Consider the following 72,089-nt stretch of genomic DNA (forward strand, 5'->3'; position numbering starts at 1 on the left):
TATTTACTCTGATGTACAACTGAGTATCGTCTGCGTATTGGTGGATGGCTATATTCGGATCTTTGAGGAGAGTGACCAGAAGCTCCATCTAAAGGTTACAAATGACTGGCAAGAGGATGCAGCCTTGGGGGACTCTGCAGGAGACCTGGAGTCAATTAGAACACAAGTTCATCTGGACAGCATGGTGTCTGCCTGAAAGGTAGGTGGTAAACCAATTCAGGATAGTGCCAGAGAATCCCATCCTGTCAGCAATGGGGGAGAGAAGGATGCAGTCATCGACGGTGCAGCCAAAAAGGTCAAGGAGGACAAGAAGGAATGAGTCAGCTTTATCCGTTATTTGGATAGCATCCTTCAACACCTGGATGGTGGCTGCCTCCATGCTAACCTTTGGGCTGGACCCTGACTGATAGTCATTTAGAAGGTGGAGTGGTTCGATTGTGGTGAGTAGATGTGTAGCAACTCATTTTTCAAAGATGTTGTCAAGAAATGTTAGGCTTGTAATGGGCCTGTAGTTGGCCGGCTCAGCTCTTCTGGATCTAGGGTCGTTTTTTTCAAATGAAGTCGTATGAGACCAGCCTTGAGGGTGACCGAGAATTATCCTTCTATGACAGAAGCATTGATGATGCGGAGGAGCGCATTGAGTGCCACGTCTGTCAATTGTTTAATGATGGAGGCTGTATTTATATCGTCAGTGTAAGAAGTAGGTTTGAGGGAGGCAATCATTTTTAGTTCCTGGGAAAGAGAGGATAGAATTTTGTCCAGAAGGGTAGTGTGTGTGCTGGGGTGCAGTGGATACCAATGCTGTGAGAGGTTGATTCGATGATCTCTCGGATTTTGTCTATTTTTTTAATAAGAAATGTGTTTATTCTGTTGCATTTTTCCTGAGTTGCTTGTACCTCAGGTTCGGGTGAGGGTTTGATACAATGCTTTACTACTTCAAAGAGGGCTTTGCTCCTGTTAATGGCTGCTACAATGGTGGTGGAGTAGTAAACACCTTTGGGCTTGGATTACCCTTGGTTACTTAGGGTGAAACCCACATTTTTACAAATTAAACATGAGTGTGGAAGTCTTTCTACTGAGAATGATTATGCATCAAATACCCTATTCTATTGAATTTCCTCCACTCAGGAGGGTTCACAACCACATTTGAGCTCACTGCACCCTTCACAAAGGAGAAATATTCTTTTGCACATCAGTCTAGTCCCACCCACAATGGTAGTCCAGCACCGACATGCTAGGTAATTCTCTTCTGAACAAGAGTACCATCAACTTCCCCAGATGTTTGTTCTTAGTAGAAGGGCTTCCACATGTTTTTTCATATGTAAAACTTAGTGTTTCAACCAAAGTAAGCAAGGTTAATCCAGACATCGACCCTTTTCTCACTGTGCCTTAGAAAGGCTCAGCTTCTCCTCCCTGAGGAGGCCGTAAAAGGCTGAAACACATGTCGGGGGTTGCTGATGGCACTCCCGTCCAGAGGAGAAATACCAAGCATTTCGGTGCTGAACTGCCCTGTATATTTCAAACCTGTGAATGTATCCTATTTCACTTATTCATTAATAATCAACTTGACAACAAACTGCAACACTACAGCTAGGCAGGGGTGGACTGTCCGTTAGGGAACTCTGGAGATTTCCTGGAAGGCCTCTAAACCCTGGGCCTCTTTTGTGTGGTATTTTTAAATGTTTCCATAGGAAAAGGATTGGGCTTGCTGCCAATGTGTAATATGGGACCACTTTGAACATTATTTCAGTAATCTCATTCAGTCTAGTGAAAGGTCAGGCTAATTTAGAGGAGAGGATGGAGGGCCCCCTGGTTTTGCTATGCTGTACAATGCTTTACTGTACATACAATGCATGACAAAGTCAGGGTGAAAACGATTGTCAGATAGCACTGGCCAATTGGGGCAAGGAGGTGTAAGCTCAAGGCTGGCTATAAGGCTATCAATGTTTTCCTTTCTATTCTGACTCAAGCAATGTACCTATGACAATAAAGATATCTGTTGTGGAACAAAATGTATATTTGCCTGGCCTAAAAAAGAACCCATGTGGGGAATGGGAATTACTTTGTTTTAATATTTTAAAAAATCATGTTTCACCCAACTACAAAGCATAGGTTTTTAAAAACATATCTGGAGCCCAGAGAATAACCGCTGGTATTAACGTTTGTAGTCAATGGCTACACATTTCTAGAGAAAGGCAGGGGATTGCTAAAGAATTGAAAAAAGACTTAACTCTACCATGCATCAATTCGGGACTGAGTGCATGGCATTGTGCCTGCCAACCGAGCAGTGGCATCTGTCAGTGGACTGAGATAAATCCAACCTTGCTCCTTAAAACAATGCACAGCCTGTCATTGCTTTGTATAATGTGCTCAGTTCTAGCAGCAAGTGTGTGCTATGGTGGAACCAGACTAGGCCTAGTGACTGTTTAAGTAACCTTGTACCTGCTGCGCCCGGCTACCCCTGGGTTTGTGTGCGCATTATCAAATAAACAAACAACAACAACAAACAACTGTGTTATTGTGCATAGAGAAGAGTTTGTGCATGAATTGTATTTATTTATTTATGTATTTTTTTCATTTAAAAAGCGTGCTTACAGCCCATAGGCAATGAGGCGCTCTTGCAGGTAAAGAGTAATAGTCAGGCTTATTATTAAACAGGCACAGTTACATACAAGCACAAGTTCAGAGGCAAGGCCAAGTGCCAGTGATCATAGAAATACAGAATCATACATCATGTAGGTATCCAGCAGGTGGCAGTTATACTCAGAACAGGCAGTTGGGTGGTGGGACACAGAAGTTCCTAGCGAGAGGCTAGATGGCAGAGCTTAGGTTTAGGTGAATAGTTGAGTTCTTAGAGCTTGGCGGAAAGTCCAGTAAGATTGTTCAGCCCTCAGGGAGGGTGGGAGGTTGTTCCAGAGCTTGGCAGCAAGGTATGGGAAGCTTGAACCTCGGGATTTGCATCTTTTGACTTTGGGTACCATGAGTCTATCTATGTTGGGGGTTCTAGTGGGTCTGGAAGAGTGGGATTTGGCAATTGGTTTGGCTAGGTATGGTGGGGCGGTGTTGGACAGGCACTTGTGGGTTATGGACAGGGTTTTCAAAATAATCCGCTCCTGGATGGGGAGCCAATGTGCATCTCTTCTGGCTCTGGAGATGTGCTCTCTTTTCGGATGTTCAGGGCAGCTCTATGGGTGTTGTTCTGTATTTCTTTGAGTTTGAGTAGGTTTCTGGAAGAGGTGCCATTGAATAGGACATTGCAGTAATCAATTTTTGAGCAATTAGTGCACGGGCAATGGTCAGGAAGTTGTTTTTTAGTGACGAAGTGTCTGGCTGCATTAAGGACCTTGGTTGCGTAGGATGCCAAAGTGGCAATGGCACTTACTTGTCTAGCCATGGTAAGTGATGCATCTAGGTAGACCCCTAAGGTCTTAACTGTGTTAAAGACTGGTATCGAGCAATTGTCAAATGTGAAGGCAGAGTATTGATTGACAAGGGTCTTTAAGGCGCTTGGTGGGCCAACAATCAGGATTTCTGCCTTGTCGCTGTTGAGACAGAGGTGATTGGCAGCCATCCAAGTCTGAATGGTGGAATAGATTGAGTTAAGGGTGTTAGAGTCTTCTATGTAGTTGCCTGGGAGGGGGAACAAGATTTGAACATCATCCGCGTAATTTGTGTAAGCTATGCCGAAAGTATCTAAAATGTTGGATAGGGGCCTAGTAAAGATATTATAAAGAGTGGAATCGATGCAGGATCCTTGTGGCACACCATAGGTGATACGAGTGGGAGAAGCATTGGTATCTCTGAGAAGACTCTCATCACTCTTTTATTAAGGAAGTATGCTAACCAGGCAGTGGCTGAAGGTGAGAAATGAGCATACGTTGTGAGGTGGTGGCAGAGAATCTGGTGGTTGACCAGGTTGAAAGCTACAGATAAATCTAGCAGAAAGAGCAGTGAGGCCTTGCGTTCGTCTGTGATCTCTTCTAGTTGATTTTTGAGATCAAGCAGGGTGGATTCTGTGCCGTGCCCTGGGCGGAATCCGGATTCAACATGCCATTTTGTGTTTTCATTGTGACATTCCAGCCGCTTTGAATCATGTCAACACTATGTACGGTTTATCACATTATGTCAGCGGTGTGCAACATTCAGATATTCCAACTTTTTGGACTATAGCTCCCATCAGACCTAGCCAGCACAGATAATAGTGAGGAATCATGGGAGAAGTTGCCCAGAGGATGCAGACCCCTTCATTATTTCACCACGTTAGCTCTTAATCAATGCTCTGCTGCAGCTAAATCTTGACAACCTTCTCTGTTGTACGTGCTTCTTAAAAACTAGCTATGCGCAGCATGGGGATGAAGGGCCTATTCTTCTGTCCTGCATGTCATTTGTCATGGTCTATGGTAATGAAGTGTGCTTCTATATATGCACATTTATTCTAACTGCATTTGTCAACGAGACACCTCTCACATTTTTCTTTTTGTACTGTGGATGCAACTGTATAACTCATTGTTTTGTACCTGTGATTACATTGTGTACTGTAGTGCTTAGTGCAAAAGTGCAAGGTGCTTTGCGCAATGAATCCCTGCAATATTATTTAAAGGCTGGTTCAGACAGGCATGTGTGTCTTAAGAACATTACCTGATATTGTGTAGCTAGTCATCAGGCAGTGGTCACTGTACTGTTGTATGGGTGTTCCATTTGCTTATCACTATATCTGTAATATAAGTAAGCTCAGGAGAAGATGGAAGTTTAGAGAGGGATGAAGATGCAGGGTGAGCGGAGGTACAGAGAAAGCAGGAGGTGCAGGAGGAGGTGGAGGTGCATAATGAGCAGGAGGTGCAGTACCGTACAGGGTGGAAGAGGTGACCTTCAAGGATTAGGTTCAGGGAGAACAGAATAAGTTGGAAGAGGAGAACATTGAAGGTGTCAGAGTACAAAAGAGATTGAAGAATGAGAAAATGAAGGATGGGGTACATATAGTACAGAATAGGTTGTAGGTGGAGCTTCTGGACTGAGATGTAGTGTAGACTCAAGGAGTCAACATTCACTTTGAACCTTTTTGGGCACAATACGGTTGGTGGAGCATGCCTGTGAGTGACAGGCTTTTCTGGTGGTGAAATGTTGAACGCAATTTTGAATTGGTCAGACCATGGCAAGGAAAGTAGAGTACAGACAGAGATGGAGGAGTTGGTGCTGAATATACCATACATCGTGTGTTCTGTTAAAGGTGTGAGGCCTTGAATAAGCTATTTAAGCCTGAAGTCAGAGAGACACCTACATATGGATTTTGTGTCTGATACGAGTCGTTTTGCAGCCAGAAGTTGAAGTCCCCTAAGATTGTTAGATAAGATCTATATGGGACTGAGTGGGTTAGGAAGTCAGTGATACCTTGCAGGAACGTTGCATTTGGTGTTGGTGGTCTGTAGATAAGGGGCATGGTACAGTATAAGGGTGGTGGTAGCATTTATTTCAGCAGTAGGAATTCTGAATTTGGCAAGAGTGAAGCGTCACTGCGTCGCCTGTTGAGGATGTGTTCGAAGATTATGGCGATGCCACCAATTCTGCAATTCCGGTCATTGCAGAGACCTTTGAAGCCGGGAGTATGAGATCGGTTATTCTAAAGGATGAGTCTGAGATTCAGGATTATATCATAAAGATCAGATTTTATTGCTCATCAATGAGCAGGAGAGAGTGGAATGAAAGTTTTTTTACAGGGTATGTGGCGTTTCTGAGGAAGAGCTTGACTTTGGACTGGGGTGTTTGTTGGATTGACAAGTCAGTGGTTGAAGTGTTTCTAGTTCTTTGTAGGGTAGGGAGAGGTGTATGATGCAATGGCAAAGAAAATGAGGAGGGTTGTTACTCGGAAGGGCGATGGAGGTGGTCTGATGGAGCCTGGGAAACTGGATGAGTAGGTCAGGCGAGGGCTTTATGAGAAGGAGGCAGCTGGATTGGGGCAGGTAGTGGGACGTTGGGGCTGTGAGAGGGGACGATGAATGCTGCAAGTGGTGATGGGTGCTGTTAAAGCTACAGTAACAGGATAATATGCCTATACTACAGCAGTTGCTACTTTCCTGCAATGTGCTGTGCAGTTGCTTATGTGTTCTGTCTGCAACGCAATGCACAAGTTATCATGCAATCGTGGAGCCCAGAACTGGTACCAGTTGCTTCAAGCTAGATATCCGTGTACCAGCCGACCGTTTCTCATTTCAGCTTCATAGCTCATCATCCCCAGAACAGCTTTTAGCCCCAATAGCTGCTAGTCATCTCTGCCAAATGCATTGTTAATTTCTTTAAATATCATGTGAATTCCTATTCTGTAATGTTCTTACTACAGTCGATCAGGTTCTGAGACAATCTAGTGATTGCAGCCCACAACAAAGGAAGTTATGTGCTATATGCAATTGTCACCAACCATAACACACACAATATTGATGCTACTGAGCCGTTGAGGTTGCTGAGACACTGAAAGTATCAAGCAGATGCTATGCTACAGATGATACGGTCCCACTGGTTTTACTAGGCCAGTGATGATAAATAAGCACCATTGAGGACACTGACAAGTTGAAGGTACTGACTCACTGACAATACTGAGTCATGGATACTTAGCCTTTCATTAGAATGAAACAATGATTATGCCAGGTAACTGATGGCACCGAGCCACTGATGGGTATTCATGTATGCCCCTTTTATGCCCCTGCTGAGCCTTATACTAAACCAACGTAGGCCAATATCCCGCAACACTAAGGATATTAGTTATTGGCAGGATTGAGAAATAATCTCTAGTGCAAAAAAACAACGGATCTCTAACTGCGGATGGTACTGTCACAATTATATGTTCATTGTGAAAACATGAAGTGCTTCCTTTTAAATCTCCCTTGAGTAGTAACAGGGGCGCTAACACCACATACCCCCTTTTACCAACCCGAGGTGACTTTCCAGTATTTGACAGGAGGAGCTGGGTCATGGATCCAAATGTATTGTCCGGCCACCCCTCCCACTCCAACTCTCCAATGTATGAGCATCTCCGCCAGTATCTTATTTTGATTCTAGTGAAGATGCTCTGGGACCCCATTCAATCTACCAGCTTTTTGCACATGCTAAAAGCTGGTAGTTTGCACAATAATCCCCGAAAATGTAGGTATTTGCATGTGTTGGCACTAATAAGTGCAACAGTGTACAGACACCCAGGGCTGCCCAGGCTTCACGGGGAGGCAGGGGGGACTGTGTGCACAGAAATGCAGACATCTTCAGGCCCCTCTGTGGAATTAGTTCAGACTTCAAACATTATGCCCCAGCTATGCATTTGTAACAAATCAGTAGGTGCAACCTGTGCTTTGGAGATTAACTTCAAACTGGTGGTTTGAATTCCGTCCAGGGCTGGCTTATCCATTCATCATGTCCTAAGTTTTTAATATGGTATGGTATGGTATGGTAATGTTTATTTGTAAAGCGCCTATACACAAGGCAAGTTTTTCAAGGCGCTCAAGGAGAAAAACAACAGTCATTCAGAGCCCTTGAGTTTCTGAACATAACCAGGCTGCTCGGCAGAGTAAGTGCAAATAATACAATCAACAGTGTAGATATCAACAAATAGGTCTGACGACGATTCTGCAGTTTTTCCAAGAGCATAGAGGCGCCACCATGCAGGAGGGGAGACCGGAGGAAAGGATAAATGATGTTAAGGCATGGTACGTTCAGATCGTGGAAATGTACTGGCCTGTGGGGTGCCAAACAAGAGCCAATGTTCTTCTATGCGCTATACATATGGTTACTCAATTAATGCATTTATAATGTTGAATAAGGTCCAGTTAATGAACATGGCACGTGTGAGTTATTTTCAACGTTATCAATCTGATTTTAGGAATTCACTCACACAAAAGTGCTTATAAAAGCTCACCTTTTAGCTACTTATGAAAAAGTGTTTTACATCTTAATACTGATCAATTTGACAAAGAAACCGAAATTAAAGTGCTCAAAAATTTACTATTTTTTCTCAGTCCTTCAGGCTGTATCTTTCAAGTCCTTCACAAAAATATCTACAATGGTATGCTGTGAGCAGAAGAATTAGTCCAGAACTCGTTTAATACGGTGTTATTTGTGCGTTTATTCAAATATTGAAACCGATTGTGTCTCCAAAATATGTTTTCCAATTAAAGCAACAGTGTATTTTTGCTCCCTCTTTAGCCGGAAATCAGTACGTTTTGTAGGACATTTGGACCCAAATTGTCACCAGCTTTATGAAGCATTTAAGTACATTTGTTCCATTTGCTAAATCCAGTCAATTGTGCCTCGTTATGAAAAGAGGTGGTATCAGCGAATATGAGTATAGAAAGGGCCTGATTTACAGAATTTTTAGGGTGGTGCAAAGTGACATTGTACTGGTGCAAAGTGACTTTGCACTGCCAACAAACACCCTGATTTACAGAACAGTGCAAAGGGTATTTCTGCAGTGCAAAGTCACTTTCACTGCAAAACATACCCTTTGCACTGTTTTGTAAATCAGTTTGCACTGAAAAACTACTCTCTGCACTGTGCTAAATGGCCCAATTCACGGTGCAAAGAGTACCTTTTCAGTACAAAGTGCTCTGTGAATCAGGGTGTTTGTTGGCAGTGCAAAGGCCCTTTGCTCCGGTACAAAATCACTTTGCGTGGCGCAAAAAGACTGCAAATCATGCCTGAAGAGTATTTATGTTCTGTGTTCTCTGATTATCTGTTACATGTTGTGAAAGGCCGGGTTCTTGAAGGTGGTCGGTGAGGATTTGAAAATGGCTGGCTGTCTCAGCATGTATGGAGAGTTGTTTCCCCTTTTAGGGCATTGTTTTATGGGTACGGGAGGTTAGGTCTGAGGTCCCCCCTAGAGCTGTTGCAGGGCAGCTGTGGAGATATGTCTCTGCACCCATTGTTTAGGTCTAAAATCTAGGTAAAGCAATATTCCCTTTTTCTCAGTCACTTTTACAAATTTCATTGCTTGCTTGTGATGCAATCCGCATGCAATTGCATCTGTTTCCAAATTCCTTTTCCCCTGCTGGGATTTTTTGGAGCCTCCTTTTTCTTTCACTGATGGCATTCGTGTATGTTGAACCAATCTTCTGTTACGTGTTCTGTCGAAGGTGTGTTTTACTGTGTGTGCATGGGTCTACATCTGTATGCACATAAAAAAGAGAAAAAAAAAGAAAAAAGAGAAAGAGAAAAGAAAAAGAAAATAATTAATACATGGATCCACTTTGTTAAACGGTCCCCCTTTCATTTCCTCTGATGAGGTTGTGATCTTTGATGGGGCTTCTAGCTTCACTCTGGGATGTTGGATCAGTGGAATGTCCAATGTTTGGGTTGTTTTAATTCAGGATATTTGGTTAAAGGAACTCCAGGTGTTGGACACAAGAAGGCCTATTAAGTCCTCATCAAACAGGTTTTAAAAGGGCTCATCCATGGCACATAATGTTCTGGCCATGAATTTACTGAAGGGAAAAGGTGCTGCCCGCTATATGCCATATGTACTGATATCACTGGCCCTGGATTGGGAATTGAGGGCAGTAATAGATACTGTCGAATGTGTGACAAAGGAGTGTCCAAGAATGGTTGAGGCACTTGCTAACATTATGTTAAATCACAGAGAATGCAGTAATAACGAAAATGTTATAATGAAAAATATCGAATTTTGTGTTTCAAATGTATATGGGGTGAAGTAAGGGGTTAAAACGGTCGGTGAGGGGTTTGAGGTGGGTGTAAAAGCATAGGGGAAAAAGAGGTATGGGGGAACTCCCCCGAAATTAAAAAGTAAAATCAATATTTTGCGTTATAACATTTTCATTTTTACAGCCTTCTCTGTGATTTAATTTCACATCAGATGTAACCTGTGCAGACCTATCCATGCTGTCAGGTGGACTTGTGGAAATGTGTATGAAGAAATGAATTGATTAGCACAGTTACTTTTTGGCAGAGATACTTATCTGGTGACTCTAAAGAAATGAAGTTAGCAGTGACTAAAGTGCGTCAGAATATTGAGCTGAGAATTGCCCTTGTGGATATACACAAGAGTATGTGATGACAATTAGTACGAATTCAATAATGGATTGAAACTAGTATTCTTAATGGCAATCCTTTTAATATGCATTATTGTATTGCTATCTTTTTAATTGTCTAGTGTGAAAAGTTACTTGGTAACGGTAACGCATTACAAATGATTTTAAAAAATAGAGACTATAGCAAAATAGGGTGTGACTAATAGTTCTCGGACGCAGCCAGTGTAAAATAATAAGGTAGCCAGGCCTGGAATTCCCCATCACTCAATAAAATTATAATGTTCTCCTAATTATTACAGATAACAATAATAGACAAGTCATAGACATTCATGATTACTCTTACATATTAATAGCATCTTCGAAAATGAAAAAAAAAACACAACACAGGGTTTCTTGTGAAAAGACTCTCCCTATTCGAGACATCTACATCATTGTCTGTTTGTGCAATGATCTCTACCACGTTTTACCAGTTTCTCGGCACAAGCAAATCTACCAAGATTGTAGTACTGACAAATTCCTTGCTTTACCTCTTTGAATATTAACATACAAACAGTACTTTTGCCAATCACCTACAGTGAATGTACACAGCAGCTAGAAACTTTTTCACTGTACTCAGATCAGCTCAAACACCATCGAGGAATGTGGGCTGGTGATTGCACCTGGGGGAAATATAAGTATCCCTGCCTGATCATTGGGTTATCTAGGAAATTCAAATACACTTCGATCACCAGGGAGAGCTTGACATAAACTGACACAGATGTATTTTCTTCTGAACTGTAATACCTGCTGATCTTCTCAATTCACCTCATTTGATGTTTGACATAGTGTCTACACATGCACCATACTATGATGTCATTGCTAATTATAAGTCACATTAATAATGTTGCTACTATTGGCTAACAGATTGAGAATGGGGTCGGTATTGGCAGATAATGACCTGCCCCAAATTTGGGAGTCATTATCCCAAGTGATAATGACTCCCACGGGGTCTATAAGGTTATTAGCACATATCGCTACTAGCAATAAAGGTCTTGGAGTTGTGGTGGTGAAGTAAAACATGTTAGTTTAACAATGTTAATATAATTGTTAACGTTATTTGTACCGCACACCGTCACCACTGCTGTGGTCCACAGGCACCCTGGTGGATCTGAAAAGGAGGGTGTCAAGAGGAGGGGTGCAGGGAGTTAGTAGGGTGTGGTGGGAATAGGAGAGTGAGCATTGTGATGTTGTGTTGGCCGCTTCAGTTTCGTTTGCACCGTTCAATGAGCTTAAGTGAGGTTTTTGATCGGTGCCAGAAATCGCATGTGCTGTTGTGGTGGGTTATATGTTATTAGGCTGTTGTTGCAATGTGGTGAAGTGTGTGCGGATTGCTGTTCATAGAAGTGGTTCTGTGAGTTTCTGTATATTGAGTATGCAGAAAGTTGAAATCTTGTGCTACGGTTATAATGGTTTTACAAATATTTGTCAATTTCTTACCACTTTGTCTTAGCGTTTCTGTGCTCAACCTCTATGGTTGTCCTGTGTGTTTGGTACTCTACTGTGACCGCCTAGTTGGCAGGCATGCTGCGTAGTTCGAGCTCTCTTTTGTGTGGCCCCCGTGGTTTGTGTATCTAGCTCATATCTGCTACTTCCCCTGCCTTGCGGCAGGTGTAGTTTTGGTCACAGCTCCTGTCCTTCATTGTCCATCATGTTGTTTGTCCCCACCTATCCAAGTATCCTTTAGGATTGGTGGTGTGTGGGGCTGGGTGGCCGTTGCACAACCAGCCCCGCTTTTACAATGGAGGGGTAGGTTAGGGTTTATGGTTTCCTACAGGGAAGCACACAGAATATGTAAATACATTAAATGTGGTTGCATTTTTTCATATTTAATTAACTAGGTTCTCTTTATGATGTAAGCATTTCAATTGTAAATGTGGTAGAACTGTAACAGTTTCAGCATGAGTTTGCTTCATGTGCAATTTTAAAGTGACATTTTTTTCTTTGCAAAAGTGAAAGCATTGTTCCATGTTTTAGTTTTCAATTAGGCTGGAACGTCTTGCTAAAACAATTCTTCCTGGGAAATTGCTGTTTCTTGAAGGAAGAGAAATGTCTTATGTTGTTTCACTAGCTTCTTCTGGTGTCTGTCTGGAATGCAATGGGAAGTTCAGTAATGACTACCATGTGCTGATGTCTCATTGACTAGAGCCTAAAAACACCATTGGCAAACGTAGAGGTGCCCATTCTCATATAACAATATCAGACACCTCAGCAGTGCACCACCTTCCACGTTCAGCGTCACTGTGCTCACACACAAGTTTGCACTTCATTTTCATGTATTTATCTTTGCCACAAAGGGCTTGGCACCGGAATTCTATACTCCAGCAACTTTAGAATGTGGAGAATCCTTTTTTCAATATCCCTTTAATGTAGTAGTAGAATTTAGCTACAACAACAAACCTTTGTTGAGGAGGCAGTAGGAACATAAAATGGTGGGCAGGATATACTGTGAGTATATTCAAAGTATGATAATATACTGACAGATTGATAAAATACATACATTAGAATTGCTAGACACATTAAAGGTTTATTTCAGGGACACTTTAGGGGGTGAGTCACTGATTTAGTCTGTTCTTAAACATCTCAAATTCACAATGAGGACTAAAACCTCCAAAAAGCATTTAGAGTAGAATAAGCATCCATATGCGACTATGGGCCATCAGGCCCATAACATTTTCCTGTGGGATTGCGCCATCATAAAATGCTTCTGTGAATCAGACCCTGTGTCTTTTGCTTTTCGCAAGTTGCAGTTGTAGCATTTTGTTTCTGCCGTTGTCTCTTTACGATCATCACAAGACATTCCATCTCGATGTCCTTGGTCACTTGACAAAATCCTAGTGCCTAAAAGCTTGTGTACAGTGCAGAAATGTTTGACCATAGCACATAAAGTGGCCATCCATTTCATTGTGCCACAATGAATGCTTTGTTGTAATGTGTCTATCTTGCCTTTCTCCATGGCATGCTGCTCTGGATGTATGTTTGCATATAGGAGGTAACGAGTGCCCAGAGTACGGGATGCCGTGTGAGTGTGCTGCTTTCCCTGCGCTACTCTAAATTCTTTAATGCACAGTATGAACCCTTCCAATGGTATACATTTTGCCAATCACTGCAGCCTGAAAAGAAGCTCAAAGCAGGCTTGACATGTGGCCAACTTTGCACCAGACCTGCAGATGAATTGGCCTGCTGTTAAATCTAAGTTAGCAGACAGAATGTAATTTACTTTCTAACTTTGAGAACATTCAGACATGTAATTACTATAGCCAGTAAGCTAGCTATAGTCGGTAAGCTAGCTCAGGGGGTTGAGCACTTGCTGCTGCGATGTGTGTGTGTGTGATCTGCAGGTTGCAGGTTTGAATTCCGGCAAGGCCAACTCAGCCTTTCATCCTTCTGAGGATGATAAATGAGTACCAACACAGGTTGGGTGATATTGTATGTGTATTTGTTCTATATAAAGTGCTTAAGCCTAAGTGCTATATAATAACAAATCATTATCATTTGGCCTTGGACATCTGCTTGCATTCACACTAATTTGGTAATATGGGCCTATACACACTGATATTAATGACACATATGTTGATCCATTCTTGTATGAAATGTATATCACATAACAGTGATATTGCAACCAAATTTCTCGTAGTGTACTTAGGTATAATGCTATGTGACGCCACTTCCTGTTTTTTCAAGGGGTGAACCGCTGTGTTCCAATGCTTCCTATGATGTCACTTCGGGTTGGTGTCAAGTGACATCTTTTCCTGTGATGTCATCTGAAGTCAAGGGTTGTGTAATGTCACTTCCGCTACCGCTGGCAGTTTGGTGAAATGACGTCCCTGGGTGACTTCTGGGAAATTAAAAAGCTGACTGCTGGGTGCAAGCGCCTGAGTACATATGAAGACTTAGATGAGACAATTAAGAGAGTGATTGTTGGTGCATTTAGAAACAGCTGGTGTGTAGGCATTGTGCAGTGGTGGGAGATAAGCTGGCGAGTTAATAGGACATTTTAGCTGCAAAGTCCAGAACGTGGTTTAGGGTTGAAAGGAGAAGAAAGTTAGTCACGGATGAGGCTGCAAATGTAATCGAGTCTACTAAGAACACGAGTAGCAGTGAGAGTGTTGCCAGACTGGTGCAGTGGTACAGGTCTTCCCAGGGTTAATAGGTTCTGTCTAGCATTAGGGGTAGTAAAAGTTAGAAAGTGGCGAAGTTTGAGGTTGCTTTAAAAGGACCCCAAGTCTTGAGCTTGGGGCGCGTGTGAAAGATGTGGGGGACAGAAGGCAGGGTTGGGAGTTCAAGGAAGGGATGTAGAAAACTTTGGGGTTGGTGGAATGTAGTTGAGGATAGTTTTGGATGTAGTATGTACTAAGCTGGTAGAAGTCAAAGGAGGAAATAAGGTTACCATATTGAAGCAGTAGAGGGTTAAGAGCAGCAGTCCGAGTACAGAGTATTTCCTAAATCCAATGAAGAAAGGAGTGATATTGGAGCTGTGTGTGTTCTAAAGAGATGGTGAAGGAGTGGTTGGACAAGAGAACATCTATGCATGGGCAACATTTCTGGATGCAGAGGTATTTAAATAAAATAAATAAAATAAATAAATAAATAAATAAATAAAATAAAATAAAATAAATAAATAAATAAATAAAGAGAGAGAAGTGATCAACAGTGTCAAATGCTTTTGGGAAATCGAAAAGTGTGAGAATGAAGGAGACATTTGGGCGATGAGCAACAGACGTAAAGTTTGCGATGTTGGTCACGGCCGTTTCCCCAAGTGACTGCTGAGGAACCCTGATAATAGAGTCACATAGTTTCTTGATAAACAGGTAGGCCGAGATCCAGTTGTATACCACAAATCCCACAATATTGGAGGAGAGTTGGAAAAAAGGTATAATCCTGCAGTTGATAGGGTTGTACATTTAAGCAGGGACTTTTGGTTGAATGGATAGTACAGTAGCTATACAGAAGCAGAGAAAGAAGGCTCCAGTGATGAGAGAGCGGTTGGTTAAACAGGGGCAGAAGATAGAAACAAGTGAGTGGTGGAACTTCTTTCAATGTGTAAAGGGATGCGGAAGAATACAGACTACAGGACAGATTGTTCAGAGGACGAGTGCTAGTTTGAATGGTGCGGTCAGGGAGAACATGGTAGGGGAGGATCAGCTAGTGATAAGTGGCATGTGCAGATGGAGGCTGAAGGAAAGAGAGCAAAGGCAGTGTGATAGTGAGGGTGAAGTCGACGGAAGAGAAGGTGAAGAAGAGGTTGTGCATGGACTGGGTAAGCCAGAATTGGCCGAGGGAAGTGCAGAATTTGCAGAGGTCTGAGTAGTAAGACGAGATGAAGTTCGTATCAGAACTACATTTATCAGAATCCATGAAAGTAGTGAGATTAGAAAAGGTGTTCTTTTATTAGGAACTAATCAAAGGTGAGCAGGGCTTTCACCAACAGAGTGGACAGATGGTGCCATGAGGTCATCTTTATATAAACAATTTCACTGATTATATAAGGTTAAAGGCATGAAAGTGTGCACTGGGTGGTGGTGAAAGGGGGAGTTGAGAGCAGAATTAAAATGAAGGAAGCCCAGTTCAATGGCGGGTATACAGAGGGCAAGTAGTGAGGACTTGCTCTAGGTCGGGAGCCAAAAAGTCAAGTTTTCAAATGTGTTTAGTAACCAGGGAGTGAGAGGGGGGTGAGCCGAGTGAGGACAGAGACATCAACATACAGGAGGGCGTGGCCCAATTGAGAGGGGTCAATAGAAAATATTGGTGAGGTGAGGGAGAATGATAGGAATACAGGATTTAGGAGGATGGATGAGTGATAAGTGGTCTTGGAGAGGGGACAGCGTAGAGTTGAAAAGAATAGCATCCATATGGACGATGTGGGCTTCATTTGATAGAGATCTGAGAAGGAGTGTTGGTCAGTTGAGTAGGAGTTGAGGGGGCAGCAGCATGTAGGAATATGGTCAACACGTAGGAGTGAATGGCATGTGTGTTTCAGTGGAAGAGGGGGAAAACCGGACAGTGCCATGGAGCAGGTATGCTAGCTTCATTCTTCATTAGGCAAATCCCTTCACCTCTCTGAGTCCCTCAAGCAGAGTGGCAAAAGTTGCAGCATTCATGTGGATGGAAGCCTGTGACTGTGTCGTGGAGAGATTCATGTTTCAGTGATGCTGATGAGCGATAGTTTAGGATGGTGGAAGTCATTGTGGCCAGTAAGGAAGGAAGCTGTGTGGCAGAGATCACTAGGAAGAGTGAGCAGCAGGAGGAACGGGAAGATCCACCGGGTTAAGTTTTGAGTGAGAGGCATTCAGGTTGCCTTGTGTGAGTGATGATAATGACAGGGATTGGATGTGAGGGTGAGAGGAGAGGGGTCTTAAACCAGTGTGACCATGTGATCTCCGTGAGTAGTGTAGGGTGTTTAGCGCTGATGGGGATGAATGTGTGCAGGCACATGATGCAGGGAAGTGTAACAATAAGAATGGAAGCATGTAATGTAACAAATGTGGATGGGTGTGGTCAAGTGGCACAGCGAGTAGAGCACTCGCTTTGAGATCCGTGAAGAGCCTGCTGATGCAGGTTCGAATCCCGGCAGGGCCAAACTCATCCTTCTGAGCTCGATAAATGAGCACCACACACCGTGGGTAATAATAAGCTGCACTCAGATACCTGAGGGTTCGTAGCGCTATATAAATGCAAAATTATTATTATTATGATGTTTTCATTCAGGAGCAAAAAGAGACAATGTTTGCACTGCAGGAGAACTCATACCCAAACAATCCGAAGTGGCTTTTGCTGTTAGCGCACTTGTTGCAGAGATATGTGACTAGTCGCTTGCAGGTCAGGTCACACATTGCAAACTGGGCTGGTACAACTCACCCATTCCTCTTTCTAAATGATCAACGGCTGCACTTTTCCTATCTTCTTACTGAAACGTTTTGTTTAGCGTCACCAATCACATGTGGGACATTTAAACTGTTTTTACATACCCGTGATAGCTATTTAGAGTGTTACATCGGTTGCTTTGGCTTGTTAAAGCTTAGGGACTGCCTCTCCACACAATTATAGGGAGGACATCCAGTAGGGACTATGGTTGTTGTCTCAAGAATTGTTTTGTATGTGAGATGTGATGATCCTTCACATTGTGGATGTAGCCATTGTTTATTAAGAACTACCAAGAGGACAGCTCAATGTGTGATGGGAATTGCATACATATACACATTATGGATTTTCATGTTGCAGTTCTCTTTACTATCTTTTAGTGTTGCAGAAATTCATACACCTTTAGAAGTAGGGTTCCTACACCTGTAGTAGAGATTTGTGAGTCATTCGTAGGTTAGAGGTTTTAATCCATGTAGGGATAACTTAGACTTCCACCTACTAAAAGCCATATCATGAAATTTATTAGTAAAATGAATTACTACACCATGATCTAACACACTTGTTCCTGCAAGAGCCAGCCCTTGACCAGCCTTTGACCAGCCCTTGACCAGCCTCTTTGCCTCTTAGCATATGAGCCTTTGCCTTTCTCCCTGTTGCACCTGTGACTACCCAAGGTTTCCTAATTACTGTGCTGTCTTTCCACACTGTGCTACTAACCTAGAGTGCATTCACTCCTGCTGCTCCTGCCGCTACTCCTATTCACCTCTCCCTGCACTTTCTCCAATCACGCTACAACTTCCTCCTTTCCTATCCCTATTATAAAACGCACAACTCAAAACTCTCACTACTCCATTTCTCTTCCACCTCCTTCCAACAAAGCTGACGAGCTACCTATACCTCCCCTAACATCTATCCACCTGGCTTCTCGTCCTCTGAGACTCAACTTCTCCTCTCTTCCTTATCTCATCAACTGAACATTGCACTTAGGAATGCTCAGTCTGTATGCAACAAAACTTCCTTTATCACTATTTTCACTCCAGCTGTCCTCCCCTAGACCTTCTTGTTATCACTGAAACCTCAATTTCTCCATCTATCACTGCCACTCTTGCAGCCGTACACAACTCCAAACTATCCTTTGTTCACTCTCCTAGAGGAGAGTGCACAAAGGTGGAGGCATCAGACACCTATTCTTTTCCTGTCCCAATGCCTCACAAATCTCCAATGCCATGTCCTCTCCTACCACTTTTGAATTTACCAACTCTACTGTCTGATGAATGTGGGCATCTTTCTCCATTTTAGCACTACACCCATCATGGTCACGTCCCGAGCACAGCTGGCCGTACCAGCTACCTGCACTTAAACATTTCCAATGTTGGTTGTCCTTAATCTATGTATGTCCACTTATGTATTGTCCCAGGTGACTGTTCCATTTTCTCCCCTTCACATCCTGGTCAGAATGTCCCTCAAACATACTCCATTGTAAGAAAGTCGCAGTTCCTATCACATCTGATTTTGTATCTATTACACATGTTTTTGTGGTCAAAAGTGCATTGTTCCTCCTGTATTCAATTAAATAAATGAATAAATAAATAAATACATATAAATAAATACAATCAAACCACTTTGGCATTTTGACTCATTTGCCCTCATTTCACTACAGCATATACTTTATTTCCACCAAAAAGGTTGTGCTCAATTCACTAGTTCTCACGAATGCACATATCACAAAAGCATTGCCCAGCCCCTGTTCAGAAAAGATGTAGAGCTATGCACAATCTCTGGGAGGGATGTTTCCGATGCTTTCATACTTATTTTGAATCATTTCACAGCTGTGATGCTAACCGCTGACGTCTGAAATAATGTCTTCTACTCCTTTGTCTCAAGGTGTCCCCAAGGACATAAAATGAAAGAGGTTTGGAATAAAAATGTGAGGCAATTGCATTGTTTCAGCCCTTTCAGGTCAATCATTTAGTTAAATAGACATATCACATCTCACCTTAATGACGAGTGTGTTCAGAGGACGCTACATCATTGTATATACGCAATAGACATTACATCATAGTACATAAAGATCACCTTGACTGGTACTTTACATACAAATGGGAGTCATTCTCTGCCAGGCTTTTTAAAGGGCATTCAATAAACCCCTGGCTGATGCTATACATTTCACTTGCTGTCCATGGTTTTTGGACTTCTTGATGTCTCAGTTGTAAACCCTGATATATTTCACTGGTGGCAAAAGCAATGAACCTTCCTCAGGGGGCTTTATCCATGACCTCCAAGGTTGGGTCAAGTGAAGTGAACCTACGTGTAAGAACATGTCACTCATCCTGGCAAAGTCGATAATGAGGGGAAATTATCCAATGCCTTGCTATGTTACAAAGTACATACATTCAATTGACTTTCTGATGTCTAACACACCACTGGTTAGCCCTCTCAGTTCCTTTCCTTCAGGGAGGTTGGAGCTGTGTAAGTGGGATCATATGAGGTCTACTATATATTTGACTAGTGAACTAGTCCATAATGCGTGGCAGTGCCGCTAGTGTACTTCAGCTGATGCTTGGCCTAAGTGTAGTTTTCTGTCTGACTACATGTAATTGAGAATGGGACCTCGACCTGCTTCAGCCCAGAGAACATTTAGTCTTAATTGATCAACAACAGTCGCGCTCACCAGAGTTTGTGGGCGTGTGTGTGTCCTCACCGGCCCACAGGACGGATGACTGATGCACAGGTCGTGGAAGGAATAGGGGAGAGATAATGCTTTCTGCAGCCAAGCAACAGATCAGTAGTGATCTGTGGGTTAGACTCAGTCCACGAGTAGAGACATTTTAGTTTCCCTGAAGCTTTTCATTGGGTTCAGCAACGATGGTATGCTAAAGCTTCTTGGGGGGCATTTAATAAGTAAACATTTAATATGTAAAACCAAGGCCTAAGTGATTTATGTCTTGCATCTTATGCAATGATTCTGTTTGAATCTTGAGTGGGGGCAATGAACCGGATGTATGTTACCTCTGTGCATGCCCCCTCAGCCTTTAAGTACCACATTGTTTTACTCCAGCCTAGGATTTTCATGTTTGTGTTAAACCAATGGTTTCCTGTTCTGTTTTTTGCACCTGATCAGATTCCTCCCTCTCGCCTTCTATTCCCCTCGACCTTTCTCAAAGACGTTGTGATCACAACTAGCACCTCATAAAACACAATAAATAATCAAATAAATAAATAGTACAGTACTTGACACTGACCTTTGTAAAATCTGCTACAGAATGATTCAGGTTTCACTGGGATATAAGACCTTGTACCTCAGAGTGCAGCTCCCATACATTCATTTGTTTTTCCATGTTACCGATAGGCAATAAAGGTAAACTATTTGCACCCCTCACCTAAACATGTCCCATTATCCACGGTCCTGCGGATTAGGCATTCCATATAATCTGCAAGACTGTGCCAAGTCCACAGTGATGTACCGTGCAGAGCTTAACACAATGGGTCAATACTTGTGTACAGGCGAGTTATAAATTACTTATTTTTTTTTAAAAAAAATATATTTTAATTGAAAGATTCAGTTTGAAATAAACTTTTGTTACAATTATCCTTCACTTTTCATACATCTCATTCTCGTCTAATTGAAAAAAACTAAGCAAAAACAATCCTGGTGCAATCCATACCGAGAACATAAGCCAAGCAGCGATATCAAACTCGTAAACAACCTAGCCAGGCCAGAAGCCTTTCATGGTCAATCAAAAACATGTATCCAATCAACAGCCAAACTACTACATTCAAATCGACATTCAATTTCTCATATTTCATTCATCTGCACTAGTCCTCTTTCCCCAATATCATGTCCATGTAGTCAACAATCGCACATGTCAGTTTTATGTGGTTTCCTGAAATAGCTTATGTCCACCAAGCTTCCATATCCCCATTCACGGGTGCAAATCTTCCGAGATGTAAAGTTCGCTGATTTGCGAATTCAGTGCTATCTATGAGTAGGTGTTTTATGGGTTCAATTGCAATCATGCAGAATCGACATAAGTTGTCTTTCACTTCTTTGTCACATCTTGACCACATAATCTCTTTCATTTTAGTGCATTTAGTCGTAGTCTTAAAAATTGCTCTCGATGGTGACGTGATGGGCAGAGTTCAAACTCGGTCAAACATGTAGCTTGTTTTCGCTAGCACCTAAAAATAATGCAGAACGGAGCTTAGCTCGTTTTTCTGAATTTGTTATCCAGCTCCAATTTTTACATTTTTTTTTGCTATTTGTGTATTTGTGGAAGATTGAACAGTTAAATTTTCTTTATGTCGGCTGCTATTCAAATTTCATTTAATCAACTTGTCCAAGTATTTAATAGCCCTGTTTGAGTGTCCTTTTTTCCATCGTCAAATAGCTGATAAGCAGGGGTTGGTGGATTAAAAAAAAATTCGCATTGCAGCAAGAGATTTCCACACTACTACACTGTGCAAAGAATTGATAGCTAGTTTGTGTCACAGCGCCGTCATTGAAATATACCGGGGTAGTTTTTATACTCGATCATTAATGGGGTGTTTAAAGTTGATCCCGTAGGCGACTCCTGTGAATCCTTAATTACTCTTGTGCTTTATTTATTAGTTTAAGGATATATTACAGCAGAACCATATATCCATTTGTGTCGCAGTTCACTGGAATTTAGACAGTAATAATCCTAAACCGTCAATACATGATAGAACACAAAGAAGAAAACTCCAGGACTATGCGTCATTAGATGTTGATTGTATTTTTAATACTGAGTCTCCAAAAAACAAAAACTGGCATAAATGAATGTGCCCTTTTCTCGATTACACGTGTTTCGGCTTGCTGAGCCTTTATCAAATCAGGACTATGAACAAACACACAAATATCAAAGTAAATCAAAATAAATCATACATTGAAGATCAGTAGATCATGGTTGGGTCCAAAATCAAACAATTTGAATCCAAACAGCAATCGGAATTTTGGTCACCGGAAATTGATAAAGCATAATTGTCCACATGTAACAAAACCATTGAAACATTAGTGGTAAAGACAGAGATACCGGGTTGGTAAAGGGAGGATTGAAAGGGTTGAGAAAACAATGAGACAAAAAATATACAAGAGAAATATAACAGAGTTCTGTTAGTCAAATGCAAATTGTTCCAGGTCTACTTAGATCTGAGCCTGAATACATATTTAAAGCTCTGAAGTCAAAGGGGTTTCTTACCTGAAAAAGCTTTCAACGGATTGGTTGTGTATTATTTAATAGCAAAATTGATAAATGGGTCTGATCCCTAGATCTGTGTCCTTAAAAATGAAAGTGTTAAGTTAGCCCACAATCCATATCAAACTTGGCTTACAGCCGTTATCAAGTATATTAAACTCGTCTCGGCAATTTATATCATCCCTAACTGACTCGAAAGTTTATTCACATCAAAGGAAATATTCTGTATGTCATCATGACAAAATACTGCGAAATTAGAATGTTGTTCTTTCCCTTAGCTCACAAAAGAAAGCTCTCCTTCGTTACTCTCGTTTGAAACCAAATGCGTGCAGCATGTTGTAAACTTTAACTACACATGCATCTAATTGTATAATTCTGATTGCGTCAAAAATCCTGACTAATCATAACTATTTATGTTTAGCAGCTAAAACACTGCTATTGAAATCCTAGATTCGGATGGGCCAAATATCCATAACATGATAGGTTGCTATGTAAGGAGCTTACCAAAAACTATTGTCTCACGCGTCGGCTAGCGCAGCAAATCCGAGCGTCAGTGCCATTTTGGGTCTTTTGTTGTTTCTATCGTGACCATGGCAACGTTGTCATTACGTTACCATGGCGCGCAGCCACCCTTCCTCGAACCAGGAGGGCTAGAATCCTGTACGCTGGTCACCATCTTAGAATGGTAAATACGAATGCGTGTCACATCCCTTGAGTTAGAACTGTATATTATGCTTTGGAAATGCCAGCAACCATGAACATGAGTTAAAAAAATAAGCCAACCCATATTTCTCTGGCATTCCTCCGAGATTGGAAAAGGCAGTAAATACGACTCAAACCAAATAAACCTGGGCCTGTCACTAATCCCTCCTACAATCGTGTGTACAGATGTTTTATTTAGAGTTGTGAAACAAGTCCAAAAAATTGATTTAAGCTACAGTACAAGTCAATTCTATCAATTCAGAAACCTGATACCATTGTTGGTCCGGTGTTAGCATAGCATAACCAAGGCAACACTATATTTACGTTGTCAAAGAGCCGAAGTTCCCTCGGGCTCATACCTGTGATTCAAGGAACATGTTATGCGCAATTTCTGAAATACCCTTGCATTTGGATCTAACATGGATTAATAGACAATATAATCCCTGAATGCTAGGCACGTTAGTTGCATTAGTTAACTGACTCAACAAGTGATGTTCTAAAGGCGTTCAAAAAATGATCTAAGTGATGTCTATAAAACAATAGAGATTATTCATAAGCTTATTTTGGAGTAATTGATAAAGGAGAGCATCATTTCATATTACACAGTAAATAGTTTAGTCCTGTAATGCACAGCTGTGTTATCATAAACAATCCATTATTCAAAATGCATGTCACACATCTACAGGAATGAAGACATTTCATTATCACTATTGAGACCTGTCACTGTCGTATTGAGGAGGCATATAATACGTGCTTCTGCCTGACGTAAAGCTTTCACTCCGTCACCCCCTCTCTTGTTCAAAGTTACATGTTGAAGACCTATGAACCTAATATCAGATTTACTACTCAGTTGGTGACAGGTCTGCCAATGGTGTGCTAATGGTAATGTGGGGTCCTGACTTCCAATTTTGGTTAAGTGCTCGCGTACGCTTACTCTCAATTCTCTTTTGGTACTACCCACGTAGACCTTATGGCACACACAGATAATAGCATATATGACAAATTGTGTTTCACAATTTATGCCCTGCTTAATTCTAATAGTTCTCCCATTAAGATCTTTGAATTCTGTGGTCTGATCATGTGCAAATTTTCATTGGGAACACATGCCGCATTTCTGGAAACCAATGTCATTTTTATGTAGCCAAGTTATTTGCCTTGAAACTTGAATGTCCGGTAATAATGAAGGACTTAAAATCGTCTTCAAAGTCTCTGCTCTTCTGTAAATCATCCGAGGGTAGTCCTCTATAAGTTTATTAATATGTTCATCCAGTAACAGCAGATGCCAATGTTTCTTCAATATTTTGAAGACTCTTCTGTGATCTCTATTGTATTGCATTATGAAGAACAGCCATGTGGGTTTTTCTGAAATTGGTTTGGACTTGATTCATAGAGTATCTTCCTGATTGATTTGGTGGATTCGCTTGTATGCAGATGTAATAGATCTAGATGAATATCCTCTGTTTTTGAATCTGTTTTGCAATAGTACATATTCCTCATTGAATTTCGTTAGTTCCTGACAATTTCGTCTGGCACTAGTGTACTCCCCCAATGGGATATTGTGTAGTTTTAATAATCCTCCGAGTATTTGCCATTTGTTTTGCTGTAAATTCCATCCTGCTTACGAGCCAAATGAAATTGCTGGAACAACTTTTTGTAGATAGAAGGTCATCAATGGCACAGTCGTGAACTTTCCATATTCGTTATGTATTTTGTCACCTTGGAGGCCAAACATCGTCATCTGATTTATTAGATGTTGGTACCATGGATGTTCATGTATTGAGGTATTATACATGATCCTTAAGTTCCTTATAGATGCTGTGGTACTCAAAAGTTCACCTGCAACCATCCATCGAAAGGACCTATCTTTCCTTCTGCCAGGCGGTCCTACTCTCATGATTTTTGTTTTTGAAGTATTTATGTCAAGTTCATTTTCCAGCAAGTAATCATATAGTTTGTTTAACAGCCACTGCAACCCTATCTGGGTACAGTCCATCAGAACCAAGTCATTGGCGTAGGTGGCACATCTTATTGGCGCATTATTTATTTTTGGTGCGAAGCAATGTAATAGCTCAGGGGCATCTGGGGGATCAGATATAAATGGTTTGAATAGCTCGGCAGGTAACGGGCACCCCTGTTTTACTCCCTTCTCGGTTATTATCTCGTTGGATAGGTCACCCTTTTGGTTCAATCTTACTCGTATTGTCGTTTTCATATGCAGCGCTTTCACAGGTGCAAGCAGCTTGGGAGACATTTACAATGAGACAGTTTTTGCCATAACATTTCATGGTTGACACTGTCAAAGGCTTGTCTCATGTCGATAAATGCAAGATATAGGGCCTCATTACAAGGTAGGCGAAGGCCCAAGGTAAAATACCGGCACCGCCTTGGAGGAAAGGGGAATTACCGCCCTATTCCAAGGTTGGCGGGGCCGTAATTCCCCCTTCCCCCATTGCCCTTCCCCATTCCCATTTTTGCCCCATAGGGATCTATGGGAATGGGAAAGGCGCTAATTACGGTGCTGCAAATTGCGGTACCGTAATTAGCACCCTGGTCCCTTTGCGGGTTGGTTTTTAACGCCTGCTAAACAGCAGGCGTTAAAGTACCAACCCGCAAAGGGACCTCGTAGTAAGGCGGTAAGGGTTTACCGGTGCCCTTACCGGTACCAGTAAACCCTTACCACACTACGTGTAATGAGGCCCATAGTCTTTTTTTCGCCTTCAAGTTTTCCAATTTTAGTGTGTTAAGGATTAGTAGGTTTACCTCTATTCCTACGCCCTTGGTAAAACCAGCCTGGCAATGATCCACTATATTTGCATGAATCGCCCAAGTGGCTAACTTTTGTTGTAAAAATGAGCCAACAATGTTGCTAATGGTGTCTAGGAGGGCAATCAGGCGAAGAGTTTGTCGGATCGTCCCGATTGCCCTTTTTGTATATGGGAAAAACAACTGCTTTTATCCTTTTTCTTGGGAATCTGCTTTGTCGTAGACATCCTGGTAAACAAAGCTTCAATGAATATTGCCCATTGGGTTTTATGCTTTTGTAACATCACATTGGTGATTAGGTCGGAGCCGGCTGCACGTGAATTTTTCAAATTTTGGATTGCACATTCAATATCTAGAAGAGCCATTTTCACCAACCAAGGATTGCCGCTGTCGATTGACATAACTGGAATTTTCTTCACTGGTTTCTCATATACAGCGGCAAAATGCTTCTCCCATTCCACACCAGCAATTACGTTTGAAATGGTTGGGGCACTCAAAATTGCCCAAATATCCCTTGCGTTTTTTTTCGTAAGTAGTTCCATCATGCACAATCTTGATTTCTGATTGTTGCGTACGATTTAACCCAATTTCGATAGCGTTGTCATCTGATCTTTATAGCAGCCTTTGCTTCATTGTTTGGTATTTTCTTTGATTGTCTCAGGTCTTTATGCAGGGCTTTTTTCACGCTCTGAAGAGCCTGAATGAAACTGTGCTTATGGACGCGGCCTGTGATCTTTGATGTCACAGAAGTTACCGTGAAGTCAATCAGAAAAGGCGCATAGTTCGAGACCCGCTCTTGAGCCGAATTAAAGAGTGTTTCATCCAGTTGTTGTATTTGCCCTCCATTGACTCATAGCCTGTTTCCTCCAACATTTATGTTCACTGGTTCTATATACCTTTGAGAAAATGGAGCCCATTTCATGGTCCAACAAAGATGCAAAAGATCGTGATCACTGTTTCCCATTGGGAGCACTTGAAAGTCAATGATGTTTTCAACTACGTTTCGTGATGCCCACACATAATCCAATATTTTATGGCTCTGAGCTCTGTGCCAGGTGAGGTTTGGCGGTTGGTCTCCTTTTATGTTTCCATTTATCATTGTACAATTTCTGCTTCTCAAGGCAGAGTGTCACCTTTGGCCTCTTGAGCTAACAAAGTTGTCAGAAATTCGGATGTTCATTTGGAGTTTTGTATCTCGTTTAAACCATGTACAATTCATATCTACGCAGATGATTATTGACAGGTTGTTGAAGGCAAGTATGGGATCGACAAGTAACTGAGTAACTGACTTTACAAACATCTTTGAACTGATCATCACAGGGTTCCAGTAGGCATTTAATAATAACAGGTGTATTCGTTTTGAGGCCTCAGGATCTTTTGACTGGATGATTGTTCCTTGAATGAAAGGATTTGGATTGAATGACTCCAGAACGTTCCACCAATTATTTGTTTTTTATTAAAGTTAGTAGGCCAGAAAAAGGGCGACCCATAGGGTTTTTCCTTGCCGGATTAAGAAAGATGTTGAAGCCGTCCCTCATTGGTACCTCATGAAGCCATGTTTCTTGAAGACAGATTGCAAATATGATTTCCAAGGGCACTCCGAAGTCATTAAATAAGTGCATGAAACCTCGAGAATTCCATGATAACAGAACACACGAACGCTCAGACCCATGCCGTCATGGCTATTGTCTATTTTGACATTTTATGTTACTTATGGTCACATGATTTTGCCTTTCGTCCTCGACAGCTCCTCTTTTTGTAAATTCTTGCAAGCTTGTCAATGATTTTCTCAGAGCTGCACGTTTTTGTTCAATTGTTATTGAATCTGATGTTTTGGATATTTGCACCGATGCCTTAGAGACAACTGTTTCTGGTTGTGATGACAAGTCGAAGCCAAAGAACAGCAGTTCGTCTGTTGCTTTTAATATAGTGTTTCTTACTGCTGCTGAAGCTATATGCAACAACAGTTGGGCTGAAGTTTTTTCCGTAGGATATTCAACGATATTGATGTCATCAGATTGGTATCAGGCAATATTATCCCCATATATATGGTCGCCGTAAATAATATCGCTGGGAAAAGGTTGCAGCGATATTATATGGGTGACCATATATATGGGGACAGGGGCAAAAAAAGAAAAGAAAACGTTTGGGGGTTGCGGGGGTGTCCCCCGCATGTTCCATGCAATAATGTCGCCACAAAAAACGCCCATTTTTCGGCGATATTTTTGCATGGCAAGATTTTTGTGGCAACATTATTACATGGAACCATCAGATTGAATTGTCCATGGTGCCGGAATACATTTACATGGCTTCATCACATTGGTGCCATTTAAATTGACTTCATTGTCGTCCACTTGAATGTTTTGTAGTCTCCATTTCCATATTTGGCTTGACAGTCCCATAGCTCTTTTTAAGTGCACCTTTGAAGTGTAATGAACATGTTGTTTCCGTTGATTTGAGGTCAGTTTCGGATTTAATTTTGTGGCCAAAGATGATATAAGGTCATCCGAAAGGATATTGCGTTTATCTTGTGGCACATTAACAACTCCAACCTTTTGATTTGGTCTTGCGGAACTGGAAGGTCATTCTGAGGATCCTGGTGCCACGTCTGGTTGCCAATTGTCCTTAAGATTTAACATGCTTTCGCCCAACACATCTTCATCGTTAGAGTATGTGGACAAATCGCAGAGATCGATTGATGAGTTTGAAGGAGGAATGCTGTCCTCCTCCGATGCAATTCTCTGCCGTTTAGTGGGTAATTTATTTGAGTCATTTTGAGGTTTGATAGTTGTTTCTTTGTTGAGAACCAATCGAGATTTTAGAGGTTTCGCAGCTGCAGGCCATTCAAACAAGCCAATTTTGGGGGGGTGGACAGGTTGCAAATACATTTCTTTGCATTTGACCGAACTCACTTCTTTAAATTCGAGCTTGTGTTATATCTATTGTGCAAGGCTTTGTCAACAGCTTTTTGTGCAGTAGGCCCCACGTTTGTCACCACTGTTTTTCGCTGCACCCGTAAAAATGCCAAAGGAAGCGGGTGGGATGACCACTTGTTCCAGGCCAATCTCACTACGTAATGGTATTTCGCTGGTATTTGGACCAGAGATTTACTCCCACTCTGGACATGTTAGTGCCATTCTTACGGTATTAGTATTCCCTTTTGTGTTGGTATTTTTAATCAGTAAAATGTCGTTATGAAGATCGATTTTTTGAGAGGCCCTGAGACTGGTGCTCCCAGCTTTTTACTTGCTTCAGTTTGTGGCATCTTTTTTAAAAGTGGCGCATCCACACTTATGGTTTTCGGCACACCATTATCGTCACTCTCTTTTTGAATTGTTTCAGGCAGACTTAAAGCATTGTTGGAAACTTGTGTTTGAACCGTCTTGGTTTGTGGGACCTTGCCCAACTGATCCAATAATCTAGTACGTTGCGGCATCCATTTTATGGCTTTAAGAAGCCCCTGAGATAAGGAGTCGTTCTCACATTGTTGTCTGGAGGCCAATTCACTAAGTCGGTATTGTCATTGAGTTGACAATTTGGCCTCTATTTCCATCTGCTTTTGCATGAAACCGTTAAATGAGCCATTTTGAATTTCTTAGTTAAATTCGTTAACAATGCCGCTTGATCACTAATCGCCTCATTGAGAGATGTGTATAGTTTGACAAACTGTATCAAGACTAGGGAAGTGGCCCCCAAGACGTTGTTATGTATTTGTATAGCAGTGGCTGCAGAAAGAGTAGACTTTGTCCCGGCATCCATTGATTGTTCAGCCAAAGTCAGTGACATGTTTGTTGTTTCAGCATTGTTATTTCTCCCAGAAGGTACTATTTCGATCTGATTAGGGTGTTTGTTTGCATCAGTTTGAATTTGTTTAACATGTAAACATTGCGTACTGGCATTTTCCGTCGAAACCCCAAGCTCTTTAGCTTGAGTCATTTCTCCGACATAACTTGTATCCGTCTTCTTCCTTGGCAAACATCCCACTGGTGTGCCTTGCTTTGAAGCAGGGGCGTTGCTAGGGGGGGGCTAAGGGGGCTATAGCCCCTGATCTTTTGGTTGTAGCCCCGGATAGAATCTCAGGAGTTACAGCCAAAAGACTAGCTAGCCCCCAACCCCAACCGTTCCGACATCAGCTTAGCCCCGGGTCTTTTCCAGACCTAGCAACTCCCCTGCTTTGAAGTAACAGGCGTTCTTAAGACTGATAACACACTTTCCGACCTAGGTTCCGCGGCCCTTTCACATGGATCAGTCGAATTCACAGTTTTACCAGCTGATTTGTTTTTATTGTGCGTTAAGATTACGGGCGGTGACACAAAGCTTGCACTTTGCTTTTCTTTAACTTGCAGAAAGTCAGCCTTGAGCTGCTCCGTCAGCCGTGCTTCTCCAGCGGCAAGATCAAAGGACCAGTTTTGGATGCCTCTTAAGTCTGTTAGATGTTCATTTGAAATCACTTCTGTAGCTGATTTCTTTTTCTTTTAGTAAACAAGCAACAATTTTGCCTTGGTTTTTGGAGGATAAGGACAGCACATCTCCTCTGCTGCCCGTTGTAGGATTTCATCGACCTTATCGATGTTAACCGGCTCGCCGCTCAACAGGTAGTTCCCACGTGTTTTTTAGGAGAGAGTGGGGGTTTTATTCACCAGTTGGACCCGAGGCGTGTGTTATCCTTATAGTACCAGCATTTTCACACGTCCGCCTTGCACAACTTGGGCTGTCATTCGTATCTTCAATTGCACATTAATTTATGCATTCATTAGTAGACAAACTATTACCATTTGCATGGAGCTCCACTGACGGGATCCCCATCAACTCTGAATCACTGACATCAAAAGGAGAAAAATATATGTCTGATGCATCAGCACTGTCTTGAGCTTCTGTTGTAAATTCACTGTGAACCACAAGTTCCAGATCTTGTAATGTCAAAAGATGATTTACTTTTGCCAGTGTAAATTCACCGCCCAGTTCACTGTCACAATCGATAGTTTGCCTTGCTAATGGCGAGAAAGAAACAGTAACAGGTAACGAGTCAGTTTGCTCGAGATTCGTGGTCTGATCGACTGCAACAATAACGTCACTGGACATCAGTGGAGAGTCCATTTTAGCCAAAGAGGGAGCAACCATTTCTTGGCTTACCTTGGTGCCCGCCCCTATGGCTGCACTCAATGCTTTTGCTACCATCCAAGGATTTAGAATGCAGCCGCGCTGGAGCGTCTTTCACCGGGTAAGGGGATTTACGTTAGCGGGCATTTTCTTGCTGTGGCCTTTGATGGACTGTGGCAGACTGCAACTCCTCTCGCAACTCTGCGTGGTGCTCTGTGCGTGTCCAAGTTTTTTATAGGAGGAGTTTACAGTTAAAGGGAGATTGACCAAATAATTCCAATGTAGAGTAGAACGTAGCAGCCGCTCCTCTCACAAAGATAGCAGCAGACTGCCTCTCCTCTCGCAACTCTGTGCGACGCTCTGCACGTGCCCATGGTTTTTATAGGAGGAGGTTGCAGTTAAAGGGAGATTGACCAAATAATTCCAAAGTAGAGTAGAATGTAGCACCAGCTCCTCTCACAAAGACTGCAGCAGTCTGCAAATCTTCTCATAACCCTGCGCGGCGCTCTGCGCGTGTCCAAGGTTTTTATAGGAGGAGTTTATAGTTAAAGGGATATTGACCAAATAATTCCAATGTAGAGTAGAACGTAGCAGCAGCTCCTCTCACAAAGACTGCGGCAGACTGCAAATCTTCGTGCAACTCAGCAGTGCTTTAATCGTCTCATCCAGCAGTCCGGGTCTTTCGGCATATCATGACTTACCATATTATATAAATGTGTGATTCAACGTTTGTGCTTGAAAAAAGGAGCAGCCTAGGAGGTAGGTTTGAGCCACTGTTTCAATTCCGTTTTATTAATGTGAACTGGTACGGCACAAAATGACATATAATGTCCTGCAGTTAAAACAAAAACAAATAATATTATTAGATGTACAAAAATATAATTTTTCATCTTAGACAATTGTGAAGCAGAACTATTTACTTTACTGTCACTCTACAATATGTGCAATTTAATTGCTTTTCTGTCACTCTATCAAAACACACTGCTTGATTGGAATGTGCATTGTTTGACGAGCAAACCAATCAAGCATGCTATTTATTTTGGACCAAAAGTCCATAATGCATTTGGCAGAAACAAAAACCTAGAAGGGAGAACAACCTTAAATCCATGACACACTGGCACTGTGAAAGAATTGAATATTAATACAATGTATCTCTCTTTTGCTCTACTTCAGACCTTTCAAGAAATATAAAATAATGCATAATATTAATTCCTTGTGTATTGACCATTCCGTATTCGTGGGACCTGTGCACGAATGGCAGCTCTGAGAGGTGTTAGAACCTTCAACCAAGGGAAAGAGTCCATGTGATCAAGGGAACTTTATGATCACTAATATTGAGAAGGTGGCTGTCAACGAGTCCAAAGAGGCACTGCGAAATAAGGTGTTAGCATGGCTACGACAACGAACAGGGCCTGGTGTTGTTAAAATTTCAGACTTGGAAATTCTATGTAGGATTGACCTAAGTGATTGGCGCTCGCATCAAACTAGTGACCAGGGGCGTTGCTAGGGGGGCCTAAGGGGGCTATAGCCCCTGATCTTTTGGTTGTAGCCCCGGATAGAATCTCAGGAGCTACAGCCAAAAGACTAGCTAGCCCCCAGTCCCAACAGTTCCGACATCAGCTTAGCCCCGGGCCTTTTCCAGACCTAGCAACTCCCCTGCTAGTGACTGTGTCCTAGTGGGTTGTGGGTTTAGCACTTTACCATCATATCTTAGATATCTCCCTAGGGGTGGCTCGAACTGTAAACTAATACTTTGATACCCTCTGTCGGATCGAGTTTACCTCGTGTTATGCTTAACTGACCCCCTAGTTCACTGCTTATTCTTGCAGTGTAATTTCTTATTGTTGTTTGATGATTATGCTGTTCCTCATACTCTGTATGCTGCTTTTTTTCTCTCATGTTTTATGTTTTGTATTTTTTGTTGTCTGTCTGTAATGGGTCCATTGTGCGCTGTATAAATGTAATAAAGTAAATAAAGTAAAGTAAAAAGTGTCACAATCATTACTGATTGCTTCCCCAAATAATTCTATCAAAAAAGATTTTGGCAAACTGTGTGTCAATAACTTTTAAAACAAAATATTTTTGGTTTGGTCATGAAGGTTTCTTCAATAAAAATAAGATGCATAATAAATATTGTATCAAATTGCTGGATTTTCTGCTACTTGGTTACATGCTGCAATAACATAGAGTCTTTCAAAGACCAATTTCGGGCTATCCATATTACATTTTTCGATGTTGAAAGATATTTGAAAAAAACTGTTTCTGTGTTTCAAATCCTCAAATCCTCATTTGAAAACAACTGTGTGCTTTTGAGTCTATTAAAATGAAATCCTTCAACAGAAACATTTCAAGATCCTCAAAATCCTCAGACTCAAGATTCTAAAACCATCTATCTACATGTGTTTCCCCACTGGCTCCTCATGAGGAAATATTTGTTTTTCTTTAAAACATATGATGCTTTGATATGACTTGATTTGTATCTTCTGGTCTGTTATTTGTCAATTGCTTGTTTTCCAATGTATAATTTCTGTGTCAATATCTGAATGGTGATGTGCTCTAGCACCTCAAAACAAGATGTGCTAAATGGAATTATCAGTATATATTGCAGACCAAATAACCGGACAGATGAAAAAGGAAGATGGTAAAATAATGCTTTCATCTCAATGAAAGAAAGCAGGGCGATATGGCAGCTATCATAGTAGATGCTCAATGTTCACACATCATTTTGCTTGTACAGAGTTTATATACTTTCACTTACGTCATTTTATAAAACCTATTATCAGAAGGGATTGGATTAGGGGAAATATCTACTTAAAGAATTATATGCATGTTAATATCTCATTGGCTGCCCCTTGTCTGTAGGACACGCCCTGAGCTACTTCTACATACGTCACATACTCATTGTAGCAGAGAATATGGCAGCGGGCTAATAACTGCGACATTGTGTATGAAAGTGCATGGCAGGCCTTTTGATTAGTTGGCAACCCAATCCAACCTTGGACTTAGCAGCACATGAACAAAACAAAACCTGGGTGTTAAAGCTGCATCAACTTATTGTTTGTTTTCCCAGTTAGTCCATTTCATTTCATCAACCTGATCCTTAGCCAAGGTCTATTGTTTGTAGTTGACCTCGTAGTCTGCTCACTGTTCTGGGACATTCAAGGGAGTGTGAGCACATCACTATCTTAACTCAAGCTCTAATGAATAGTCTTTGTTTTGAGTTCTTCGTCACGTGTTAGGAGACCATGATTTTGTCCATTTCCGCCTCTCAATTACTGCTATTTGATTTTATTCATTACCCCTTCTAGCCTTTAGAGACTTGCTCACTCCATCTCACATAGGCGTTTGCCTTTGTGTTTTTCCAACACTTGGCATCTTCAAATGTCCTTGTCTCTCCTAATCTTAGCAGAAATATCTGATGCACATGGTCTATTTATTCAACTCCATTTGTGCCTTGCACCCATCTCTTGAAATAGCTTCCTTGACTTCAGGCCAACGTACTGCCTTTTTCTTCACATGAAAACAGCTTCTTCATCAATTCTTCAATTTGCAATCCTAGGCTCGTATTCGGAGGTAGCATGGCTTATTCTTTAACACAGGCCATCATCCATTTTCTTACCATGGCCGTCCTAAAAGTTATGTATATACCTCTTTTTAGCAAGCTTCTATATGCTTTTTCTGCCTTGTGTTATAGCGTGTTTACAGGTATTGGTTTGCAAGTTAGCTCATCTTCTTATTTGCACAGTAACTTCATTTTTAGGTTCATGTTTCTCTTCGTGCTTTAGTTACATCATCAGTCTTAAGTATTTTCATATCGTTTAAACATAGGTTTAAATCTTCTCCATGACATTATTCTGTTGTTGTCAGACTTTTACTTAGCGTTCATCCATAATTTCCATAGCCACATTCTGGCACTTTGCCAGTGGGCATCCTTGTTGGTAAATCCCTTTAAAGACTGGAGGGGTGTGACTGTACTCCTGCTCTCTATATGGCAGAGGAGAGGCACAGAGGACCCCAGCCAATATTCTCTATAGGGTAGTGCTGGTCGAGCAATCAAGGCCTAGCTTCTCCGGAGGTGATGCGGGCTGGTTCTTAAGTACAGTGTAGTCCCCAAGACCCCACAAAGGAATGTCCACACACTGTATTAGTTAAAACACAGTCTTTATATAATTAATATTCAAGGTTATGTACACTATCACAATAACTCACTTTGTGCTCAGAAAATCCACAGTGGCAAATATATACAGTTCTAAAGTGGAACCACAATTATTATCAGATCTCATTAAAGTTCATCAACTATACTCTGGTCAAATGTCACACAGATCAAGGAATACAAGTAACCAACAATAGATATAGGAGGAAAGCAGTTGGTTAGAACAATGGGCAGAATATTGACCATTACCAACTAGGCACAATTCTGTGTGGAGATCCCCCCACCTGGGCAACCTGTAAAGTAAAGATATATCACAAGCCCAGTCCATATATTGTTCCGAAGGGTCTGGGTTGGCTCTAGAATTGGAACCTGCCCGTGCTGAGCGCCACTTCTATTTGGGTTGGAAGACTGTTCTGGTGTCGCAAGATCACAGGAGTGGGTTGGGGTTTAGCCTGAACCCCAATTTGGTGCGTAGGAGAAGTGAGTTTGCTCCTGGTTATCTTGCTTCAAATTTCGGGATAAATAATCCTTCTAACACGGTAGTTAGTGCGATACAGGTTCGCTTTTATTAATGGTATTTGGAGTGGTTCTTCTCAATACAATGGTGAGTGTCTAGAACACTGTTCTGGCATTTGTGCACTAGCTCGGTCAGCCGACACGTGTTTCGACCCGGAGGGTCTTTCTCAAGGCTGAACAATATTCAAGAGTGCAAGGTGATGTGTGATAAATTACATTTTGTGACAAGCATGTTTAATTACATTGAATTAACGTGGTGGGTGATGTGAGGTGGTGGTTACAGATTAAAAGCATTACATGATTGTACATTCCATTCATAGTTGGATAGCATAACAGTTGGAAAAAGAAAGGGGGGAGAGAGAATAGAGAGAGGTTAGCAAGAGAGGCAGGAGGGGGCGAGCGGTAGGAACGTTGGTGGAGAGGAGGGTGGTCCTCTTACCATGTAAGTCATGCTGCGAGCCCCAAGTGGGGTCCTGGTCGTGTTTGTAGTGGCTGTCCTTAGGGCAGTCTTGGCTCTTGTTGGGCCCTGTAATTAAATTCATAGGGAAATTAGTGGTTGGAAGAAAAACGGTGGATGGCTGTAAAATTGCAGTTTTGGAGAGCCTAGTGAGATCCCATAGCAGACTCCCGTGCCATAGTGGCTGATAAGTAGCTGGGAGTAAAAACGGATTGTGCCCAAACGCGCCGTTCCATGTTGGAATGGGCGTGTGGTCCGTGCATTTGAGGCAGGAAAACCCCCCCCCGGGTGAGTTGGGGGGGAAAAAAAGGAGTGCTTACCTGTATGCGAGTGATTCTCGTGCTTGGTTGCTTCCCTGCGGCTTCTGAGGAGAATCGAGTGCTGCCATGATTAAATACTCGCGCATGCGCCAACCAGCCGATGTTTGACTGTCAGCGCATGTGCGAGTGTGTAGTGTCCCTGTAGAGGCAGCCGCACGTGTGCGAGTATGAAGTGTCCCTGTGGACGCAACCTCGCATGCGCGAGTGTGTAGTGTCCCTGTGGACGCAAGCGCATGTGTGCGCGAATTGGTGTTTGTTAGAACGGTGGCTGGTGCCTGATAGAGAAGGGTGCCTGTTGGGACAAGGGGCCGTGCTGAGGGCAATTGGGGTGGGGATCGAACTCTGGGAGTGTGCAAGGCTAAGTTGCTGATGTCTAAAATAAGAGGGAGATCCTCATTGTGTTTGTAGGTGTGCCACTATTGGGTATTAGAAGGCACACTGGCTGGAAATGCCCATGTGGGGCCAGAGTTGGTGGAGGGGTCCCGGCTGAGAAGGCCGTAGGGGGGTCCTAGAAAATGCATGGTCGTTGATAAATGGAATCTATGCTAGTTGGACATGCTGGGAAAAGCCCAGAGAGATGGTGGGAGCTGATTGGTCCTCATAATTCTGGTAATGAGCCTTTGGTGGCTCTGGTCCCGTCCTAAGTGGCTGGGGGTGGGGGTCCATTGTGAGGTGTGACATGAACATCTTGTCCTCCCGGACATGTCCGTCGTGGCTTGGGATGATGATGGCAGAGAGGTCTGGTCGTAATCGTTGTTAGGGCCAGAAGCCTGGTCAAATCCATGGTGGTTTGAGGGCGATGTGTAGGCCCCTGGGAGTGTGTCATATATTGTTCCCAAAGTTTTATTTCCTTCTAAGATAGTTCTACAACCCCAATGTACCTGAAATAGCAGAGTTCGACGTCGGGTCATCGACGGATCCTTCTTGAACGGCTCCCTTTAAGGCAGGTTCTATGGATCGTCGAGATCCCACGAGGAAAAAGTGTTGAACGATGACGGTGAGGGGGTGGCTTCATTTGTAGCATTGCTCGTCGACGACGGAGCATTGGCGTCCTGCAAGGAAGAGGTGTGCGGGGCACCTCGGTGAAGATAGTTCAGGATCGCAAAGAGTTTGCAGAACTGTGGCCCAGCAAGGGCGCCGAGTCGTCGGCGTCTCTGTGGTCTTTAGGTGGTGGGAAACACAGCGGCGGATTCTCCTCGGTGCGTCGGCGGCCTCGACTTTCTCCGGCAGGACAAAGCGTTTGACGGTGCAGGCGAGAGCGTCCTTGGATCAAATGTTACTTAGGCAAAGGGAGCACAGTGCTCCAGTCGGTGACGGCGGTCAGCGACGGTGATGGACAACATTGTCCGGGCGCTTCTCCTTGTGATTCCGCGGTGGTCCCCATCTCCGGTCAGCAGCCTGGCGTAGGTCTGTGTACCAGGGAGCTGTGACAAAGATCGCTGGTGCACAATGGTCCCTCATAGCTCGGGAAGAGGGCACCTTACCAGGTCCTCTCTGGGTCAGTCCTTGGAGACACAGCAGCTTTCAGATTGATGTAGTAGAGCAACAGCAAGACTTCTCTTCCAGCAGGGCTTCAAGGTTAAGCTTCAGTTTCAACTCCAGTTTCTCTTCAGCTTCTGTGACATGGGGGTAGTCCTATCCTATATATTAAATATTAGCAAAATTATTTAAATGCAAACTTTATTGTAACCCTTGTACGAACACATCTATATGGGACATAGAGCATAGAATCCCATAAGTAACTAGTGAAAAACACACATGAATATTCAAGTTATAGGTAAACAGCTTTTTATTATTTAGCTGATACACTAACTGTTTTGACTTTTTTGTGAAAGCGATCAATGCAGTACAAAGTTGTGCAAAGGAACAGCAATATGCTTCCTTCAGAACAGAGAATAAATTCACTTCAACATGTAAAAACCAGGTGATAGAGTGGTTAAAGCAACATGAGAACAAATTAAAAGGACGCACATGTCAAAAGGAACAACTCATGTGGTAATCAGAATGTTGTGGGAACAAATTAAATGAACACAGAGTAGTCACTATTTTGTGAATTGGAGACTTAGGTCAAGGGTCTCCTGAGCCGAGCTAGAATATCACCTCGTATTTGGTCTACGTCAAAATATGAGGATAGAAATGTAGGTGCAGACATAGTTGTTAGCCCAGGGTGGTGTGGGCATAGATGCTGCAGACGTTTCGGCTACTGAGATGAGAGCCTTCTTCTAGGGCCATGAGAGTCAGGTCACTCGAAAGCCGGGAGCAACGTGAAGTGCTCGCAAGCGTGGAGTAGTTGCGTGACGGGAAATAAAAGGTCCAGGGAAGGACTCCAGGTGAATGGGTAGATGGTGCCTGGTAGTGGAGGAGAGCCGTGGGTATCTTCCGGACTCGCTCACGGGTAACAAGCAGAAGCAGGGAGCTTGCAACCTGTACGCCAAAGTGTGGTGGGCTGAGCGCTGTAAATGAGAGCTGGAAATCTGGCCAGTAATGGTGGTCATTCCATGGAGGCGCCTTCCAATGAATGGAGGAGAGAGTGGATACAGGAGCACTCTGCAATCTCGTGATGCTCTGAATGGAGGCGAACGTCCTCTGCTAGACCCCGTGCTGGCCCCCGTCTCTGGTCGGCAGCCTGTCGTAGGTCTGTCTACCAGGGAGATTTAGCAAAGATCCGCTGGTGCACGATGGTCTCTCGTAGCTCGGGAAGAGGGCGCCTTACCAGGTCCTCTCTGGGTCAGTCCTTGGAGACACAGCAGCTTTCAGATTGACATAGTAGAGCAGCAGCAAGACTTCTCTTCCAGCAGGGCTTCAAGGTTAAGCTTCAGTTTCAACTCCAGTTTCTCTTCAGCTTCTGAACACGACTTCTAGCAGTGAGAGGCCCCCAGATATACTAGTTGATCTCCCATTCATTCTGCTGTGTCACACTCAGGCAAACAATCGGTCAGAAGGGCATTCATGCAGGCAGGCAGCCAATCAGGTGCATAGTGCATTCAGGCCATTCACATCTCTCCAGACACTCACAACAGGTTATGTGTATTGGGACAAGTACTCAGCCATTCAACACTCCACACTGCATTCATACCAGTTTCGGGCAGGGCTGTCTCAGTCATTGTGTCAAACACCAGAAACCAAACATCCACAACAAGAAGTGCATATTGGTCACAAACTCCATTCACCCAGGTCCCACCCACAGGATGTACCCACAACATACAGTCACTGGGAAGGCTCCAGCCAGTCTGGCCTGGACTTCACAACAACACCATATATGGAACTTCCACCCAACAGCCGGTCAGGGGGAAGGGACAGAGTCAGGGCTTCCCAGGACTTTGGGAAAACAAGGTAACAGGCAATAGAAAGCAAGAGGCCACATGGGCCATCTTGTTTCCTATCAGGAATCAACTGATTCCAATGTCAGGGCCTGGGTATCCCAAAATGGAGGATACTCAGAGGACCTGTCAAATTCAGCATGAAGCTGCCACCAGCCCATACCCTGATCTGTGGGCCACACACAGGTGCCCAGAAATATACACTAGGGGCACAGGGTTGTACCCCCACCCATGGGTGCCATAAGGGTATCCCATGGGTCTGTACACCAAACTAAAAACAGGAAGAGCTGCACTGCCAGGAGTCTCCTGGGCAGAAATCAATACAGAACACACATGAAAAAGGACTACAGGACAAGGACAGGGAGGCCCTGTCCTCCAATGCATTTCCAGCATCACACTCCCTTCCACTGTCTTCCACTGTCTCAATGTGAGGGTATCTTCTGAATGGCTGTCTGAGTGCAAATCGTCTTTCATACAATCAACTTGGTATGGACATGTTGCATAAACTCTGGCATGGGTCCCAACTGTAGCTTTTCGTCTGCTACTCCAATAAGATGCTGGTGAGGGGGCGGGGACTAGAAAAGTGGCATCCACCTGCTCCTCTACAGTTTCTTCGATGAAACTGGATACAATTGTCCATTCTTACAGGCGTTCGGGCTACGCTGTATTGGCCTCATTCAAATACTAATATGAATGAAATCACAGCAACGCATCACATTTTTTAAAGAATAAAGACTCATTGGCAGGCATGCAAAGGTTTTTCAAAGGTAGGTTTGAAGATTTGACATGCATAAACAGAATTTTTTTGAAATGCAATTAAATATGCATACGCAGAAATTGTTATTTCTTTCAAAAACATTGGAGGACTGTTAAAGTGTTATAGGATGTAACCAGGTAGCAGAATTTCCAGCAATCTGACAAAATATGTATTATTCATCACATTTTTATTTTTATTGCCTAAACCTTCTTGATTGAAAAGTTATTGACGAACAGTTTCCCAAAATCTTGTTTGGACTACCTATTTTCCCTTAAACGTGTGGATGTAGAGCCACAGGAAAACAAATGCCTGCAACATTTATTTCTGCATACTTCACCAAACACACCTGCAAATGCAAAGAGACCTTAAAGTCCTGACTGAAGCGTGTGGGGTTGCTGAGCAACACTTTCTCCCATTGATATTCAAATGCGTAACCGAAGAGCAGCAGCAGCTAGTCAAACATTAACAGAGAGTATTGCAATTCGAGACAATTTCAGAGCCTAGACCATCAAATCAATTATCGTTTGCATACAGACTGCACCAACCAAAATAAATTGTTTTTTTTCTGATCACTTCCCTAAATAAACATGAGACAAAACACATTGGCTAACCAAATGCGGGTGAGCTGCGAAGTATTTCTCAAATTTGATTAATGGCACTGCCCAGCCCCAATATGATAAAGTCAGTTTCAGAAGTGACCATTTTAGGCAGTATTAGTACACCATTTGTTTTTGATTTTAGAAATAAAAGATATTCAGTAATTTGCATATGTTTCCTTTCAGGGTTTATTAATAAAGTGCTGTCCCGAGAAGGCGGTTCAGAACTATTTGTCCACAGAAACGCCTCAGGAAGAAGCTGTGTATTTCTCTTAAATATGGAGTTGCCAGGAGCTTTTCAACTGTGTGTTTGCATTCGATGGGGGCGTAGGCATAGGCACTTAATACGTAGGACGTAGACCCCGGTCAGTTCACATAACCAAAGTAGGAAGGAATGTATTCATTGCCAGATACATGGCATTAATGGATGAGAAGGGGCAAGGCGAACAATGGTAAAATGGGGCTCTAGCAGTTGGCTATAAATTGAGTGTTTTGAGATGTCCAGCCCTATTCACTTCATTAGACTGTATTTTTACCTCACGCGTCTGTAAGTCATGGTTTATTGTATTCGTGTTGTGCTGGATTATGAACAATACCTTTATTGGGAGGATAGCTCATTGGCAACGCGCTCGCTTTGGTAACAAGACGACGTGGAGCAACACAGGTTTGATGCCCGGATCCGTGCTTAGAAACCTCTGGGTATTAAGCATGTTATAAATAGCCAATAATAATATACTGAACATCTTTATATATATTTTTCATCATTACAATAGTTGCACTTTTTTCACATGTACTATTGCACTTCATGCTTATGCACTTTGTGTACTATGCACTTAATTTTTCGTTGCAAATAGAAGCTGATTAAACCATGTTATTAGTCTGAATTTATATCAGACCCCAGGTCGTGTAAAGATTATGCACAATTTATGGAATATTTCAAAGTTTTGCATTTGAAAAATAAAGAAATGAAAAAATAAATTATATGCACTACATTTTGTGTCTTACTGCCATATTAGATTGGCTATATGTTTAAATACTAGCAATTTATTAGTACGCAAGAATTATGTCAGGAGCCCACTCGGTAATTGCTGCTTCCCCAGTCCCATAACAGGATTGCGTTGGTAGAAGGGATCAACCTGGGGAACATATTTGGATTAAGCTTAATGATTGTATCCTGGGGAATCAATCGAAATCCGTCAGTCAACCGTGGCCTGCTTGAAAATGTGCCCCAGGTTTCAAGTACCTACTGTCTGGTCAATTAACTGGCACAATTCGCGTAAAGTCGTGCCATAAGCATTTAACTGATGCTTTAGTCGATTGACTGAAATGAAAAAGGGGAGCATCCGTGACAAGACTCTGACTACAGCAGATGAGTAGTACTTTCCATGTTGTCCACCAATATGCTGGCTATGACACAAAGATGAATGCGTAGCTTCCTGAGAAGGTGCACCTGTGTGCACTGTGCACAGGGCGTGGAGGTACTGGCACTTTGACCCCTGTTGAATGACAAGGAGAACCTAGAGGAGAAGTAATAGAAGTAATAGGCATCAACTCACATGGCTGTGTCATCCTTGCGTTGGAGATAATTCAGGCCAAAATTAGTGGTGAGAAGTGCCAATGAGTTGGCCATGGTTGAGTTGGCCATTTGGGGAGACACAATGGAATGATTTGTACAAATGCTGTTCTCAAGTACAGTAAGTGTGCACATACATGTCATACAACTTTGACGCCTGTGCTGTGGCAGGTTTTAGCCCATAGCCTTAGTAAAATTCCGTTTCTCTCATCCACAAAGATTACTGGATTGTTTAAAATGTCATTATTGCAAGTGGCTCCCTCAATAATCCAATAACCTGTAAAATGTTGATGAGGTCTTCTTTTTTGCACCATAGTGTATTGAAATTTGGAAACAAGACCCTGCATTATCTTTATTTATTCGTCTTTTGTTACTCGTTAACAGCTGTAGCCTCAACCTTTTTTAAAATAAAATATTCAAAGCCTATCCCGTCTTTTAAGCATGCAGGCACTCTTCCCTCTAACTGTATTCCATGTACGATTTGCATATTTTTCAGTTGCACATACTGAAAGGTTTTGGGCTAATATCCAGAAAATCCAATTTTTATATAGTAATCTAAATCTATTGAACCAAACATGATTTTTGTGGTATTCCCATAGCTTGCAGGGTTGTCCAACTCCAAACCTCGAAGGCTGGAAACCTGACGTTTTTTAGGATGCCCTTAATTAATATTCATGAGCAAAATGTTCATACATTTATAATCATTGCATGCATATTTATCTCATGCATATTTACGAGGGGTATCCTGAAAATCCAACATGGATCGGGCCCTCGAGGCCTGGAGTTGGACAACCCTTCGACTATGTTTTTTTCCGTGACTGAAATAAATAAATCTGGAAAGACTCCAAATGAACTACATTTGTTTACAATTGCATATTTATGCGGAACAGGCAGTGTGCATTATGTTCCTGGTTTGGTCATAGAGCGTTTCTTTTTAACCAGGATGCAAAGCACCCCGTTGCATGTTCATGGTGCTGTCCTGTGCATGACTGTAGACACTTAGATAATAAGCATGTAATCTTTTTTCCAACCACTACTCTCCATACACTAATGATCAACAACTACCTCACATCACCACAGCGCACTGTGTAGGCCCGGAGATTGATGCCAACGTGTTCGTGGGCGTCAAAGAGATACACTGGCCTCTCCCAGCCCTTGACTACTGCTGCACCATAAAAGAAATGACGGCCATGCAAAACTATTTCAACTTTACAGTGCAGTCTAAAGCATAGCTCTTTACCTTTCAAAGTTGCAATCACTTGTCTCTGTCATTAAACTCTTAGTCACATTTGAAGTTTTCATTGAAAGTCATTGTGCTGCAGAAATAATGCACAGAGCAACAAAGGAAGAATATGTTGAAAAATATATTGTGAATTGCTGTACAGACCGTCTGAATGAGGGTCACTTCTCAGATATGAGATAGTCAGGCAAGACATACCCCAAATGATGTTTTTACAAGGTTGATAATGGTACCTCAGGACCTAACAAATTAGGGTCACTTGGTGGGAGAAGGTAGGGCACCTTGGTATCTTCTAAATGAGGGTCATTTGTGAACTGAGCTATACTGGCTCTACGGTATCCATGTGAAGGTCATTTGAGGGTTATGGGGCATAAGGATCAGGACTCACCAAGCTATTGTTACTTGGGGCACAGTCCATGAATTGCTTCTGGATCCTGTAAAAAGTAAACACCTAAAGGTTTTGAAGTATGCAGCCAGAGGCTCCTTTAAGGAAGCAGCTCTTTGCAATGATTGGGTATACTGATCAGGATACCCCAAATTACTCGTTCTTGAATCATAGGAGACATATTGGCTTTAAATCCTTTTAATGAGGATCACTTTAGGATTGTTATGGATTGTTATGTTGATTTTATACTACGCACCACTACCATGTGTATGATCTCCAGGTGCCCGAGTGGCTCTGAAAGATGGTTGGTGGCGTAGGTTAGTGTGGGAAGAGGCATAGGATAGAGGTTTTGCTCTTCTGTTGGTGCTTGCAGAACAAGGAAAAACTGGAATCTGTGTGTGTCAGCTTTCTGAGTGTGCTGGGATTGTGTGCAGTGGGGTTTTTATGTCCGGAGGGGCATTGTTCAGTGTGTGGGTTTTTTATTTGCAGCAGTTTGTTCTTTTGACGGATGTGTGGGTTGTGTGTTGTGTGTAGTAAGGCTGGCCCATTAGGGCGTATGTGGGAGGTATGGTATGCTGGAGAGGAGCGGATAGCAGGGGGAATTAGTAGTTTTATTGTTGGTTCCAGGATCCATACTGTCCCTATTGCATTGGGTCTGAGATAAGAGTTGTGGAAGGTGCCTGGTTTTTATTCTAATCTCTGTGAGCTGAATAGCCACGTTTCCAGTCATTTTCTGAAGGTTAGGTGGCCTGCTGTCGCTCTTAGTTCCTTTGGAATTGAGTTCTATGGTTTGGCTATAAAACGGGAAAATGTGGTTCCTCTGAATTTCCGTTTCTCAAATTCCTGTGTGGAAGGTTGCCTCCGAGCCATCTAAAAATTCTCCAAATTAGTGTTATTGGAGGAATAGGAGTTGAATTACCACTGAGCCCTTTAAATGAAGAACACTTAGCAGAAGGTTGTAGGGTGTCTAAGGATGCTCTAATTGAGGGTCACTGGTGGACTGAGCTAGGCTGGTCCAAGAAACCTCCAAATTAAAGGTTGTGGGTTGGAGTTCATAAGAACCATTCCATTGAGAGTTACTTAAAGGCTTTTTATGCTGCCACGGGAGCGCCACATGAGGGTTACTTGAAGGCAATGGATTAGACTGCCCAAACATCATCCAAAATAGGTTCAATTAAGCACTCTGGTAAGGACATTCAGGACCCTTGAAATGAGGGTTTCTGAGGTGTGAGGTTTTATGATGCATGCTGCCTTAGGTACAGGTGCATCTGAGTAACTTCAGGGCTAAGAGCTGTTCTTTCCTTGGATACTGCAAATGACAGTCACTTGAACATTATGGGGTGATCTATCTATAGACACTCCAAATGCAAATGACTTAAGGGATATATTCTAAGAAAAGCTACTCCACTGCTCTATAAATGAGGGCTGTAAGAGAAATTTGAGGTGGGATGCCTTAGCATCCACAAACCTAGGGTCACACGATTGGGATTCAGAAGGCTAGCACAGATCCCTTCAAATAAGGTTTACCTAAGGACTGTGCTACCTCAGGATCCTCTAAGGTTTACTTGAGGAAAGTGGGTCGGCTTGCTCAGCTTTTAGACTTATATGACTACGGAACAGAACATTCAATAATTCAGGCATTGTTTCATAGAGAATCACGAGCATTCAGTCTTTGTCAACGTTGAGTCCATGTGTGCTTCTTTAGTAGTTTATAGCTCACTCATGCTGCAGCATCGTATATCATGCAACTTCACTGATTTACACATATTATTCCAGGAGCTAAATTTATTTTGAGGGGATGGGTCTTATTTTAGCTCCCGTAGCCAAATCAGACCACTGGCTTGGTTCTGCTTCATATCTTCCTTAAAATGTCTTTCTTTCCCACCTTTAAGAGCCCACCTCTGGCATGGTCAATTCACAATCAGATTGGAGCAGGAATTAAACGTCCTTGCTCCCAATTAGCTTTTAATATAGGCCAAGGTGACATTTAAGCAATATTTCACCAGGGCTTTATTTAATTCAGCAGGTCACATTGCCGTGTAACAAAGCATAAGAGGATATGTGAACACTGATGGCCAACGCAAACACACAGCCACAAAGGTCTATATGCATGTATGTGTGTATGTATGTCTGTGATTTATAAAGTGCAAACATAGCTGGAAAGCAACACAACACTGCACATTAGGGACACACGCAGGGCATTACTAGTAGGGTGTGGCGGTAGCTGGGTTAGTAACAGCCTAAAATATCGATACAAAATACTGAATGCACATTTATTGCGCATTCGGCTGCAACTAAAATACCGAATCCCATTATACCGAACAGGGAATAATGGGTTTAGGGTTGCGGGGGGGGTTCCCCGCTTTCATTACATAGATGGCCATGGGCAATAAAGCAAAAACGAAAGGAAAAAAAGAACCCTGCATCCCCAGTTCCGACCCACGTTAGTGGAAGGGAACTGATTCAAGTTGTAAGTAAGTAAGGATATAAAAGGCACATGGGTATGCGGATGCAGGACAAAGCGATCTATGCGATCACTGCGCCTCGCTGTTTTTGAATTCAGCATTTTCTTTGTCAGGATTTTCAGCGGTGCAGTGATCATATAGATCCGCCGGGTTGGTAGAGCAGGAAGCTACTCAGCGATTCATGGCATTCAAAACGATCCTCCTGTTTTAATATTTCTAATGCTAAATTAAAAATTCCAATGCAAATTATCTGACTTCATCTAGCTCAAAACATGTGCCAAGCATTTGAGGACAGTTATCAAAACGTATCCACAGACCCTACTCGCAGCCATCTGCAAGTTTGTGAATGCATTGCTTATCGAAGGACATGTGCGGCAGACATAAAACAAGCTTGGGTGACCCCAATTCTTAAAAAACCTGGCCTACCTATGGAGGTGCCACTTAACTACAGGCCGATCACTAACGCGCCTTTTTTATAGAAAATTCTGGACCGGGTAGCGTATGTCTATATCGCTCTGCATCTGAATACATTTCTGGTCTTGAATTGTCGCCAGTCCGGATTTAGAGTGAGTTATGGGACTGAGACTGCGTTATTGGAACTGACCTCTAGGCTCCTAGATTGGATGGACAACAGCCGCATTCAACCTGGTCGACCATTCAATATTGGTGACCAGGTTGGAGGAAGTAGCCAATTTTTCCCCAGCACCAGTACGCTGGATAGCTTCATTTCTGAACAATAGAGAAAGCAGAGTCTTCTTTGAGGAGGCTGAGGCCCTCACTGTGTCTTTTAAATTTGGTGTCCCACAGGGTGCCTGTGTTTCCTCTTGCCTCTATAATATATTCATGATCCCTCATGATCCCCTCTCTGTGCTTTGTTGCATCAGGAGGGGATCATGTTTAACAACTATGCAGACGATACACAGTGTGTGTTCCCCATGGTTAGTCATCATGTTCAGGATGAAGACAAATTGACTAGAGTCTATGCTTCCATTGGGAACTGGATGCTTTGGAATAACTTGGCCCTTAATAGGGCAAAGACAGAGTTGTTGATTATTGGTACGCAGCCCATGATATCTAAGCTGGGTCCTTCGTATGATTGCTTTCAGCTGGGTGATGTCAAGATAACCACCCAAAGGAAAGTCAAAACATTGGGTGTCATCTTTGACCAGCAGCTCACTATGAAGGCCTGGTCTTACCAGGTTGGGTGCCTGGTCTCTGCGGTGGCTTACTATATTAAGCTCCTAGCTCATCTCAGACCCCTCATTACACTGGCAAGAGCTATTGTAGGCGCAAAAATAGACTATTGTTGCAGCCTCCTAGCTGGACTTAAGCAAAAGAGAAGGTAACAGATTACAAGTTATTTAAAATGGGGCAGTGCGGGTGGTCATGGGTCTCTCCCGACGAGACCACGTCTCGAACACCAGAAGAGCATTGCATTGGCTCCCGGTGGAGACCCGACTAAGCTTCCGCCTCCTAGTGAGTATGTTTAAATGCATGCTTGGCATTATGCCTGTATATTTGCAGGATCTTATTGCAGAAAAAGTTCATAGAAGATCCCTTAGATCAGGCAATCTAAAACGTTTAACGATTCCAAGATGCAGATCCAAAAAGGCCGAAAATTGAGCTTTCTACATTGCTGCACCTAAAGCTTGGAATGATCTTCCCCTCAATCTTAGATGTCAGACTAAGCTGGAAACCCTTTAAGAGAACGCTGAAAACATGTATATTCGCATGATCTCCTCTTCCGGTTTATCCCCCATGAGTTCCCCGTATGTCATTACTACTGCTTTGCTTTTTTGTTTGTCAGGTCCCCTAATGGCTACGGGTCCAAGGTCTGCGCTTTATAAATGCTTAAAGTAAAGTGAAGTTGTGATTGGCACTTCAACTGGATTGAGGGCGCAGCAGATTGTCTGAGTTTTTGGAAACTAAAAGACTGCAGAAGGTTTGCTAATGTCATGCACTGCTGAGGAAAACTCTGCTATGCGTATGCTCGGACTGCAGGTAATGGAGTGACATTAAGCAAGAGCACCACTCTAATGATGGACAGTTTGACGCTTAATTGATGCGTAGGCAGAAATGAGCAATCGCTTTAGCGGGGAGCGAATGACACTTTGACCTAGAAATCAAGAGCAAGTTGCTCACAATCCGCTTAGACTCTTTTTCTTTTAAGAAGGATTGACTCCCATCTAAGCTTCCGATCTACTTTGTGAGGTTAAATGGACTTCAAGCCTTTCGATCCCACGCAACATGTTCAGTTTTAGTAAGAAATGGGGAACTTAACTTTTTTCACAATTTCTCTGGTTTTCTGAATTTATTCTTTTATTACTATGCAAAACCAGTTGCTTCGCATTAGATCATTATGGGCCTGATTTACTGCCCGTTTTTCAATGGGATTTTCCCATTGAAACAATATTTTGTAAATCGGGCCCATAAATGCCCCATTCAATGTATTGCGTACATCGTAAGTGCAATTTTGCAAATGCCCCCATTCCATATACTGTGCACATCTCCTGTGCAAGTTTGCACCTGCATGTGCAACAAGGCAAAAAGAAATAAGGTGGGAAAATGCAATATTGACCCTTTTCTGTGTTTTATTTGAATACCATGGCACATGATTTTTATGTTGCATTTCCAATTGATTCTACACCAATAAGTATTTACCAGCATAATGATTAAATAGTGTTTTAATTGAATACATTTATTGTTACAACATCATTCCCTTTAAAGACAGGTTTGTTAAATTTTTTAGATTTCTGAAATATAACAAAGATATCCTTTTTTATATACATATATATATATGTATATATTTAGAATAGTCATTTTCTGAAATGGCACCGAGAGTTTGTCTTAACCTTAACTATGCCTTGTGCTAACGCAAAGGCAAAAAACATATATTATGCCTTTGCACTAAGGCATAGTTAAGCTAAAACGAACTCTCAATGGCGTTTCAGAAACAGACTACTCTCAATAGCTTGTGAACGCTTGCATGAGAAAATCTGAAAATTTTCCAGAGTAGTATTTTGAGGCAGACGCATGTACATGCAAAATTTCAGATTTGTACATTAAAAAACTAGTTTAAGAAATGTTTACTTTGACCGTGTTTTGAACAGCTTTTAACATGGGGTTTTCCCATTGTAGAAAAAAATAATTGGTTCGCCTCAAATAACTCAAAATTGTCTGCTTCGATTCTCAAAATGTTTTGTCAGCACCTAGATTTCTTCGGGAATTGGTGCACTGAAAAAACATTTTCAAAATCAACTTGGCAATTTTGAGAAATTAACGTTTAAAATGGATTGAAATATGACGCATGCGCTGAATGAATGTGACTTATTCATACAGACTGTACACAGAGTGTTGGAGTTTTACAGTACGTACATTACACTATTCACATATAAAAACTCACTTCAAAGGCAAGTCATAGCTGACAGCTGACTTTAATGTCAGTTTTACGGTGAAGGAATAAATGTGCACTTTCAATATGAACTGCTATGCTCTGTAATTAACATCTCCTAAAAAACACATTAAAGACAGGTCTCAGTTCACGTTCAATACAAACTGTCCACAGAGCGTACAAGTGGACTTTGATGTGAGTTTTTAGGTGATAGAATCAATGTACACTTTTCATACAAACTGTCCACAGAGTGTGCACCTACATGACATGCACCTACAACACATGCACCTGTGACACATGCTTCTATGACACATCTGCCTACCACACATATCCTTATGACACATACCACACACTCTAACATCACACCCTCTAATGACACACAGTACCATATCACGGGCTCCTTATGACACCTGTTGCTAGAACAAGTGTTCCTACAACACACACTCCTATCTTTCGTGTTTCTATGACATATGCACCTACTACACATGCGCCTACTGCACATAAGATGTGGACATACATAACATCCTCTCACATGCACCTAAGACACATGCTCCTACCACACACGTTCCTACCACACGCTCTCCTACCACACACATTCTTTTAATAAGCACTCTTATAATACAATTCTATGGCATGCATTCCTACCATAATACACACTCTTACAACACATACTCCCACCAAGGAGGCACCCAAAACATGTGATGCAGCTGTGTACGCAGAATTTATGAGTTTTAAAGGTGGTACATTCCAAAATGAACATCTTTAAAAACTCACATTAAATGCAGGTCTCAGCTTACATTAATGTGCTTTTAAGGTGATGGAATACATGTACACTTTCAATGTAAACTGTCCACAGAGTGTATGAGTTTTACAATATGTACATTACACAATTAACAGCTCCTAAAAACACACATTAAAGGCAAGTCTCGGCCGACTTTAATGTGAATTTTTAAAGTGATGGAATAAACGTACACTTTCAATATAAACTGTTCAGAGAGCATATGAGTTTACTTTGATGTCAGTTTTAAGGTGATGGAATAAATGTAAACTTTTCATACAAACTGTACACAGAGCATGCACCTGCAACACATTCTCCTACAGCACATGCTTATATTACACACACTCCTACAACACACACTTACTGCACACTCTGACAACACACACTCTAAGGACACACAATCCTATAACAAATGCTCCTACGAAACATACTCTTACAACACATGCTGCTATAACAAGTGCTCCAACAACTCAAACTCGTCATACAGGTTCCTATGACATGCACACCTACTACACATATGCCTACTGCACATAAAATGTGGATGTACAGCACATGCTCTCACATGTAACAACAACAAATGCACCTACAACCCATGCTCCTACCATGCACGCGTCTACCACATATGTTCCTACCACACAGGCTCCTACCACACCCACTCTTACGAGTCACACTCTTATAATACTATCCTATGACATGCACTCCTACAACACATGGTCCTCTGACACCACACTGTTACAACACATATTCCTACCACAGAGAGACCTACAAGATGCACTTCAATCACTGGTGCAGAGTGTATGAGTTTTACAGTTGGTGCATTACAAAATGAACATCTCCTAAAAACTGACATCAGAGGAAAGTCCTTGACATCAGTTGTAAGTTTATGGAATGAATATACACTTTCAATACAAACTGTCCACACAGCATATGAGTTTTACAGGGCACACAATTGCACAATTAAAATCTCCTAAAAACTCACATTGAAGGCAAGTCTGAGTGGACTTTAATGTGAGTTTTAAGGCGATGGAATAAATGTACACTTTTAATTGGAACTGTCCACAGAGCGTATGAGTTGACTTTGATGTCTGTTTTAAGGTGATGGAATCAATGTACACAGAACATGCACCTACGACACATGCACCTGTGATGAATGCTTCTATGACACTTGCCTCTACCACAAACACCCTAATGACACACACTTACCACACACTCTTACAACACACACTCTAATGACACACTCTTACAGCACACAGTCCTACTACATGTGCTACAATGTGTGCTCCTACAATACACACTACTGTAACACATGTTCCTATAGTACACTACTACACACGCATCTTCTACACATAACATCTGCATGTACAACATGCATTTTTATTATACATGGAACACAGTGTCTACAACTTGAGACACTTCCATCCCCTGCACACTACTAACTGAACATACAGTCAAAAGTTCATAAAACTATATGCGTTTTTAATATAATGTCGAAATCAAAAAATAGAATTCAACACATTTCAAAACAGGCTTCTCAAATGTCTCAAAATAAAATAAATTCATAAACTCAAAATATATATCACAATTCAATTAATCTGTCAGTTGAAATACTTCATGCAAGCGTTTCGGGGTGTTGTCCCCTTCATCAGGAGCAAAACAATTATTTCTGAAAATACATGCACAATAGATCAAGATCGGTCCCAGATCATGAGACTAGTTAAATCTTCTCAAACGTTTGTGAAATAATAACATGCACCTCAGAGATATTTATGCCCCACTCGTGTGTCTCCACTCATCAACCTAGTTCTTATCTAGACATATTTTCATTAGTGTGCAATCATTTTCCAATAGTGAGTATGCTCTCATGACATAGGCAATCCATACCCTAGTAAATCTTGTGGTCTGTGTCTATGTTATCCACCAATATAGTGGCAGGTGACCATATATCATATCAATTTAAAAAACAGTGATTATAATATCACCCTACTTTTAAATCGTACCATGAGGTTCAATCTCGGTTGGTACCAGTACCAAGTTTACCTATATATAGAAATGAAGCGAGTGAATCATCAATTGCCATAATGACCTGACTCGCCTAGACGCCATCTGCCTCTCTCCTCCCAGCCACCCTGTACAGCTATACCCCTCCTCTGTGCCACACGTTGTATATCTGTTCTTTTGTACCTCTGGAAAGTGCTCTGTTGTGCATCTGTACTGTTGTATACCTCTGTAAATCGCTCTGTTGTTTATCTGTATTGTTGTATACCTCTGGAAAGGACCCGTTGCATCTTAATACTAGGTCTCTGCTAAATAAATACCTTAATAATAATTATTATAATAATTATAATAATATTAATAATATAATGCAAACTGTAAATACTAACAAAAGCAGCACAAATGTAATGCACATAAATAAATAAAAACATTTAACATTTTTATTAAAAACAAACAATAAATATCCACACAAAACATTACACTACTGTGACCATAAAGAATTTTAGAGCAAAAACAAAATATTGCAAAACAAAAATAGGGCGAGTTAATGTCATCATGATATTTGATTTTAATCTATATTTTTTTAATGTGTTAATATAGTTTATTATGTTGTTACTTTTACTTAATTATTTCTGATGTTTGTACATTTTAGGTTTTTGTTGATTTAACCTTAACCTTTGTAAAAATGTATTTTCAAATTATGTATGTATATATGAAAGAAGAATTTCTGACTGACTGACTCATCAACACCCAGCTCAAACCGTATAAGCTAGGAATGTGAAATGTGAATGGTAAATTGTTTTCATGATGTAGGCACCCACCTAGGAAGGATGTTTGAAAATTCCGCCCCGAAGGGGGTGAATTTTAGACTGACTCATCAATGCCCAGCTCAAACAGTTTAACCTAGGAACGTGAAATTTGGAAGGTACATTGTTTTCATGACATAGGCACCCACAAAGTAAGAATTTTTGGAAATTCCGTCCCTAAGGAAGTGAACAGGGGTTACATTTTTTATTGAGGATATGCCTATATCTAAAAAACTGAAGATGTTACAGATGTGAAAATTGGTATTTAGAATCTTCTTCAAAAATAGAAAAAGACGTGTTTTACCATTTTCTGAAAATCCATTAAGGGCGGTGGGAAAGGAGCATCGGGTCAATTATTTTTAAAGGATACCCATATCTCACAAACCAAAGATGTTAGAAAAGTAAAAATTCACATATTTAATTCTTCATTATAAAGAAATGTTCACAACTGCTTCTTAAAAGTGGTAGCAGAGAATATACGTGTTTGAGAGCAAAATTGGCGATTCCCTAGCAGAACTCACATCCAAAATGTTCACTGACATAACAAATAGAACGTAGAAATCTACAGAATGGTTATGTGAGCTTGCCATTTAAACGCCAAAGAACAGCATGGCTGCCGTAATTAATAAGATACTTACAAAATCTTTCGGAGGAGTCCAAATGGAGTACAAATCTGTAAACTCAGTGGTTCAAAGCGATGACACAGCCCACAACCCCATTGAGTTGTTGAACACTTTAAGGCCTCCTGGTCTTCCCAAACACAAACTTCTTCTCATAGTGGGAGCACCTGTGATATTATTGCAGAACCTCAACCCACCTAAGCTCTGTAATGGCACCAGATTGTGACTGAAAGCTCTTCACAGAAATATGATTGAGACTACAGTGCTAACCGGTTCTGGCAAGGTGGAGTCTGTGTTCATACCACAAATACCTCTTATACCTTCAGAATATCCGTTTGAATTCAAAAGACTTCAGTTCGCCTTAAAGGTTTCTTTCGCCATGACCATCAACAAATCTAAGGGGCTAACTTTAAAGGTAGCTGGGATTCACCTAAGGGAAGACTGCTTCTCGCATGGGCACTTTTACGTGACCTTTTCCAGAATGAGCTCACCTGACTCTCTGGTAATCCTAGCACCTGAAGGGAGAACCACTAATGTAGTTTAGAAAGAAGTGCTCAGTTTTTTTGTAGGTTGTACATGCCAAATAGTGTCTGTTTGTAATTACAACACAAAAATATTTCAAGTGTGCTTGTGTATATAAACTCGGCTGCATAGATTAGGAAACCATTCCCATCTAACAACCGCTCACTCCCCAGTGGTGCAAGTTTAAAATCCAAAGGTAAGTGCAGCATTTATCGTCAACCTAGTATCCCTCAAAGCAGCTTGTTCATGCTGGCATGATAGTACAATAGTCGGACCTTAATGTCCAGAATGCATTTCAGTTTGCAACATAAATGAATTTAGAATAGAATGCTGCCACAGATGTTTTAGTCTGAAATAACAGCTCATAGTGAGCTGCAACATATACTCATATCGTGCTGTAAATGTATATTGCAATTGCCGAACAGTAGGTCTGCAGCGTATTGGTAATAAAAAAGCCATATCATATGTACTAGGGCAAATTGGCTTACTGGCATGGTAGATAAAGTGCTAGTGCTATAGGGTCATAATGAGCCTTGCCAGTCACAGCCAAATGGCATGGGGATCTAGGGACAATCTAGCCTCCAAAAAGCAACCAGAATAAGTTCATTAAAATATAGTGGGTCTATTACTACCTCAATTCCGTGGTGTTTGTATGCCTCCAGTGAGGGTTCTTATGGCACCACACCCTAGATAGATGACCCCAATCTAATGAGAATTAAAGCATCCTCTCTAGGGTTAGAATGTGGATCTACAAAACAAAGTGGTTCTGGTGACTACAACAGAAACAATATAAATGAGACTCCTAAGTGAAAGCCTAGTATTGAGGAGAGAAATATATATAGTGGCAAAAGAGTAAGCGAGCAAAGAAGAGGGAGAATAAGTAATAAATCACGAAAGAGAGACCATAAGTAGATGGTATACGATAGGCCATATCAATGTTGGTATCATTAATATTGCCTATCTATTCAGAAATTACCATAAGGACATTTCAATTGTCTCAACTAGATGGAGAGGGTGCATTTTCTAGTTGAGGCTCTACTTATTCTCCATGATGTTACATGACCAATTGTCTCATTCGTGTAAGAAGACATATAATTCGGAATCTATGTTGAGCCCATTCAGCGCGAGAGTGTCAAACTTGTTTATTAGTTTAGCCACAAGTTGCCGTAAGGGGGAGATTTTTGTGTCGTTTCTCTGTTAAGAATGCGTGAGAAAACAAACAGAGAATTGATAACTAGCCCGAGGAAGCTTGTGAGATGAGCAGAATGTGTGGTGTCATCCACCCGGTTGGGTGAGTTTTGTGCTACATCTGGTCTGCATTTTTATCAAGATGTATACTTTTTTTCTTATATGTGATGCACTATTTTGAATGAATTGAAGGAATTATTTTTGTATATCAAGTCTGGTCTAGTTTGCTTGGGCGTTTGGCAAAGTCCCTCAAAACTATAGCCCTCTACCAATCTGTGGCTAGTGTGGGAATTTACTGTGAGTTTAAATATATGCCATGAATCCAGCCAACAGTAGGCCATCTACGCCACGCACAGGTCATACAGATCTTTGTATTTTGGATGTTCCCTCATTGGTTAGTTTGGCTTCGCTTTATGATGACTCCTTTGATCCCTCCAATTTTGACTTTTCAGACTTTGACATTGATCCAAACTGGGACGTTCGTACCAAACTTAAATTGAAATCCAGATTTAACCCACCCATTCCGGATGGGGGCTGCATTGAAGCTTTTCACGATTTCTGTGTCAGCGATCTCCGAAAATTACGCAAAAGCTCTATGTTTCATCATAAACAAAATCTTACCCTGCCCCAACGCAAAGCCATGTCTGAGCTGGAGAACTTGACCAACATAGTGATTAAACAGGCGGACAAGGGGTCTAATATTGTATTACAGGATCGTGTCAGTTATGTGGCGGAAGTAAACAGGCAACTTTGTGATCATTTATGTTACCTCCCTCTACCTGCCAACCCTTTTGCTGAGATCCAGTTGAAATTGACGTCACTATGTGCCAAGTGGTTGGAGCATGGTTTGCTAGATGAGGATTTGTGCAAATTCCTTTTCCCTTCTTGTTTCACCATACCCACGATTTACTTTCTTCCCAAGACACACACATCTTTAATGCATCCACCTGGCAGACCCATTGTCACTTTATGTGGTTCATTGTTAGAGCACCTGGCACAGTTTATAGATGAGACTCTGATTTTGTTTGCTTCAGTTTTACCATCTTATTTACGTGATACCAAGGATTTTCTGCAACATGTTAGAGACATTCAATGGGAAGAGAGTCTTATTTTAGCCACTTTGGATGTTCTCTCGTTGTATACCTCCATCGATCATGACATAAAGTTGAGGGCCTGCAAGCATTTCTTGAATTTGTGTTCCTTAAACTTATTGAGTCACACTACTATGATTTTGGAAATGTTGTTTTTCTGTTTGACCAATAATGTTTTTCTGTTTGAAGGTTCTTTTTTCCGTCAGATGAGATGCACTGCGATGGGCGCCCTCGTATGCCGATCTCATGATGGGATGGTGGGAGGCAACATCATTGTCTGATTTGATTTCTGCTCACTTTCCTACACAGATTATTTCATGGTGGAGGTATATCGACGTTGTTTTTGTTATTTGGAAAGGCACTGAACACGACTGGTTATCATTTGTTAGACAGATTAATATCAATCAGGCGAATTTGATTTTTACTGAAGCACATAGTGTGACTGAAATTGTGTACCTCGATGTCAATGTTAGTCTAGACATCTTTGGTATTCACACTTCCCTTTATAAAAAATCCTCTAACACCGGTTTACCGTTGCATGCCAGCAGCAGCCATCCACCAAGCTGCAAGAAAAGTATCCTGTATGCAGAGTTTATCCGCTACCGTCGGAATTGCACTCAGGTAGGGCAATTTGATCATTTTTGTGCCTTAGCAGCAGTAGATTTTTTGAAACAGGGATATGCCAAAACTGTCATTGAAACTGCCTACAACAGGGATGCATTGCTGCATGTCAATAGACCGATCAAGTCTGCCTCCAATGACGATCCACGCCTTATTATCACCTATGACAATTCATCTGCTCATGTTAGGAAAATCATCCAAAATCATTGGCGGGTTTTAAGGCTGGACAAGGACCTCCTTTCTGTACTACCTAAATGACCTACGCTAACATACAAAAGAGCCTTGTCTCTTAAAACCAACTTTTATCCAGCTTTTTGTCTCCTTTACCTAATGTTTCCAAGGCTGCCAATTGGCTTGCTACTCCTGTTCTGGGGTTCACAAAATGTTCAAAATGTAAAGTTTGCACACATGCTGTTATACAGAAATGTTTCATTCATCCTGTGACTTTCATTCATCACGACATTAAGCCTCACATGACCTGTGACACTGCATTTGTTGTTTATGTCTTGTGCTGCCCCTGCCAGAAGTGGTATGTGGGGAGCACCAGATGCAAATTGAAAATCAGAGTATTGCAACATCTGAGGGCGATAAAAGATTTGGACCCGGCATACCATATGGCTAAGCATTTTAAGCACAACATGATAATGGCTTTCGTTTGATCAGCTTCTTTGCAGTGGCACATGTGAGTAAGAACCCCAGAGACGGTGACCGAGTCTTAAAATTACGACAGCTTGAAACCAAATACTTTCTCGATTTTGACACGAAGATACCCAATGGCCACTACATTGACGAGGAGCTGTATACCTTTTTGGGAGTCTAGATTGTCTGTTATAGGGGACTCTTTTGTGATTTTTCTGTTTCAATTCATTCTTATGCTTCTTTGATTTTTTCATGTACCTGACATATTATACATATTTTTTCTATGTTTTTTTGCTCACGTTGTTCTGGCAGTTGGTCTAGATCTTAATACTGTCAGTCTGAGGGTTTCGTTTTCCTCATATATACCTTTGTTTCCTTACATTGGTTTCTGCTTTTTTACTTTCTTTGGGTCAATGGGGGTCTCTAATGGTGTATCTCTAGTGTTTTTTTAAGCATTCAGTGTTTTTCCCTAGGTCTGTCTCAACATAATGTTCATTTATTACGTCGTCTGGTTAGTATTGGTATTTTCCTATTGGGCATTATCATTATCATCCTTTTTTTGCTACAATCTGTTCAGTCATCATATTCCCCTTGCATTTGCACTTTGAAGCGTTTTTGATGTTTCTATTAGTCGTGTATTTTTAACACGTTTTTATAATGTGTTTTAGCATTGCATTTCAGTGTTTGCATTGTGCTGTTATTTTGCTGGTATTTTGACTGATGTAATTTTACTCAGTCATTGATATGCACTTGCACTTCATTATGATTTTAATAACTGCTATACAATATTTTTTGGACTTTGCCAATATCTTGCTGCTCATCAACATTTGACTAATGTATTTTTACTCAGTCATCAAGATGCACTTGCACTTTATTGTGACTATAATGCTGCTATATATGCCTTTGCACTTTGCCAATACTTTGCTGCTTCTTAGAATCTTGCATTATACTTTTAAACTGTGATGTTAACACTGCAACTGATATATTTGGATGGAAACACTAGTTCATTGCTGCGTCTTTCATTATGTTGCATTTCAGTTGTCTCACCATGCATACCATAGTGTTGCTATTAGCATTTAGACTATTATTTATGCCGTTCATATTTTTATTGATCTATATGGATGGACATGCTGGTTTTTTTCATGAATTACATTGTGGCTTATTTTATTGCCCTTTTTTGAATGAACTCTGGTTGCTCTTTGCTGCATTCTTTGATGTATTTTGGGTTTTCAGCATTATGCAGGTATGTGGTTTTACGTTACAAGATGTCTGCCAAAAGCTCTACCTTTAGACATATACCTCTATTGGGTCACAGACACAATCATGAGACTTACACTGCTATTTATACCCTGTTTAACCACTCCCCCCCATTGGTGAACAAGCGCTGTGGAAAGTGCGAAACGCGTCCATCCTGGACTGTTCTTTTGGTGTCCTGCGTCTGTTGCTTTGTCGATGGTGGCTTTTAAAAATATATATTTTTTTGCACATAATAAAAAACCCTGAAATTCAGCTAAAGTGATGGCATCAGTGATGTGATTTGTAATGTCATCAGGGTTCTCATACAACATGTAATTAGTGATATCATCAGTGATGTGATCTGTGATGTCATCATTGTGGTCATAGGCTGCACAACAGGGATGCAAAGTTAAAGTGGCTTTCGCTGAATTTCAGGGGTTTTGTTGCATTACATTCTCACCTTAACATCCCTGTAACTAATGTTTTTTCCATTAATTTCAAGGGTTTTGTTGCAATGCATTGCACATCGTAATGTCCCTGCAACTTAAGTGTTTTCCTTGAATTTCAAGGGTTTTGTACAATATATTGCACACATTAACGTCCCTGCAACTAACGTTTTTTTCCTTGAATTTCAAAGTTTTTGTTACAATGTATTGCTCACCTTAACATCCCTGCAACTAAAGTTTTTTCCTTGAATTTCAAGGATTTTGTTATTCCATACATAGTTAACATTAATAATACAGGCTTACTACTTAGACGAAAATGTGCAAGATAAAAATAAAATAGCATTGGACTTTTAAAAAACGTAATGAACACCAGAAAAATAACCTGAGAGAGGAAATGTTAAAAAAAATATGCTGGCAAAGTATAAAAGGTGCTCACCTTTAAAACCCAGCATTCTGTTGTGAAATATTTCCTGGAAAACGAAATCCAAATACGAAACAAGTGCTTGTGGTCTTTTGAGTAAGCGTCCAAGGGGTTTCGTCCGCACTCTGAAAAAATGTTACCCACATTTGTCCGTTAATTGTGTTCTTAAAAGCAGCCTCAATTATGGAAAAATAACTGAACCCGTGTCCGTGTCCAGGATTGCAAACTCTTGTGACACATTTTTGGCAAATACTCATGACTTACGTGCCCTCTCATCATTTCCCCTCCCCTCAACCCCATGTCTGTATTTCAACAATACACATACCATAGTTTCACTCAAATGTATGAATCTTTATAGAACTATGTTAGGCAAAAAGTGTACAATTGTGGCATTATTCCCCCCATCTTGACTATGAGACTACAAATACCAGAATGCAATTTAGCAAAAGGCAAAACAATTGTCTCTGAGCGCAAAACTTTCAAGGACTGACAGTATCACGGTTAAAAAATAAATAATGCAGATGCATTGTGTTATGAAATATTTAAAAGTTTGAGAACTCACAATGTTTTTAGACAATGCACAGGGAGATTAAATTATTTGCCATGGAGCACTCACTTTGGTTAAGCAGCGTTCTCCAAGTGGTACACCTCTTTTTGGCACCATAATTTTTGCGCTGACCGATTTGGTATGTGCATTCCGCCACAACGCCCTTTTCAGGCATGCCCTTTTCGACGAGAAAGCCATTCCGGTGACGTTATTTTGGTGCGATGGATGTTTGGACGTGGCTGACATTGCAGCCCCGTCTAAATGCCCTCATGCTACATAAGATCGCAGGACTGTACTGCAAAACACCTTGCCACCTCCCACTTGCATTGTTTTTCTTTAAATTAAATCAAATTAGTTAAATAACAAAAAAACATACAGCCTTGAACCATGGTCTGCCAGAAGTACAGAAATAGCATTTAACCACTAGGACACAATAGCTTGGTTCTTCATGAGGCATACCTTTCATACTTAGCCTATAATTTGATATGTTCAATGATAAAAAGCTAGGTATGAAACGTGTGAAAATCCAAACAATAATATTGTTGTAGCATAATGGTTAAGTGTTGCGTCTCAAACTACCTAAGGCCACGGTTCTCTGATAGCAGCGTTCTGCGTAAATGTGATTTTTTTAATTTCATTTTTTCTGTTTTATAATGTTGCCCAGAGATGGTGAAGGGGCCCCTAGGGGACCCTCGTGTATGGAAACAAGGCACAATAACCACACACAAACTGATACGCCAGACACGAGGTTGTATTCCCAAAAGCTAGGGTTTATTGCAAAGCAAATAGTCTCAGTTGGCCAACTGGGTCTCACGCCCGCAACGTGTGTCTCCAGACCCCGAGGGATGCAAGAGAGCAAATCATTCTACAACAGTTACATATATACAAAATGAGCATCTTACAATCAGCGGTGAAACATTCAATACCGCCTATAATGCATTTCCTTTGAACTGACACCTTCGTACATTCATTTTAGCAACAGTTTGCAATTTTGTGAGCCTGCAGACAAGGTTCTTTGTTTAAGAGAACACATTGCTTCTGTTTTTTGCAAGCTAGCTGCGTGCAGGGGAGAGACACATTCCAGGCCTCGCAATCTCCTAGTTTCTATTTGTGTGCTAGGGGTCAACTCGCTCTCCAGGGCTCTACAAGGCACAGAAAGGGGGGCTGCAAAGAAGAGCATAATTCAAGCCATTAATTGTTCGTTTCTACCGTTCCTACCACATGAGCGAGACTGGCTGGCACCTGTGCAATGATTAAATGCCTTGCTTCTTCCTTCCAAGGACTTGTGAGGTAGGAGACCGGGCATTTCTGTCTGGGTCGCCTGCGTTAAGTTTCAAAAAGTATCTCGCAGCCTTGCTCTATGCATGAACAATAAAATAATAATCGAGCAGAACAAGCTTTCAGCAAAGCAGTTTTGACAGAAAAGCAAGAGGCGAAAGTTAAAAACAAAATGGCGATTTCAATCACTTCAAAATGGCCGCACTTTAGTCAAGCTGATAGATGCGTATTTCTAATACTGACACATGAGGCGGTTGGTCTTCAGCCAACAAAATACATTGCCTCCATCATTGGGGGGTACCTACTTTTTCTAGACTGACAAACCCTCCTTTTGGCCGTATGCCAAACGCCTCATCCATACATTGCATCCTCTTCTGACCAAGTATCTGATTCTGAATCTTGCATACTGCTAGTTTCCTCTTCATTATCATTATCATCAATATTAATCGACATGAATTGTTTCACTGTCTTTATTTCATCATTTATTTCAGTATCTGTTTTAGTGGTGCTCTTTTTTGTTACTATCTGTATACACTCCTCACTTATTGCAGTACAAATTATAGGTAAGCAGTTTATACAACAACAACATGTCATAAATATTCCTAGTACTGCTACTAGGATCGCAACTAATTTCCATCCCCATGAGCGTAATACTTCCCAGAACCAGGAGCTTATGTTCAATTCCCAACTTCCTTCTGGGGGGTGTAGGTCAGAGCTCAAAACGTGCAACTTTCATATAGCTTTGAAAATCGTAGGGGAGGAGTCACTTACAAATACGCAACATGCTGATCCCATGATTTTGAAAACTCCCTCATGATCAACCAAGATTACTTCAAGAGCCATCCTATTTTGGAGTGTTATCAATCTAATTCCTTTCTCCTTTAATGTCATATTGTATAATATATCCGTTGTTCCATTTATTGTTTTTTTCTAATATTCTAGACAGTTGTCTTATATTATAGGAGTTTATTGCTTGGGCCCAAAATGGTATGCATGATTTTGCTATGTCTTCCGCGATCAAACCTCCTTCCTCATTTCGCTGTGGTCTTGACCTGGACAATTTGGCTATATCTGCTGTTCTTGAAAGGAATACCCCCGGGAACAAAAGTCCCAGGTAACAAGTACCTCCCCAATGTCTAGGCAACCAAGGATACGCTTTTTCTCCACATATGAAATAAACAGGGTCACCTACATAAACTGGTTCTACCTCTCTATCAAGGAATGCTATATTCATGCATCTAGTGAATGTCCCCACTGAATAGGACCCCTCTTTTCTTAGGCAAAAGGAGACAGAGCGTGGACTGTAATTTACTGTATAGGAGGGGGGCACTGTGTCTTTTTTTCCTTCTGGGTTCATATGAAACGTGATTACAGATGATTTATAGGGCACAAATAATCTGTCTTGTGGCATCATTACTGGTGTGATCAGTCGTGCTTTGTGAAATATAGAACAACCTACAGGTTTCATAACAATCTCCTCAAATTCATTCATATTTGTTCTATCTAATTGACCAGATTCACTTTTGTTCCATTTCCCATAATATAATGCACTCAAAAAATATTGAGTGAATCATAATCCTTATCAACAATAATGTGTTATTCCCATAACCTTCCCTTTGTCTTTCTTCCATCGGGGACAAAGTGTAAGTAATTACATGGGCCGGGATTTCAGTAGTGGAGATGTTTCTAACAGGCAAGAGCACTTCTAATGGGTGTATTTCTTCCAAGTACCATAATACCAGTACTGTTATTATTGGGGCTAATATACTCATCACACACATGACTATTGTTAAGATCAGCATACAATTTGTTCGGCAATTTCTTTTTTGCAACCTTCCAGTCTCTATAGTTAACTCATTATCAGCAGTGGTGCAGGAGGAGGCAAAAGCTGCTCCCGGCATTTTTCTCTCGCTGTCCTTCTTCTCCAATTCAATGTTCGTCGTGAATATCTCTTCTCGTTGCACTCGTTCAAATGTCAATAAGTTCTGAAAATGTCAACAGTTTGTTCTGCCAGTTCTCAGCAGCCTGGATTGCTGCTATACATTGGGCAAGATTTCTGTGCATCTGCACATTGCTCAAAGAACTCCAGAGCAGTTATCAATTGCCTTCGTACCATGTGAGCCCCTCTTGTCCATAAGGAGTGACCTGCACATGGATTTTTCAGCACCGAGGAGCCGCGCTCTTGGGCTGTCCGATTTGAGCAACCCTCACGCTGCTCTCCCTTAGTCCTCCGGTTCCTACTTCATCCGTGATAGGAACAGAGGCAACAAAAGATAAAAAGAAATTATGATTTGATCACTCCTTCTTCTGAGGCCGTAAATTATACCGCCATGCTCCTGGTATCGTGAGATCAATGAATATTGCGGGTGCACTTCCAGACTCAGGCTCCGAGTCAGCTTGCAGCGCAATGGCAGATGGCGGGCGCCAAAGTGGTACACGTTTTGTGTCAGCCAGCGGTGATGCAGGTTCTGCTGGACAACGTTGGGGCACTCTTTGCCCTTCCTCCTTTATAGCAATTTTTTCAGGCTTCGTTTCAGGCTTTTTTTCAGGAACAGACAGATTTTGTGGCAAAGAACTGGCAACAATTTCTTTCGTCTCTGGGGCCGCTGTCTCTTTTTGATCATCTCGATCAGGCAGTTCTTCAAACGGTGATGGGACCTTCTTTGCATGCATTGCATGTATCCATGCCTTTCTCCCGTCCACACGGATTGCAGTCTGTGTTTCCAGTATTTGGTAGGGTCCACGCCATCTGGGTGCAAGTGATGACTTCCTCTCGTAATTCTTCACTAGAACCCACTCTCTGGGTTCCAGTGAATGCCCCGGACCAGTACCTGATGGGTAGAGCCTCTTGCACTTGCTGATGAATCAAACGCAATTTCTGAATTAAAGGATTACAGTATATGCTAAGCACAGGATATTCTCTCATTTAGCCACTTTAGCTGTGGTGCACACCAAACATTCGCCGGCCTCCCCATCACTATCTCGTATGGGGAGAGCCCAGTTCTTGCCTGCACAGATGTGCACATGCACAGTAACGCTAGCAGTAATGCGTCCACCCAGCTCAACTTGTTTCCTGCACAAATGTAACTTATTTTGGCCTTTAAAATGCTGTTGTGATGTTCAATAAGACCGGCACTCATTGGGTGTCTAGAACAATGGAATCTCCTGTCAAACTGGAGACCTGCGCAAATCTGTAATATCACTGCGCCCGCAAAATGCTGGCCATTATCTGACCATATGACACTGGGCAGACCAAACCGGGAAAAATACTCCTTTAACATTACTTTTGCAGTGCTCATGGCGGTGTAGTCTTTTAATGGATATGCTTCCACCCACTTACTGAATGCACATATAACCACTAAAACATATTTCAAGTTTTGGCACCTCTCCATCTCTATGAAATCAAAATGGATTACCTCAAATGTCATAGAGGGAGGGCCGAAACTGCCTGTTAGAGTCACCGTTCCCTTCCCCACATTGTGTTGTAGGCACGTGATACAATTTTGGACCAGCCTCTCGGTATTTTTCTTTATGTGTGTGTTCTCCCATACTGTGGCTAGATGCTGGACTATCTTCTTAGCACAAATGTGTATAGGGCTGTGGGCCATCGTGACCATTGCAGTTACATAGGAGTTGGACAGCATCCAGTTTTTACTTTTCTTGTCTACCCAGCAACCTTCTAGATCTAATTCTGCAGAGCCCTCAGCCCGCCCTTTTATCTCGTCAGCAGTAGCTTCTGCCTGCATCTCTTTGACAGTGGCAATTCCATTTTCTATCATGCAGGGCACTTCCTCAGACTGTACTGTCAACATTTTGGTATTCAAATCAGTGGCAGTTTGCTTCGCAATTCTGTCTGCAAATGCATTTCCCTCTCCCACTTTACATGTTACCTTTTTATGCGCCTTGCATTTCACTATTGCTAGGCGCTTTGGACACGTAAGTGCAGACAGTAATCATACAATCAAAGGGCCATGTTGAATTCTGGCTCCATGTGATGTTAAGAAACCCCTCTGAGCCCAGAGTCGGCCAAAGTTATGAACCACGCCAACGGCGTATTGGCTGTCAGTATATATGTTTACACTCGTGTTTTCAGAAATCTCACAGGCTCTCATCAAAGCTATTATCTCTGCGGCTTGTGCGGAGTTGTAGGGGATTCCTTTGGTTTCTACAATTCTTTTCAGTGTGGTGATAGCATAGGCAGCAGTTGATGTGCCATCAGGTAATTTAAAACAGGAGCCGTCACAAAACAGTTCTCCATCTGGCTCTTTTTGTGCGGGATCTGTTAAATCAATTCTTCCTTTCGTTTCATCCTCAGTGGTCATTAAACAATCAGGGGGAGGTGATTCATTTTCCCCTAATTCTTAATTGAGCAGTGGTATTAATTCAGCAGGATTCAGAGCGCTACACCTCATAATTTGGATGTGTGGTGCAAACAGGACAATTTCGTATCTAGTCATTCTAGCAGATGTGAGGTGTTTCGTCTGCGTTCTATTTAATAGAACGTCTATGGCATGTGGCACCATCAAAACTAAGGTGTGCCCCAGCACCATTCCTTCCGTTTGTTTCACTGACGCAGCAGCTGCTGCAACAGCTCGAAAACAACGTGGTAGTGCGCGCTACAGGGTCCAGCGTGGAAGAAAAATAGCCGCATGGACTATTTCTTCCACCTTGTTCCTGTGTCAAAACAGCCAACGCACAGCCTTCACTCTCGTATACAAACAATCTGAACATTTTTTCATAATTTGGTGTGCCCAAAACTGGAGCAGAGCACAATGCAGTTTTGAGCAGATCAAATGCTCTCTGACATTCTTCATTCCACCGCAAAGGCATCACAGCATCCTTTTTTGTCAATGCCACCATTGGCTTCACAATCAATGCAAAGTTCACAATCCACTGCCGGCAATAAGAAGCCATGCCTATTATAGCTCTGACTCCTTTCTGTGTTTTTGGAATAGGCATACCAGAAATACTCTCTATTCTCCCTGGCATCAGTCTTCTCCCCTCTCTCGAAAGTAGGTAGCCCAAATAAGCAACCTCCTTTCGACAATATTGGAATTTCTTTAAGCTCGCTTTATGGCCATGCGTTGCTAAATGTGACAATAGTGAAAAAGTACCTTTTTTACAAACCTCTTCTGTGGCAGCAGCGATCAATAGATCATCTATATATTGTAACAATACACAACCGGTCCGTAATTCTAACATATCTAGTTGTTCTTTCCATGCCCTAATGTAAATACTCAGACTCTCTGTGTAGCCGTGTGGAATGCGCGTGAATGTAAATGATCGTCCTCCTAATGTGAAGGTAAACAGATATCTACTTTCCTTGTGTACTGGAATACTGAAGAATGCATTCTTCAAATCTATAACACTAAAGTACTCTGCCGAGGCGGGAATCATTGTCAAAATCGTGGTGACGTCTGGGACCAATGGGAATTGAGGGTCAACCACTTTGTTTAATGCGCGCAGATCAATTATGAAACGATATGGTACTTCATTACCCCCTTTCTTATACACCGGGAGAATGGGGCTGTTACATATACTGCCAGTAATCTCTTCAATCACCCCCAGTTTTACCAAATATGAAACAATACTCTTCAATCCTTTCTCTCCTTCTGCTGAAATTTTATACTGTGGAATACGTGGCAACGTTACTCCCTCTTTTAAAACAATCTTCACTGGCTCTATTTTCAAACATCCCACATCATTGTCATTCATCGCCCATATGGAAGTTGGCACTTTACTCAATTCCCCTGGCAAAGGTTTGGACAAAAATTCAGATTCTGGTACATTCTGTGGCGAAATTGTCAAGAACACTCCATCTGGGGTGCAATGGATAACTGCACTCAGTTTTTCAATAAATGTAATCCCAAGAGATTTCCCCCACAATTTTATGTTAAGAGAAATGGTCAATATTCAGTGAATGGACCTAATGTCACTGCTACTGGTTGGGACACTGGATTGATCACTGGGGTACCTGCGAACCATACTGAAATATTTCTTTGCCCTGACAGTGGTATCTCCGGAACCAAGTGATGGTCTATTTGTGCCCCTGTATCTACGAGAAAGCTATGCTCTCTATTCCCGACTTTCATTTCTACGTAGGGTCCTGTTTGATTCACAGGAATAGGCATTGGTTCCGACCCCTGTCTTGAGCTGTCCTATTGAGGGAACAACACATCATCCGATGTGTAATCACTACTATAGTACGTATTTGGTTGTGTATCAAAAATGTTCCCACCCCTCCCTCTATTTCCATTTTGCGTGTTTTGTTGGCTCTGGTTTTGGCTAAAGGCAGTCTGATTTTGAGCTTGGTTCTGATTCTGGCTAACATTTCCTTGATTATTTTGGCGCTGCTGCATATTGTTTCTATTCTGCCCATTTGTTCCTGGGTGCCCCCTATGCTGTCTTCTCTGTCCATACCCATTTCTATTTTGTAAATGTGGACATTGCGCTCGCCAGTGGCCTTCCTCTCTGCAATACGCACACTGATTTAATCCCAGAGGCCCTAGATGCATGTTCGAATTACTTCTGCCTTGTGCGTTTCCTCTTCCTCTATTGTGTCCTGTCACTTGCTGAAGTAGCACCCTTGTTTTCAAATTTACCCTATCCTTTACCTCTTTCTCTTTCTCTGTATTCACTCTGTTCTCATAATATTGGGCCATATGCAGTACTTCGCTCAACGTTTTTGCTTGCCATGCACTTTCTGATGTCATTATTAAGTTTTGGATTGGAGGTATTAACCCTCTCACATACTTATCAACAAATAGTCTTTTACCTGCTTCTGTGCTTACATCCTGTCCACTAAAATCTGTGAATACTTCCTCAAATCTATTATCATAATCTGTGGACAATTCATCCTTGCCCTGAACGCATGCAGTTATTTTCTCCCATACAATACTTTTTCTGCAACAATTTCCTTCAATTTTTGTATTATCCGTGCTGGTAACGCAGCCATATTTACCAATGGTTTTCCGCCCGCTTCTCTATTCTTATCCTCTGCTACTAGATCCGCCCAAGTGGCACCATAGGCCACATCATCGTCCACCTTTCTTATCTGCTTCCATATATCTGCTGGCACAACTACTGGGAATATTAAATCTATATCATTCATAGTGAACATGGACGATTTCAAATAAGACTCTATTTCCTTATAGAATCCCACCAGATTCTTCCTTATGTCGGGAACCGTCTGTTTTATATTATTCACTTCCTGTCTGGAGAAGGGGACGTGCACATATTGTGCTGTATAATGTGCTTCCGTTACCCGCGCTGGTTGCCCATTGGCGGCGGGAATCTCTACCTTAGGCACAAAAGTAGGTGGGACTTCCCTCATAGGAAATACCTCACTCACTTTTCCTCCCCCTTTTCTCATATGAAATATTATTCCCAAATCAAGTGATAAGGCTGTTTCTCCTGTTCCACGTTCTAATGCTCTCTTGTATACCGCCATCAATTCTGGGGGGCTAGCTTTCTTATCATCTATATCTTTGTCTACCAAATATTCAACCATTGCCTGCAGTGCTTATCTTTTCATTGGCAAGCGGTATTCATCAAATTTCTCATGTATTTCCATTTTGGGAATATTAGGATCTGTAATCCATCTTAACGCCTCTCGCATACATACTTTTAATTTCTCACTCGCCTGTCTTGACGACAGAAGAAATCGCCGCTGTACATATGGTATCGCCACCTCCCCCCTGTCTCTCCCTATATCCATTTTCCTATACCCTGGTATGGCAAACATTTCAGCATATGCATCATCAAGTTCATTCTTAAATTCAAAAAGCCTGTCTAGATGTTCCTTTATTTCTTCATCTCTCTTTCTACAACGTGCCAACGCATTCAAATCCAACAACTGCTGTGGCGGTACCTTACCAATCAACTGCTTCCATTTCCCCTTTAAATATTCCCCCATGCATTCCAACACTACCTGTCTTTCATTGCTCCTCCTCAAATCATACATCGAAGCCAAAGTCGACGTTTCATCATTCCCGTCTATAAACATCTCGGCCTGTTCTTACAGCTCCCGTTTTCTCTCCGTGCTAATCGCGCTACGGGTCACCCTAGTGCATTCACTTTGTCCCGTCCCCTCTCTTCTTTCAGTGAGTTCAAGTTCAATAATCGGAGGTGCTTATGGGACAACGGGAACGGGAAGTAACTGCTGCAGCGCTGGCTGGCTAATGGGAGGCGCTGTTTGTATGATTTGTGGCTCTGCTGGGATCTGAACAATAGGGAGGGGCTGAGCAACTGAAGGGGGCTGAGCAATAGTCACTGGTGCGGTCTCCTTAGTCTCTCTCGTTGGGCGCTCTCGCCTTGTTTCAGTTAGTATTTTGCTTATCAACTCATCTGATGAATGCAGCTCTTGTTGTGGATATATCTTATCTATACTCAACTGACCACGTCTGTCTGATTTTCTCAAACTATCATCCCACTCCTCCTCCTGCTTTTCTTTCACTCTTTCTGCTTTCGACTTATGCCTGCGCGCACTCTTCTCTCTGCTTTTCCAATGAAGCATAGCTTCCTTCCTCCAGTCTCTAAGGATATCAAATGCTGCCTGACGTGTTTTCTTTTTTAACAACACCTTCTCCAAATAATCTATTCTCAATATCTCAAAACGTACATGATTCGGCCATTGTAAATCTTCCTCTTTTCTGGTTTGCCTATGCCAAATCTCAAAAAACATTATCGCCCCTACACCATACTTCACATACACCTCATACGCCAGTGACCCCACGGGTGGCGCGACCTGGCCAGTTTCCAAAGATTGTCTACCGCAGTGGAAAAATCCTGCTAAGGTGGACAATACCACAGGCATGTTTTAACTTTACCATCGGCTAATCAACCTTACACTGGGCGTTTGATTTTACAAAATCAACTCTCAACCAATATCAGCGTTACTTCGAATCGGGGCACGACTCACCTGATCAATCAAGTTGTCTTTCAAGACGCAATTCGTCAGTATACTGACGCAACCAATAATCATTGTGTCTGCGTATCTTGGCTCACTCTGCCTCGTTTCGGGACCCTCGCCTCCTTGTTCTCTGGCCGGGCACGTTGATCAGGGATCAGTTGTGTACAGATCTGGAAAGGAGTCTCTCATCACTTTCACGGGGCACTTCTAACACCTCTTGATCTCGGCTCGATCGTCCCGTCCTCGCCGTTCTCTCCACCTTTCTCATTTTACAACGTACACGATGGAACAAGTGGAGGAGGGTCCCTATTCGGGCGCAATTTTGAAGGGGCCCCTCGTATATGGAAACAAGGGACAATAACCACACACAAACTGATACACCAGACACGAGGTTGTGTTCCCAAAAGCTAGGGTTTATTGCAAAGCAAATAGTCTCAGTTGGCCAACTGGGTCTCACGCCCCGCGACGTGTGTCTCCAGACCCCGAGGGATGCAAGAGAGTGAATCATTCTACAACAGTTACATATATACAAAATGAGCATCTTACAATCAGCGGTGACACATTCAATACTGCCTATAATGCATTTCCTTTGAACTGGGTTCGATGATTGACAATTTTGACGAGTATGACACCTTCAGACATTCATTTTAGCAACAGTTTGCAATTTTGTGAGCCTGCAGACAAAGTTCTTTGTTTAAGAGAACACATTGCTTCTGTTTTTGCAAGCAAGCTGCGTGCAGGGGAGAGACACATTCCATGCCTCGCTATCTCCTAGTTTCTATTCGTGTGCTAGGGGTCAACTAGCTCTCCAGGGCTCTACAGGGCTCATAAAGGGGGGCCGCAAAGAAGAGCATATTTCAAGCCATTAATTGTTTGTTTTGTTGACGAGGAGAGGAAATTACTGACGGGTCCATTGGTCAGTACTCACCCTCGAAAACTAGTAATACAAGATAGCTGCACAATGCGAGGACAGAGTGCAGGATTCACATACTCCAGCAAGGTTCAATAATCAGGACTCAGTAAATTGGCAAAGGGAAGTCCATATAATGATACATACATCAGCTTATGGAAATCAGCAGCATCCCGAACACCTGCCTTACCCCGATTTCCTCGAACTTTAGTC

This window comes from Ambystoma mexicanum, chromosome 7q (genome assembly GCF_040938575.1).
Source record: "Ambystoma mexicanum isolate Mex_15411 chromosome 7q, UKY_AmexF1_1, whole genome shotgun sequence".
Taxonomy (NCBI): Eukaryota; Metazoa; Chordata; class Amphibia; order Caudata; family Ambystomatidae; genus Ambystoma; species Ambystoma mexicanum.